Source organism: Ischnura elegans, chromosome 3 (genome assembly GCF_921293095.1).
Source record: "Ischnura elegans chromosome 3, ioIscEleg1.1, whole genome shotgun sequence".
Taxonomy (NCBI): domain Eukaryota; kingdom Metazoa; phylum Arthropoda; class Insecta; order Odonata; family Coenagrionidae; genus Ischnura; species Ischnura elegans.
The window spans coordinates 49782321-49854409 of record NC_060248.1 but is presented as its reverse complement, the minus strand read 5'-3'; the positions used below and the strand labels follow the sequence as shown (position 1 = coordinate 49854409).

Sequence of the window (72089 nt, the reverse complement as noted above, 5' to 3'; positions counted from 1 at the left end):
TACACCTAAGCATCAAATTCTAATTAATAGCCCAAGTACAAGGTATTCTTTCGATTTCAGTTTTAGATAAATAAAAAAAGTGAATTTGCGCTGGTTTCTTCCACCGGAAAAGTACCGGAGGTCGAATCGTAAAAATCTCAGAATATTTCACTCTTGAGGTGAGAATTCACGATCGTTAAACCAAGGCTCAAACTTTTGTCCGGAGCTTGCATTAAAAAATTCACAAATGTCTGTAAGTTCTCACCATATAGCTTTTCATTGAGGGGCAAACATGTAGAATAATACTACCATTTAAATGTTGCCATAAGAAGGAAAAGGCAATTCACCGCAGGACAAACCGTCACAGTTATTTTTCATGCTGAAATAAATGACAAATAACTCGGTTAAGTCCGTATTAACAAATAATTAACTCACAGATTCTTCCTGATAACCGATAAGGAAAGACATCTATAGCGGCCACCCTGCAAGCATAATGTTGTTTCGCATTAATTTAATTAAAATTCGAGCCTGGGTAAGCGGCATTATAGCGGCGGATGTTGACGACATAAGCCGGATAATACACTATGTCATAATAAGAGGCATTTATGAACTGGCATTTGTTTGAAAATAATCCAAAATTTGGATTTAAAAAAATTCAGCATAGATATAGGATGCCAAACGCCAATTTTCAGCAATAAACTGAGCAACTCATTAGGACAAAGATCAGAAAAGTAAAAGATGAAAATTTTTTCTATGGATCCCTGTTCAAGGAAACATTGCAGAAAATAACACGAAAGCAATAAATAGGAGCCCCGAAAATTAGTTTAATTTTTTAAGGGTCATCATTCGATTTTCACAGACGTCAAAATATGATGGACTAGCCTTTTGTTAGTGATATGCTTGATGGGATCAGACGACTACGAAATGAATAAAAGTAGAGTGTCTGGCTTACGACGGGAAAATTGCCAAAAAAAATTGGTGAACAGCGTTGGGGTTTTCCAAGTTTACGCAATTTCTCAGACCAGGAAGTTGGTTCCAAAAGAAAGCACCCTTGAATTACGTACATTTGAAATAATAAAGCGGAATGTGTCGGAGTAGGACGCTGAGTCGGAGCACCATGAATTCCACCTTTCACCAGTTCACCGCCTCCGACCCGGCCGGAAAACGCAGCCAACCACACGTGGAAAAGAAGAAATTGCACGACCAGTCTCGCGGAAAGTTACCAATAGCTGAAGTATGTAGTACACTTATCTACCAGCATAAAAAGGGAAGCATTTAAAATATAGCCGTCAAAAATGATCTAACAGTTCGATGCCATGAATTTATTGACTGAAAATTTGCCACATTGACTTGGTTCGAGGCAATTAATCACTAAGATAAAATTTTATTATATCCAATTAAATTTCAGCAGATCTGATTACGCACAATCACAAGAGTTTTCGTCTATTTTTTCGTCATTTTATGTCTAAAGGTAGAAAGTGAAACTAAGTTTTATTTAGATCTAGCTATTTAGATGAAGCTATTTTACCGAGTCATAACTCATACCATTAATTTAAAAATTATTTATCTGCAGCCATAAAAATGAACGGAGAAAAACGAATATATGGATGTAGACAAAAACAACTACAATGCTCTTAACTGCGGTTATTATTGTTCGGATATGCAAAGAAGCCAGCAATATATAATGATATTCTCTTTTCACACTCAACTGCATGCAATGAACGACGAAACTCTCCCATAGACGGTAGGATGTCTAATGATTCCCTATACCGCCTTCAAAATCTTAAGGGATTAAATATGATTCTAAAGCGATAGGCCATTAGTTTAACATATAAAAACATAATCTCATCCTAGACAGACCTCGCCACGCCATGATGCATACTATGAACTGACAACTGAATCAATGCATCATTTTTTTTTAAATAGTGAGAGAATATAAGAGAATACCATGTAGTTTGATACACCACAGAAAATTAACGATACAAAATTAGTTGTTGGATCATAAATCCAGAAATTATAATTCATGAATGCGTTAATGTAGAGTTCAGTCACTCGTAGCACATAGTCATTTAATTTTTTAATAATTTCGGATATAAACTTTCACGTAAATTCTAATGTATTCTCCAACTACTGCACGGCTGAATTGAAACTAATGGTTAATGCATGAATTGAATCAATTAACATTCTTCTAATGCTTCTGTTTCTATACTGACAATATTCGTGTCATACGTGTACATTTGAAATATAATCCATAAAAATAATTTCTTACAAACGTGAATTTAATGAGAAACAATTGATTTTGAAGTGCATCAGGAAAATTAATTGGAAAGAATTTATACTGACAATTTGGTAAAACTCAAATAGGATAAGCCCCTTTCTAAAACGCGGAGCTGGAACCGCCTTCCCTCTAAAAGTATTTCATGTGCATAAATCGTAAATACTAATGGTTTCAACTAATAAATGACTTCATGTCATAATATAAACTAAATAATAGTTTTAAAAAACAAGAATACTACGCCATTTTCGCTTAAATAATTTTTATATTTCTCTATAAAGAAACACGAAAAAGCCGAATTTCAGAATAATAAGAATATACATAATAAGAATAATTATTCGCATATCTTATATAAATGCTCAAACTGTAAGAATGTAGAGTTTTCTCATCAGCTGTCAAATTTTTAACTCTCGTAACGTGAAATTTAAGTAATAATAGCATAATCGAATACCTTCACTGAAACGAACGTTGGAAAATGAACACTTTTTTTGCCGAATTTTCTGAATACTTTCCCCAATTAAAGAAGTTTATACTTGAATGCCAAAGTATGACATGGGCTCGAAGGAATGATCAAACACATGAGCCTCACCTGTTAGACTCCACGAGGTTGTCGCAACAGCTAGCAGACGAGTAGTTGGCGACAGGACAGAAGGTGGAGATCCTCGTCTTTTCTTATGGAAACAAAACCAGATGACAGCTTATAAACAATTCTTCAAATGGATTGAACATGTTCCAAGAAAATGAAAACCTTACTCGCGACGCGAGGCGGCGCAATAATAAATGGCACACATAGAAGGATCGAATGGAACAATCCAAAACTTCATCAACGTTACTCCAAACAATTTCCACTCCCTCAAATTTCACTATTGTTAACAGTCCTAAAAACTAAACTTCACGCACAAAAACACGACCTTCCACTTGTTAATCAAACACAGGGAAAATGTAAAAAAATGGAGTCCGATGGCAAGAAAGAAACCGTATCTTAACTTAATGTTAATGGTGTTCAAAATTAATCAAACAATCGTTTTTCAAGTATCGTTTTTCCATTAACCACCCAGTCAGAACATAGGCATGTATGAAGGATGTCAAACTTCATTCACACTATCTTCTCTATAAGATGGACATCGGTGAGAAAATCGTAAGGTTGCGCGTAAAAGGTGCCGGCGCTACCTTTCGCCCAACGGCGGTATCTATCGCATACGCCTGGACACCACCGTCACCGGATCACTCCCGTTTGGGAACTGCGCGAGACGCCTTGCATCGGCGAGTCGGGTTAGCAATAGCGTCTGGAGGGGAAGAGATGGGAAAAGGGGGGGGGTAGGGTGGAAGTTTATAAGCGGGGAGTTAGAAGAAGGTGTTAGGGAAGGGTAGGCGGAAAGGACGTGGCTCGCGACAGTGGTGGAAGGGGGCGGGTCAGGCGAGAAAGGGAACGTGGATCTAAGGGTGATAAGGATTGATGGTGGGAAGTAGGGTGCGCTTGCGCGGCAACCTAGAGCGCTTTGGAGGAAATAGTTTTCGCAGTCATTGGCAGAATAAGGGTAGACGTAGATTACAACGATTTCCATCAAATTTAATCCACAACAAAGTGCCCTATTTGAGAATTTTTAAGAATTTTTCTACTGCTAAAATATCTCAAATCAGGTGTCAAATCAAAATTGAGTGTGTTCGAAGTTTTTTATACTTCAAATATTTTACTCAATAACGTAACTATTAAGAAGAGCAAAAGAGAAAAACAGTGTAACTCAACTCTAAATTGATTTTTTGACAAATTTAAAAATAAATAGCTGTAATTCTATGCGTAGCGAAGATCGCATGCAAACTTGGGAAAGGTGCGTCCTTGTTAGCTTTCTCTGTGTGATCTGAACAAGTTAGTATTGTTCGTAAATGCATCTTTTGGATTCCGGTGAAACCACTAAATATGGAACACGATGCAGGAGAGAGAAAGTAATGCCATCAGATAAGGAGTGTATAAAAATGTTAGATCTTATCACGAGCCAGAACTCACTAAGCTACACAATTCTGCGAAAATTTTATTCTTAATGTTAGCGCAGATTTCATATCTTTACTAAGTAATCTGTCAAGATAACAAGTTAATGCTTTCAAAAAAAACTTCAAATGCTTACAAAATCGGTTTTCCAACGAAACGCAAAAATAGATCATGGAGATATTCAACTCATTATGGAAAAAATGATGAATTTAGTATTGTTATTTGTCAGATTTACTTGTAATTACTTTTTAAATTAAGTAAGCTCGGTTAAAACTCCGTTTTCTACCAGAATTTAACTATTCAAACTAAACACACTACATTTAAACGTATTCATTGAGAGATTCGTCAATTATACAGACTTGATGTCGTCCCATTTTTACTTTCATTGTTTTTGTCACCTCACATCACGTCAGGGTGTAGTCAAGTTAAATTTTTTGTCCCCAAGCTTTTAATTTTAAACACCGCAAAACAGCAGGCCAATTATTTCGATTTTTATCTCAAAAGAAAATATTTGAAAAAGTTGTTCGCAGAGGACATCCACTTCCATGTGGTTTTGATAGTGTTTCTTGCGTAGGTACCCTATTCAAATGCGAAATAAATTAGTCTCGTCAGGTTCATAAAGGTTATAACGAACTCTGCACTTTATAACATATGAGATTTCGATGGTCTCAGAACATAAATATACATATTGAGCATTGGGCCACAAGTATATTCCTTCAATATAATCCAAGGCTTTCCATCGCAGATACTTAATTTTGCAAACACTTAAAACTCCATTCAAAAGGTTAGACAGAAAATAAATAAAATGAAGTAAAATGAAAACTGGACATACTGCATAAAAATTGGTCTTATTCAATAATTTCGTTTAGATTCAGTAAAACTAGTACGTAGAGTAACTTTCCTGCATATTTAAAAAAGCATTTACGATAAATTAGGACGAAAATCAATTTTCTGCCCGAGACAAAGCGGCTCCACTGAAAATTATACAAGCAATTCATTTCTCTAAGACAGAGTAGAATGCACGGTAGTAAATTTGAATCTGCATTGGAAGTTCCCAGCGGATTCTCCATCCACGGAAACTTGGTTCAAAGCCAAGAATTGGTGGAAACATTAGCTATCCTTAAGAACAGGCAACGTGACTTGTGTTTTATCGTCCAACTCACGATAAATGGCGCCTATTTAAAACGCCCGAGTGTAGACAAAGAAGTTCTATATTTGATTCGGATTCATTAACCTACGTAAACCCTCTTTATGCCAATTTACATCACTCGGGTATTTAATCGAGAATGTTCTAGGATCGAATTGCAATTTCGTCAGAAAATTAATTGCCAGTCAATTTTTATTTCCTGCATATGAAATCTTAACTTAGTCATTATTGAATACCAAAATTAACGGTCTTGATTATTGGCCATGATCGAAGTCCCCCAACAGATCACATATTTTCTGTATAAATTTCACATAGTGGTAAGGATTTGATAATAAATATAAAATCTTCTAAACTTCAGTGCAATATGTTTTACCATTTAAAAGGTTCGATGTTCGTCCAACTACCATCAGGTAAAGAAAAAAATCTGGCTCCAAAAATTAACCAAAGAACTTGCTTTTGTTTTTCGTTTCCCGTCCCACCAGACAATTTTCTTTATAATTCGTTGGAGGATGGATTCCATGTTCTACTGCATGCTTCATTCACCACCCCAAAAATATTTTTGACAGTTAAATAAGCAGTTTACATCAAGTCCGAGTCATACATATTGAAATGAGTTAGCTTTTAGTCAGAATTTATCCTCAAGTACAAATTTAGAACCATTTCTGTACTGCTAACACTACAGGAAAAATAGACAATACGACGTAGGGAAACTCACAACTTATCAATAAAAACATATCTCTATAGTTTCATAAACATAGGTATATACGTCTGAAGCACCTGCTGGGTTGTATGAGAACCCTCAACCTCTGCCCATCAGTAGACATTGGAATCCTATGCATGAAGGGAAAACGCTATAATGAAACGAACACAAAGCTACCATAATTCCTTAAACGTCACATCCAGTCTCTCACCCATGGAAATGAGCTCCAACACTAGGAAGTACGATGACAAAGAACTTTATGGCGCACTGTTGAAAGAGGAATCAGTCTCCACACGGAATTCTTTTTCACGGGACTAAAGGCAGTGACGAGGGTGCTAATAGACGTCAGAGAAAGAATAAATTGGATTTGTCTAAACTGAGGACTACTGCACTAAACTTCGGAATTAGACCCGAGTGTTTAAAACCCACGGTATTGGATCAAGTATGCCTAAAACTTTCCTGGAGAACAATAATAATGAATGTCTCCCGGGTTTCACACTGGGATACCTTAGGCAGATGTGATAACATTGAATTATCACCTGCAGTCGCTTAAGTGCTTCCTTGCCCCGATCAGCCTATTTCCATAGGAAGATGCGACCAGCCACGCATGAATGCTGAAAGTTTATGAAGTTGCATACGCCACAGGATGATCCAGAAAGATAATCTGAACAATTGGGAGTCAGTTATTCTAATCCATGAACCCATAGACTTCTAACCAGGCAACAATTCCAGAATTTTGAATTCGGCCGAATCGGAGTTGCTATCAGCTTCAAATAAATAAAATGAATTTTAAACCCACGTTAGCATGAAGTGGATCAGGTGACATTAATAACGTTTCGGGGATAATTTGGTTACATCTGCACTATTTAATACGGGAAATACTTCAAAAGGACATATCTAATTCACAAAAGAACAACTTTTCATAGTTATTTTTGATGTAAATACCATCAGTTTTTCATCTCTAATAGCATAGTCAACCTAAAGATTTTGTCGAGGCTAATATATAGGTAGTGTAAAAACAACAACCCAATGGAAATCAACCCTTTTTCGATATATAGAGATTTTTGGTAGCAATTTGACATTGCCTTCATCTTCAGTATTACTAAAAACATAAAACTTACAAACTGTACAGAGACATCTGTACAAAATATATGAAAACGCCTAATGAAACCTCTGATGCCTGGCGGAATACCTTACATTTTTATAAGCGTGCCTGAGATACCACTAACCTTCCAAAAGCAATGAAAAACTAAAAACGCAACGATAAAAAAGGTGATCAAAACCTTTTACGCATGAAACATATAAGAATATTCGTAAATACAATCGTTATTTCTGCCTAAGTTAGTTTTTAAGGAATTTGCTGTAAAGTCTATTTTATTTAATAAAAATTAGCCCTAATATTATTTTTCGAAACTATTTGAAAAAATCTAAAATATTATTTGGTGAGTTTAGATAAGTTAATAGTGAAAAATATATTAGGGCAATGTATTATAAGCATTTTCAAGGAGCCAAAAAGAAAATGGGACAGTATATTTTTATAACGTTTGTCCATTTCTCGTCAGACGACGGAGACATTAGTAAAAATGTATTTGCCGACAGTAACTAAATTCATGGCAAATTTAATTTTTCAACACGATATAAATAATAAAACATATCAAGAGATAAAATGATTAAAATGTATCACATAATAAGAAAATATAATAACTTTTTACTGACATTTTCGTGCAAAGGAAAAATATATATTTGCAAGTAACGCGTAATTATTTTGACAGTACGAAGATCCCATTTTTAAAAGAAGGCAATTTTTTACATCTCAATTTTTCCGATTCACCGTAATAATGAGGCCAGAAATTTTTAATCTCTGCTCCGCGACTGTAAAGAATTCCATCATTAACCTTCAGAAACCTTTCCTCATCATTGACAAATTTTCACCAGCCATTAAAAATGCTTCAATGGAAACTCTCGGAAAATTTCCCAACCTTATGAACTCCAACAAACTTTTAGTTGGAAACATCAAGTAACCCATAGTGGCGAAACTCAAACCCGTAGTAGCAAAAAAGGTTGAACCAGACATTGAAAAGAAAACTCCTTAGGTATAAAGAGATACCAAGCTAGCATGAAACTTGAAAGGAAGTTCATGCGGGCTCCCATTAATAATGAAAGCTTACATATTCTCGTTGAAAGGTGAAAAGAAAAACATACCATGATCTCTTTGTGAAGTGTAAAACCAACATCTTTCCCAGACGTCTTTATCCGCTCCTGATTCGCCATTCTTTCACACGTTTTTTCAGTAAAACAATGGATATAGAGCTCTTCTATATTATTTTCATGCAGACTATTTTAATTTATATAGCAAATGAAAAACTTCATGTGTTTATCTCAAGGGTAGAATATGTAAAGAATGACTCACGTCATGCAAGAACAGAACACCCCAACAATGACACAGGTTGGCCTTTGGGAACGTCTAGTCTGTAACTACAAGGATGGGGTAAAACAATGCATGCAAAAAAACGTATTACTTCTTTGAGCACGAACTTTGTGACGACGCAACGAAGGCATAATCAGTATGATGTACATTATTTCAACCGAACAAGTGGAACTATTTAGCCCAAGAAGAGGGCATAGTAACTTATAATTTCAAGCCCTGTGAACTGCGAACACTAGTAAGACACGAATGACTATGCCTATCAGCAAAAAGTATAACAACTATCTTAATATAGAATATCCAGGTAATAAGAGAATATTTTGAGAATATGCCAAAAAAACGCTTGAACCCATCTATTCCAACAATAAACCAATGCTTTTAACTTCCCCAAGGAGATTAACGAATACATTGCGGTCATAGAAAGTTCAGATTTTCATCTAATTCGACACTCTTTCATTGCTGCACTTTTAATAAATCATTTCTTATGCTTCCATTGGGACATAAAAATCTGCAATCTGCAAAACTTCACTGCTCACTTTTGTGTCGGTGCGTTACTTGTTGTTCATTTTTCCGTATACCTCTTACTACATATCTGATGTATTAGTTAGGAACCTTAGGGACTAAGCAAAGAAAAATACCGCAACGTAATAATAATTCTGTGGAATGAAACACCAGAAATATTTTGGCTCACGTTTTAAAAAATAGTTTCGAGAACTTCTTAACTGAAACATCACTGCCGGAATTGGGAGTCGTTATTGTTACATTTAAAGAAATTAACAGTATCCATAACCGTTGATTAGTGGAAAATATTAATTTCCAGAAATGTGTCTTAGAGAATAGGAATATTCAGGTTTTTATAAGTTTATTTTTTTAAAGCTAAATGCATGACTCATTTTTCCTCCTTAATAACTCAAAAGTCCTCTGCAAACCAAAATAGAAGTGCCGTCCAAGATTTCACTATCCCCGCAGTCACAGAATCTCAATTCTTTAGAGACAGTCTTCTCTTTTCCTCAATTTCTCACGGCGCATATTGTATGACTTTGAACGTTCTTCCACTCTCAAGGAAAAAACAATAAGCCTTTCCCTCTTTTTCACTCCATCCCATGATCAACCATTCTTTCTAAGCACACAGGAAAACTTCCTTCCGTTCCGTTGTTCTCAACCATGTAGTCTCCTCCCCTTCCTTTTCATTCGATTCCGCTTTATCGAATCTCTCGCCTCATTCTCCAGTCCCTCCCGTTTCATTTCCACTCTATAACGTCCTCTAGGGATGCGCATTCTTGAAACTATCGGAAACAATCTCTCAATCAACGAGACAGTCCGTTCCCCCATTTCTTCTGACTCGAAGAGACAAAAAAAAATAAACACCTCCATTCTCATTGGTAGGTACCAAACTGAAAAGAGGACATCTCGCCGAGAAATTCAATCTGAATAAGTTTGCCACCCCAGGGATTAAGCTTTAGAAAGTAAGATTCCCATGGAAATTCAATCAGAGTAGGAAATTCTCTCCTCAAGTCAATCTCCGTCGGAGTACTATCTGAATCTCCTCTTGAAAAGAAAAACTACCATTAAATTTGTGTGAATCAGAAATTTTCGATACACGTGATACGAATTCGCACGTTTTCATAGAATTCTGAAAAAAAAGGTTAGATGTTGCACTCTACAAAACTCATCACTATGCATCGCGTTGATAACCTGACGAATATTTTAACAACGGTTTACGCTAGTAGGTGATTTGCTCGCACCAAAACTCGACCATATCGTGTTACTTCCGCCCAAATATACAGAGATTCCAGAATTCCATCATTTAGTGTCAATCAACGCACAGAGAATACTTTTAAAATACATTTTAAAATATTTGCTCTTATCATATATGTCATTATAGGAACATTGTGCAATCATCAAAGAGCCCACCGGTATAATTATAGATTTTGAGAAAAAGGTTGCTGGCGAAGTATTGCCCGGGTTAATAGAGGCAGGTAAATAATTTTGTAGACTCCTTTTACCCCCTTCAATCGACTGAACAAAGGATAAACCTAACAAAGGAAGAAAAATTAGATAAGCCTACATAATTTCTTATAGTTAAAAGTATTCTTTTCGTCACATTACTTGTTTTACTTAAAATGTGCACTGTGAGAGATAATCCGTATTGATCTTACATTTTTGAGCCTAGGTTTCTTAGGAACATGTACTATTAGAACTATTACCTTTATATTTCGTAAATCTAGAAGTAACATACGAAAATCAATGATAGAAACGGAATATATGAATATGAATACCCGGGGAAAATTAGAAGATGAATTCCGTAATGAGAAAATATGTAGCATACTTATACAGAATAAACATAATTTCTCTATCATATAATTTTTTTTCTTCAGCCATCAATTAAACCAATTCAGCCCTGACGAAAGTGGAATAATTTGAACATGAAAAACCACTCATGTTTCTACCATTGACTTCCTCGAAACGGTTTCTAAAGGCATTGTAAGCTGAGAAAGGCAGTAGGGGGAGAAACATGAATCGCATGGCTTGTTTCCGCTGTGGGAAATGATAAATTCTTACTTGTTTTCCTTCCATTAAGTGAATATTTTCCTCCATCACTCCATGACTAAAGTCTCAGTAAAAATTTTCGGTGACGATGAAGACATTTATTCACGAAAACTGACGAGAAATTTTCTCCGTGCTCTCATTAATTTTATAGCATTACTTCTGTCCTTTGGATCGTATTTATATATTTGGTTTATATTTTTCTGTTCCTTATGTGATCACAAAAGATAACTTCACCAACACGCTCTCTCTTACCCGCTGTTAGTGATCTATTACGTCCACCTTACAGCATTGAGGAGCACATAGTTTGCAAGGTAGCTCGATTCAAATAGGCGTAGTCGGCTTAATTCAGCAGAAAGCGGTCATACGAAGCTCACCATTAAAAAGCAACTGTAAATTTTCATTCGGAATTTAATACTTCGCCAAAGAATTCATCAACGTCTACTGCCACTATCAAGGCAACCATTTTCCAAAGTAGTCGGAATATCAGAGGAAGACTTTTCATTATGACTAAAAATCGGAATTGAATCTTACCATCTACTGTTGTGTACACTGTACAGCTAAGGATTCTACAACCCATCACAGTCGATTTTAAAGAGGACATGAAACAGACCACCTGTGATCATGGATAAAAAGAAGTGTTTGAGCATAAAATATATACCATTATTGTATTAAGGAGCATGTGACAAATAGCAAAGAAAAAATAGATGTAATTGCTCTAGAAAACGGAATAAATACTAACCAGAGAAGAATGGAATTAAAATAGGATGCATAATTAGAGTGGTGGAGTATTACAAAAAAGATTGAAGTAAGGTGAAAGTTGAAACCAGAAAAAAACCGTTCGTGTCGACAGTCAGGCAGCATAGCCTAGGGATTAACCCTTTATAACCCAGAGTTGACTATGAGAGAAATCAAATTTGAAGATTTTTCATTTTGAAAACTTGAAAATTTAACACTCAATTATAATTATCGTGGCAGCTAAATGTTTTGCCATTAAAATTTACTCTACAAAATAATGGGTAGTTTAGATACTTCCTAATTAGAGCTGAATGTTTCAACATTTTTGATGTACTTACAAGCAACATTGGTTTATAAAGAGTTAACAGAAAGGAGGGGTTTTAGACTTTCTCGGCGAACAGAATATTTAAACTTCTCTCGGGATTCCGCGCGAGAAAGATTTTCTAAGAGCGCCGACGTTTCGGTATCCGACTCGTTACCCATTCTCACGGCTACTCAACCTTACCCGCGCAGAATCCCGAGAAAATTTTAAATGGAAAGGAGGGAGTTTAGTCGTTATGTGTATTGATCCGTCATTATAAACAACGTAATAAAGTAACTTGGCCGGGTAAATAAACACTGAAATTCCTTAAAGAAATCAAATCTAGCCCATTGATCCAAGTGGTGGTCAACAGCAACATTAAATTAATAGTTTTAATCACATAAATACTTCACAAAACAAAATTCATCGGAATAGTTTTTAAAACTTAGCTTTTCCCTTTAATTCTATCCAAAAGCTATTTATTTTGAATAACTTGGTCGTCTAGACGGATCAAAAAACGGAAAAATACAAGCAATCCTTTTTCAACCCCTGCCATAATCTACAATTTTTCCAAACTGTGGAGAGAGCACATTACTGTTTTGATATGATTTTACAATAAGATATTGATAACTTTAATCACCCCATGGTTGCCATAAAAGTTTAAAATCACGCCATCTCGTAGAATAGAGAATTCCGCAGACGGCCAACCAGGTTGACTCGCCAATTCTGGGGCAGGAAGGAGGTGGGTGAGACACGACCACCGCGGGGAAGTGGATTGGGTCGGATCCGAATTGGGTGCGATGTGGAGCAAAGGTCACCTGGATGTAGGTGGTGGATGGGTGGAGACTTACATTCAAGTTCAGCTGGTCGGGAGAAATGAAAACCTCCTTGGGGTGGAGGTCGAACGGCGAATGGAGGGAAGAAGTCGGGTAGGTACGGCCTTCGAAATGGGAATTATGGTGGAACGGAAGGGTTTCGCTGTGTTTTGTGGGATAAAGGCGCACCACACACACGTGGGAAGAACGCAGAGTCGGCCCTTGCCCCCCCCCCCCCCTGGAGGGAGTAAAGATTTTTTCCTCCCGCTAAAACCGTCGCTCCATGGACCTTCGGTTTCTTTCCATTCCGAGCACACAGAAAAAAAAGTTGGGAACGAGGAATAAAAAAATATCGGGACAGGATTGTTTTCCGAGGAGATATTTTTCCCCGCTTTTAAAGATTCAGATGGAAATTTTCCTGTCAGTCTCTTTTTTATTCCTCGTTTGATATCCGTCGAACGATGATTGCATTCCTGATGAAGCTGTTCTCAATGCCCTTTGATATTATTCCATTTCTACCTCAGCCTCGAGGTTTTCCATTATTTTTGTTAATATTTTTACCTTGTGCTCTTTTTAAAACATTCCTTTCTTTTCGTCACTTCATCTTGTTTTTGGGTCACCATATTTACAATAATTGAATCTTTCCAGTGAGCAACACGATCTCTACATCTGGATAATTAATAGTTTTCCAGAAATTATAGGGGAAATCCTACCTCCTAAATTATAGGGGAATATAATAATTTAAATCAGGTTTTTTCTGTTGCGAGAGAAGATATATACTCATTGACTGTAATTTTTTATTTATTAAAAAAAGACACTTTAGGTCAGGGCCAATATAATGATTTAGCGCATTTTATTATGCTATAGAGACAGCATGGTAAGTAGCTAAGTCAAAAACAGGTACTCATGCACGTCCTATAGTTTTTCTTTGGCCTATTTATACTATCACAAAGTTGAAGGGTCTTGGTACAATTAAAACAGATGGATCATCACATGGAACAAATGGAGCAGCTATGTACATGATCCCTTATACCTAATATGATAACCGTTCTTTGTGATGCCATTGGGATTTTGAAGACGGCCCTGATTGACTTCGTTTGTAATGCATTCTTTAATTGCGATAATTCATATTAGAATAAGTAATTTTAGTTTGGTGAGATCTAATCTTAACAAAATATGTTTTCCAATTCAGGTGCATATGTATCTAATCTTCATGGCGTGCAGCTAACAATGTATGGTAAGAGATCTCATCCTCAGTCAGCCACCATTGGCGACATGGAGGGTAACCGGAAAACTGGAGGGTAACCGGAACAGAAAAGCCGAGTACGATAGCACCTGAAGCGCAGAAATGTTATAGGGTTTTCCCACCTGATAAGGGCTATCTTCCCGCAGGGACTTGCCCGTTCGACTTTCTTACGAATGCCGTCCCGTCTAGTGAAAAATAAAGAGAAATACATCTATCAATGGAGGATTTACCGTGTTCCTCATCCTTAACGCTCTACATTCTCCGTCGAAATCCAACTCACTCTCACCGGCGCGCCAGGTCATATTCCATAACATGCCAAACCGCTTTTACCCCAATAGTTCACAGTTGACGACACCAACGGCGGGGGGCGAAGAAGTCGATAGAAATTTCTAGTCGATGCCGTCACCAGTGAAGGACTCCCCACATCCAAAACTCCATTTTTTTACCCTTTCAATTTAGAAAAGTTTCTCCTGGTTGCACGCCAAAGAGCCGGCAGAATCATTACAAATTTTTCAATGAAAAAATTAATACGTGAAAAATAATTTAATAACCATTATAAGATACTCATCTACATTGATTCCCTTTACAATATCCCCGTTGGAAAAAAAATATCGGCCAAAATTACAAATTTTCCGTCCTAAAAAGGTTTTGAGTATTGGCGAACATAATTTTAACCAAACTGATCAATTAAAGCCATTATTTTCAAAGCGACACAAGCCCGATTGGCATAAACTTGGGATATTTCAAAATAATATTTTAAGCGCTCCTTTATCTGTTATTCTATTTTTTCATGAACGGATATTACATAGCGTAATATATCTATTGACGTGAAAAAAATTACTCGGCTTTACACAAAGAACATGGCTTTGCTAATTCTGTCGACGAAAAGGTGAGAAATGGTAAAAACTATAAAATTTATGCATGAGTACTGAATTAATCTGGGAACACACCTAAAATTAAACAGCACTCTAGCAAATGGATTCCACACAGGAAATTTCATTATGATCCCTTATAACTTTGTATATACAATTGAGGAATTTCAGCTGAAACTCAAAGGGTTAATTAATTCACAGCTTAACGCAGGTTTACATGAAAGCCGGCCCACCAATATTCATCTTTACTCGAGCCCGCCTCGAATCTGAAATTGTATTTCACCCTCCAGCTAGCTCTATTAAATTAACAAACCTTGTCCTCTCCTCCAATATCCTCGTTTACCTAACACCCTTGCCTACATCACAATATACATCATCCACTCTCTCATCAATACAAAACCTGTCCACATCCTTTGCTTCCACATTACCTATTCTAGCAAATTCCTTCCATCAACTCTGTCATACACTAGCTCATTTCTAACCGTTTTCCCTTTTCATATTACTTAACGGGCTCAGATGCATCATATAATTTAATTTTTCTATTTCATAAATATTTAATCCTCAGTTGAAAATGTAAAATGATGTAAATCTTGATATTACTTGGTTTATATATTTGAATTTTAGAGACAACCCAATTAATGTTTCCGCTAGATTACCAAGATATTCAGCGATATCATGTAAATTAATAGTGATATATATTTATGATACCATTAACTTCACTTTAAAACGGGACTTTGAAACAGGATCCAACGAGTCTTCTAGATGCTAAACAAACGGCCAACGGATATTCAATTCTTACAAACGCCAAATGTTCCCAAAAAAAACTAGATTCATAAATAATTTCACGCAACAAAAACGCTTTCGAATCGAGGAAAATATAATCTTTTGAATGATCTTATGCATACACATTCCCCATTTAAGCTAATTTTGCTAAAAAAATGATTCTTCGTGATGCATTATTGATTCGTGCTAAACAGTAATGGAAGACGTAGGTGAAGTCAGGAGTCAAGTGGGTAACTTAGTGATCATTATTGTTTATAAGATTATTGGATTACCAGGATACGAATCATTATATGACATTAGATAGATCTTTGACTTCGTAACTCATCACTGTTTCACCCTAAACTAAAAGCGTATTGCGTTGCAAATGGAAACACAAAATGGGTATAAAATATTCCAAGATTAGAGCTGTACGGTTCTTTAATGGTGTGGAAGGAAACGCTGTGTGTCTGATAGAGAGGGAATAAAATTAGAAAAGGCAAGGAAATTTCCTAGTGGTCATGCGAATTCGACATTGGAATTCATCCAATTTCGCCCATTTGAAGAAAATTGCCGTCGCAAAGAGAGCCTATAGCTTTTTAGCCTATTTCAACGAGCAGATGCAATAAAAATGCGAAAACAAGATGGTAGGTAGTAGAGACAAATGAAAAGTTTCCGGTTCATATTAAAATTTTCTCGCGGTAATTGGCATGAGAAGCGGCAAAATCGGTATAAAATTGCTTAATATTACAATTCCTTTGCTTCCACCTACACGTTCGCAACTTTCCTTCCGTGGCCGTTCATCATCGATACCCCATGCGGCATTCCCAAGACATTGGAGAGAAAAAGATTTATTTTTCGTGAGGAGAGTTTTCCGACGGAGGCTGAGGAAGTTGGCGAACGAGCAAGGTGCTCGAAAAAGAGTGGATTTTTGGGGATCTTCGGCGAGGTAGAGGCGGAATTCTGAGGGGCCCTCTTTAAGACGTGGGATGATAAAGGAGCTGGGCGAGGTCCGGGTTCACAATTCTGGTATTTAGACCCATCCCCTATGAAAAAATTGTATAAACCTGTTTCAATATTTTATACAATCATATTCTTTGCCATGGCAATTTATATGATTGTATAAAACTTTGAAGCAGGTTTATACAATTTTTTCATTTATTTCTAGTTATACAATCATATACATTGCCATGGCAATGTATATGAGTGTATAAAATTTGAAACAGGTTTATACAATTTTTTCATAGGGGATAGAGGAAAATAATATAGGTTCATTCCCAGTTCGCTCAATGCATTACACAGTATGTGACCCGCTATTAATATCATATTTTTATAGATTGCGAAACGTATGATGAATCGTTCCACCTATGTTTAGAAGTTGTACCAAATTTACGGTATGCAATGCCTTAATAATTAGAATATTCCAGAACTCCTATAGCTACTCCATTGCGTAATATCGTAAAATATAATGTTAATGCACATTTAAATAGTATATTTTACAGGAAATACATTTTTGACATCTTTACGAAATTTAAAATGTTTAAAATGCCTGAATTTGGCTTCTTACCAGTTTTAAAATTACTGTAATAAGGAGAATCAACAAAGAAACTGTTTGTGGAAACTGCTTCCTATCCAATGATGCCAACATTATAGAAAGGACCGATCATATTGGACTAAATATCGTGCGCTCGAGAAAAACCCTTACCTTCCTTCCTCGAAACAAATGCAATTATGATGTCTGTGGTCGTAATAATGGAAGTCCTCATTTGAAATAACCTTAGTTCAGTATAACCCACGGCTCAATCAACAGTATTGTGCATACATTTGAACGTATTATCAGGTCAAATACTGTCAACATGTTTAAATTATTTGATACCTATTTTAGTGAAAAAATGAATAAAATTTGTTTGAAGACTGTAATTAAGCATTGAAAAATTACACGGCCACGTGATTTTGCACTGATAAAATTATAAATCTATGTGTATTTAAGAAAAAAATCATGAGAATTATCCAACCGTTCCCGTTTTTCATACAAGAATGACCAATGGCGTAGGTTATGATGTAGTCGCGTTTAGTTATATCCGCGAGTGTTATCTTAAAAGCTGACAACAATAGTACTCGTACCGCAAGTACCCAAAATTGAACTTTACGGCTGTGTTGAGGTCAGAATTAATTATTTTCTTATTAGATGTTTTTCCAAAACCTAATATACTTACATAAAAAATGTACTCTTAAAACACTGTACCGTGATATAAACTGCGTATTTTTATGCATATTAACCCTAAAATCAGAGCATTCTATAGCACTTAGCCGTTAACTGATACAGCCAGTGTGGTGGGGAAGATTATAAAACGGTTCCAGCGGGAGCGGTTTCCGATTTTCCATTCACATTTCCATTCTCAATTAAAAGGTGTTTTCATATGTTTTATTTACGTAATATTTACTTTATAATTTTTATAATCAAATTATATTTTTGGCGGTATATTTTTCATACCACAATAAAATTCTTGAGAATTACTCGAAATAGTTGATTCGCACGAATGGAGGGGTAGTGTTCACTATGTCTCCAATAGGGTACTAGAATTCTGTGTGGACACGCTAGGCCTATAGTGGAACATATCCGGCTTAACGAGATTGAAGGAAACAATTTGAAGATGGGAAAACCTCAAGTATCGACAAATATTTGAATTGTTGACACCTAAAAGAGAATTAAAATGATGGAGAAAAGGCAAAATGAGAATCTAAATTTTATTGCCCATGTTTCCCAAGCAATTTTGGGGGCAGCCTTAAGTAAGTAAGCTTACCGAAAACCCGAAACTGAAAAAATGGATGTCAAAAGAAAGAGGGTGAAAGGAATTGAAATCTTTTTAATCCATTCTAACAGCTTCCCCTTGGAAAACAACAGACAAAAGAGGAACGGAAAGCACTAATCCGGCCAGAAATGTCGACTGAGGATTCGGACCAGTGGGAGATGACATGCAGATAGGTGTCGGTCGGATTCGGAAGACAGGCCAGGCGAATTAATGCTGCTCAATAAAGCAAAGAGGAAAGACACAAGAGGAAAAAATGCAGAGCAGAGTCACACTGGATGGGAAATAGAGTTGAAATTATATTTAAAGATGAGAAGTGTAGCGAGGGATATACACCAATGAATAGATGCTATCAAGAGTATAATAACAGCAGTGACGAATTGAAGGGAAGAAACGATTATACCGGTTCCATACGCGAATATTATTTTAGCTGTCATTTACTGGACCTTGACACTAGAATCGCCGCAATTACCTCCACCCTTCTAAGCGCCATTAGGTCTAGCAAGATGCATCTTCAATTATTTTGTATTGCAGAGGTGACACCCGGGCTCAATTTTAAAACGCTTCTAAACAATGATTACAGGTTGTTTCAAAAAGCTACAACTGTCTAGTGATTTTTTTTTCAAAGCCAAATCTTTATTGGCGGTCTCAACATTATGATTAATCAGCGGTAATGACATTCATTTCACGCAAATATCCGCTCAATTTTATCATGAATGACTATTTCAGTATTTTCATAATTTACTTTTGAATGACATAATTTCCTCAAATGAAACACATTCCCTTTTTCTCTGTATTTTTTTCATTTTACAACATACTTTACTTCCAGTATTTTGGCAGAGTAGTGGTAAAATTTTAAATACGCAATTAATGTGTATTTAGTGACCTCAAATACGAGATAGTTTGAGCATAACTATTTCTTTTAAATGCTACCTTACTTTCACACGTTCACCTGAAAATTGAAGCAAACAGTGCCCATAATAAAATGAAAATTAGAAATCCACTATGTCCAAATACATTTTCATTCAATGCCAATCATTTTCTTAGACAATATGTTGTTTTCATGAGGCTCATGAAAAATATATTCCCAAAAGTATGAAGTATCAAAATTTGACTCTTCCTGGCTTTATTTGTGTCACTGCTTTCAGTTGGTGATGGCTCAAAGAGAATAACAGGCTTTTCAAATTTAAATTATCATCATCACAAACCCACCAATCTGAAGATCACGTCTGGTATTTAAAAATTTGAAGTTCGTGATAAATGAGATGGATTTGTAATAGCATTTGCAGTGACACATTAATTCTAAAAATTATTTTTTCCCGTTAAACGACCCTATTGCTTAATCTAATTTAAAATAGCTTTATTATTTTTCAATAACGCAGAGCAACTCTATTTCGCAATCTTGATATTTAATGATATATTACATTAATTTTCAAAATCCCTCATCATGACGAGGAAAGGCCTCAGCATGCTTCTTATTAGTCGTCGTGTGTGTCATAAAGTCAATTTGCCAGTAAATATTCCTATTTCCATGTACTTAATTTCAGTCTATCGCCACATACACTATCAAATATAGATAATTGAACAAACGAAATACCAAAGAGATATATATTTAACTTTTTCAAATCCAGTTTAGGAGTGTCTTACCGTGACTAGGATAGCAGTAAATGCTCTCTCTGCTCCCGCATTAGCAGTAAAATACGTTTATTTGCTGACGACGCTGTCATCTATCGAAAAATTAGTGATCACTCTGACTGTGAAATTCTATCATCGGACTTAAACAACGTTCACTTGTAAAGCCAAGAATGGGGACTCGAAGTTGATCTGAGCAAATGCATGTCGGTACATTTCTTGATGAATTCGTCCAACTATAACCATGTTTACGCTGTGGATGGCATTAACATAAAGGCTACAGACGAAGTAAAGTACCTGGGAGTTACGATAACCTTGAAATTCTCGTAAGGAACACATATAAGAAATATTTGCGGCATAGCCCTGAAGAAATTAGGATTCGTCAAGCGTATTGTGGGAAGATTTTCGGATGAGAAAGTAAAAGGTGCTACTTCGCACTCCTCCGTCCGAACCTTGAATATGCAGCGAGCGTATGGGATCCGGTCCAGAAAGGCTTAATCCGCGAACTGAATAAAATACAAAGGAAGGCTGCGCGTTTCGTCAAAAACTGCTACGGGCGTCCAGACAGCGTTACCTAGAGGTTAAGCGATTAGGCTGGGAGCCGCTGGAGACTCGGAGGATGCGCGCTAGGCTTAGATGGCTTGAAAAATTGAGAATGGATGTCTTTAAGAGCGACACAGAGAATATAATATTAGAGCGACACTATATTTCCAGGTCCGACAGAAGCGATAAATTAAGAGAGATGTTTTGCCGAACGGATAGATGTGGGAATTCGTTTTTCCCCCGAACCATAAAGAACGTTAATAAATGCTAGTTCAAACTTCGTTAAAGCACTTCATTTTTATGTGTAAACGACTGGTGTCCTAACGCCCCCTGCCACACGCCTTTTAGGTGGCTTGCGGGGTATTATATACATGTAGATGAAATGATTTCGAAAAAAGCTTCATAGGGTGAGTGAGGGGGAAATAAATTGAATAAGTGGATGAGGCGTAGAAAAAGGATTGGTATGCTCATAAGCGGCAAATATAAGATTTAAGGTCAAGATTGCCTGCCCCTCTAAATTTCTTAAGAGTCTTGAGGGTCGCGATGTTGTAATCAGTCTGAGAAAGGAAACGAAATCAGTACAACAATCAAACAAAGTGTCAAGTGAATGAATTGAAGTATAGAGCAAGTAGTATAATGAAGAACATGTCGACGTGAAGTGCTGAATTGAGATTGAACAAAACTGTGAATCGCGTAATGGCAAATATAACTGAAGAGAGATCAAGAGCATTCATTTACTTGGACCGTGTAATGACAGAAAAAGGGCAATGGAAGAGAGAGCAATCAAAAAAAAGTTCCTCCGAAACATGGATGCATATCTCCAGAATTTTGTTTGGTCAGGTTTGATATTTCGGAGACCATTGATGATGGTAGAAATAATGAACCATTAATTCGAAGCTACTCAAAGGGAAAGTGACTGTTGGGTGAATGATTTTATCGGTCGAACGAAAGAATGGGAAAATACCCTTCTTTATCGTTTAAAAGCATGTTTCTCTTCTATTGCTTACTAAACCTAACTAAATGCACCTTCGCTTCCATTCTCATCTATCTAAACGAACGTATTATAGTGCCGATTTATGACAGCTTGCTACACAGATAAATACATTAGCCTAGCAGCTCCCCAATAAAGCCATTATACTAGTATACGGAATAGTTCTGAGAGGTAACAGGGAAGAAATCCATTGAGGAAGTAATGGAGCCTGCATGGAACTGCGATTAATGGAGAGATCCAGTGAACCAATCATGGATTGAAAAGCAACGCATAGACCTACTTCACTAGGATAAATTTTCTGACAGATATAAAAAGGAGACGTTTGAACAGTTTGAATTGAGCATTGAAAAAGAATTACCTCGATATTTTAAGTCAACACATTTCCTTCGGCGAAAAAAAAGTAGAGGGTGAACAACGTCCCCACAACGGAAGCGTCAAATCCAGGTCCTCACATGAACTCATTATTTCCCCGGGAGGACTGAGGTAATCTTGGGGGAACAATATAATGAAAAGAAATTAATTACAGTTTCATAAAACGTTGACCTAAATGCATTGTGCCTCGCCGCAATTAAGAGAAGAAAGAGCTTAACTTCTTCTCCACCAACACCTTCAGGCGCTTTAAACATTTTTCTTAGAAAAGCAATTCTTAATCACGCTGCACCACTCAGAAACCGCTTCCCCGTCCTCGAGTAATCTCTTTCTTTCACGGGGTGAATTTTTATTTACTAAACCCTCACATGAATTCCTTTTCTGGCCACCCAAGTTGAGTACAAACTATATGTTGTCAAAATTTAATCGAAACTTGAAGCTTTTACATGGTAGAAGGGTTCCATATTAACAATAAAAGACGCTTCGTTACTTCCACAGTTTATTTAAAAAGTACAGCTGTTTCCGGCTTTTTCGCCATTTACAGTTACAGTAGCAGTGTATATTTGTGCTAGATAATGTAACACAAATACCCTGAATTTGTGTACTTGATAATGTAACAAATTGATAATGGCGCAACAGCCGAGGACTGTTGTACTTTTTAAATAAACTATGGAAGTAACGAAGTGTCTTTCATTGCTAATACATGCTGCCATTTCAATTGCATACAAAAAATCTCGAGATAATCTACCTCCACCTCCCGAATCCTTTCCAATATTCATAGTCCAAGAACCATGATTAGTATACTAAGAAACACTTCCTCAAATAGGATAAAGCTACCGAAAATAGAATGTGTTCATTTTATCTGCATGTGCTGATCCACCAGCTCCAGTAATTTAAAAGTATTTCTTCCGTTCGCTCAGGAAATATGAATCCAACTTGAGTTTTCATGAAGCCCGTTAATAATCGTAAGTACCAGTGGTATGGTACGTATATACCAGCGCTCTAACAAATGAAGAAATACCCACCATGAACGCTTCATAGGGATCGTAACAGGTAGATAAAGAGAGGAAACTCGAAATTTGATCGCAGCTTCTCATTTTGCTAGACTTCTGCTCATTACCGTCCCATGAAACCAAACCAAGCCAATTTAAGTGGACTCGTTAGCCACTTGGTTTCTAGCGACTCAAGCGACACCATGCGACTGATGTAGGAATTAACGTGGCTAGACAGTAGTGAAAGGGGACTACTTCATTCAAGCATTCTCGAAATACTAATTTGCAGCCTCTTCTGGTGTCTGAAATAATGATTATGGCAGGGGCACCCAATGTAACGCACTCCTTTCCTTCATTAAAAAAAATAAAAGGTTAACGTGTAAGGCATTTACTTCTATAGAAGGATTTTTTTAGTCGTTACTGTGAAAGGAAGAACGCAAAACTACGTAGCAATGTAAGCATATCTAGATCTAAACAGAAAATTTGGAACACAGTTACTGATTTCTATCGCCTAAAATATATTGTGCCTACATTGCCTTAATTTAATTTTAATGCTAGAAATACCTCCAAGAGGCGCAAAAAGTAGTATTTTTTTAAGATACAACAAATTTATTACACAATGAGAAAAAACAGCTAGGTACTTACGACAGCTTAAATAATATTTGATCCTGCTTTTTATTTTTATTTGGCAAGCTCTTGCTTTCTTACATAGAAAATTGTCTTTTAAATTGAATTTTTATGCTTTTTATCAACTAATCCGTGATTATGTTAGAATTAATATAAAGCCATTTTTTCATACATTGCAGCACAGTAAAATACTTTGTTAAATACTAGCGAGTCGTTAACACGAAAGCCAAGCTCATCAGAAGAGGTAAATATATTCATTGTGCAAAGAAATTACTAAATATTAGTTCTATTAATGATGATTATCAGAGGCTGTTATTGATATTACCTCATCATCGAAAACTCCTTTTACTTTCCTAATACTAACTTATCTTATTGGTGCGTCCATTCTCCCTATTCATTCCTATACATCATATTTCCTTCCGCGACCCGTTCCATCTTTTTTCCTCTCTTTCTATCCTCCCTCAACTCCGCTGTATCTCTCCGTCGTCGCTGAGGAGTTTTTAATTCCGCCGCTCTTGTTTCTTCAACTAATGAGCTCTCAGCTGACATGCTTTCAACCGAACTCGCAACTTCGCATCCCCTCCTCCTTCCGATCGTAAAAAGCCTCTCCAGACGGCGAAGAGAGAAAATATTCGCCATCCACAACAAATTACCACAAAAATATGTAAAAGTAACTATGAGATGCAAAAGTATTGTCAAAGTAGACAAAAAAATTATTTTTAAACTATGCGATATTTATTACGTTTTCCATTCAACTTAAAACTGTACTCATTTTACCAAGATATCTCAGCTCAGTACAAAATATCGTTCTTTCATAATTTTTTCATTTTTGTCAAAACTATGGACAGTAAAAAATGGAACGCCAAAACAACATTATCAGTTTATTTTTTCCATTCGCCGAACTTCATGACGTGTGCACTTCAAAGGAGGCAAATTTTTAACACGCTGTTCTAATTTTGCAGCATTAACTGCATTAATAAATTCAAATCGAAGAGGCCTCAATGTTTACGAATAGAGACGACATTATGATGTGATACTTGCATTAAAATCGCACAACAATTCATTTTCTCAATACTCAACATTTCCAAATGATTATTGACCTATTAACTTATGTAAGTTAGTCGCGGGTCGTGTCATTGCGTTAATTATAACATCCGTCACTTCATTATATATTTTTCTTTACAGTTCGAGATGATGACAGAAATGGAGCGTGAGAGATCGACCTACATAATCCGAAGAACTAACCTACTATAAGGGCAATTTTGACTCACAACCTATTCCTACTTGCTCACTGTACGCAGTAATTGGCAAAAGTTCTAGTTCAATCACGCCAACCTCATATGAATGTATATAAAAAAACATCCATTTGCCACGTATAGTTCACAGAGTGAGTTCGAGAGGATAAAAAAAATTATAACCCGAATTTATCTTCTGAGCCTTTGATTCGAACGTGAAATGCGAGTCAATTAATGAGAATTTCCCGGAGAAGCAATATCTTGATGACACTACGTCGCGACCCTTGCCATTCTGAGCATGAAAAAAAAACACGGGAGAAGAGCGTTTGAGTCATAATTATCGGAGAAACACTTGTACTACCACAGGGAGACGAAGAGACATTTTTGTGGTGGCAATTAATGAATGCGTCATCGTTGTAATTTGCGGCGGAGACAAACAATTCAAATTTCACACATTCCGATACTCAGTACCTCTCATATAACTAAAAATCATTGCGACCTAAGCAAGTGCTAGTGTGATTTCATCATTAAGGCATACGCATATTTATGTGCAGAAACACGTCTTGGGGCATGCGATATTTTATATTCCATTCTTGAAGTCCCTAAGTCCTTGAGCAGTCATTAATTTCTATATAAAGTCATAATTATAGCCAAGGTATGGTGCCACACTTTTGCGGGCCCATTTACAAGGGAAAAAGAGATAAAAAATTCATCCACGTCGAACGTGAGCTTGAAGGGATATGTTCATTACCTACTATTTATCAGAGGAAGTGACCCCAAATTGATCTGGGTTGTGAATTCATATACAGTGCTCATAAAAAACTGAATGAAATGCTATCATAGAACTTTTCATAAAATTAAACTGCATGAGAAGAATGCATTTCCATGGTCATGATTTTTTCCGATTCCTCGTGAAACAAAATAGAAAAGATTTCTCGCCATCACATAAATGTAGCCAACTTTAGACTACAAAATACTATGCATTTACTCAGAAAAAAATTACATAATTTTGTTCAATCGATTGTTTAACATAAACATAAATATCTAGTAACAATAATATCCCAAGAAAAATATATACAAATATAGATAGGTGTTACTTAAATTATAGATTGATATGATTAATTTCACAGATTTTATATCTAAAAAAATTATTCGCATTTAACCACTTTATTGACATAGAACTCTTCAACAACATGTGGCATCAAAACCAAAATTTCTTTCCATGTTTCTGATAGCAGCATATTACCGTTATTATCCAGTTATATTACGTCCATCTTCATAATGATTCTTTTACCATCCGAGGTTTTCCACGAAAGGGACTATTTCATTATTTTACATTCGTTAAAAAAGTTAAGTTTACCAAATTTAATAAAACAAATCCCATTCCTCGTTACATTTCGCCCTGAAATACCGTTTTTTATTGACACAAATCACATATTACCCCAGAAATGCACCAGAGAGGATGCGTTCAAAACGAGGAAAGTAAGCGTAAATCTACGATTAGAGTTTTAACGTTCTTTTTCTAGGGCGACTAGGACAGTCCCACTTGGGTTCAAAACAGAACGAAAGGGCGATAAGGACGCTAATTGTAGGACGAAAGTGCGTTTTCATCGGCCAATTACGATTTCTGCATATCAAAATTTCTTTATTCCGGCACTAATAGCCCCGGGATTCCACGACTATTATCAATAACACTGCAATATACACCATAAGTCTTTCAACAACAACAACAGCAGGCATGCAATATTTGGTGAACAAAAATGGAAAGGGGTCATTAAAACCCGTTTATTTTGAATCGCAAAAAAATCGCTCGACGAATGGCATTTTTACAATTTTACTTCCCTAAAACGTTTTGTGAGGTAAGTAAATATTACCATTTACTTACCTTTGAAATTTTAACGTTAAAATAATGTATGAAAAATGGAGCTATGTTTTCTATTAGAAATGAAAGGAAACGTAAAGCCGTATCTCTAAATATATGCAAGAGCCTAAAGAGCTTCAGATTACCAAAAGGTAGAAGTACCAATAAGTGCAAGATAAGACGCAGATTCACTTCGAATAAATTTAAAAGCAATGAAAAAAATGATGCTTCGAAAAATAAGAATCTAATAAATTCTAATAAAGAGCACAACTGAACTAAAAGTATCAAAATTTCTTTGTCATCGGGGAAAAATTTTTAAGGAAAATAGTTTCTCAAAGAGATAAACCAAAAACGTCAAATATATTACTTCGCAGTAGCAAGGACATCAGGAAGGGTAGAATGTTGCAAAACGAGGGAGGGGAAGGAAAAGAATAGGATTTTTAGATAGATTGAAAGGGATTAGGCCTCCCAGTGAATTGAAGAAGGCAGTGGTGGAAGGAAAGGGAGGCTCCCAGATCTCTTCTTTATTACTCCATGGAAACCTACCTTTATTGGTAGAGTACTAAAATAATAATAATACTTCGCTGCATTAATTTTAATAAATCTTAAACGAGTAGATCTTAGAACTTAAGAAAATAAAACGCTTTAATCCGAACCCCATCCGCCTTTCGGGGTTTTCAAGAAGCTCCGTGCTTCTGGTATCCAAATTTTTCTTCCTTTTATTATCGCTTCAGTTTCTTCGCCTACGCTCCAGCTACCTCTCCCCAGTGTCTTCCGCTTTGACAAAAGAATAGGATTTTTTGAGCGGTGGTATTTCTCCCCTATCCTCCGGACTCCTTAGGGCCCCTATCCCAGGGGAGTGGGGTTGAGGCTTGGATGGCATCGAGAAATGTCGAGCGCGCACATGATTGCCTGCGCCTTGGCCTTTCGGTTTCCTCCACGCCCACACTTCATTCGCTTCCTTCGCCTCGCCTTCAACTCGACTAATCCACTCCCTCGTCTTCCATGGTTGTAGGAACTCTCATGTAGGCCTAGTATATGCTCAGCAGTAAAAAGAGATCGATACATACGCAGTATTTCTTGTAAAGTTCCCACGTGGCCACAATAGGTTTTGAAGGTCCGGAAAATGCCTACCACGTGGGCAGGAAATAATAACAAACTCTTGAGAAACTTCAGGAGACGGGAACGCATGGTGAGGCCAATTTGGTATTAAGGAGTTGCTAGGGGGAAAGAGCCGATACTGTGAAAAGTTCTAGCACAATAACAATAGCATCTATTCACAATAATAAAACTGTGCTTACAGTTTAGTTAGTAAAACAAAAAAAATTTACAAATTTTAAAATTGAAAAAGAAAAAAAGAAAGATTTATCTTTGTAATCTATGGATGCGTATGTCATTATCGATTTGTAATTCAATTTGTTTTTAAACTCCATTTTCACGTAAAACAACACTACATACGTCAAAAGTACATATGCGCCGAGTCAATTTCTTTTAAATTGTAATCTGACTGGTACGGTGAGAAAGGACTCACCGGAACAGCTAAAATGTTCGCGCCTTCGGCGCTGTGGTGTATCGTGATTATTTTATTGCCCGAGTCTTTTTCCAATAATTTATAAAATAAACCAGCGCTTTCATGATACACGTTCGATAACTCTTCTGTAAGCGATAATTCTAAAATATAGTATTGGATCCATTCCAGAGTTAATGATTCAGTGGAGAGTAGAACGGAATGAAAATATCACTTACGACTATAGCGGAGAAGATAACTTCAAACTTTTCCTTGACCATTTCAGACCCAGTGAATTACCTGGAAAAAGGGAAAAGCTATTAGTTACATGGAAGTACAGAAAACTATTGAGTGTAAAAATTATTTGGTAATTTGAATAAATTGTGGAGCCAATCATTAACGTTACAGCGCATCGAAAAAACAGCTAAGTAAATGAATTTTTGAAAAGTGAATTGAGCTATAACAACAATATCATTCATATAGAATGAATGTTTCATATTTTGATCGCTCGGGTCCACATACAGACAGAAAGAATTGAAACAGCAACGGGGTAAGAAGAAAAATTACATTTGAACTGCTGACGTAATTATTGAAACTACCTACACGCAGAGCTACTTGGCGAGCAAATTAAGTAAGGAAAGCAGAAGATATAACACATCTTTAATGGAGCTCAGATTTTTATATGAGAGGTTTTTGAATTAAATTCCATTCTCAGGACACCAAGAATAAGACCACGACACATGGACGTTACAAAATCATAATGTAAAGCACCATGAATCTAAAATCATTTAACATTTTTTCATATAATAGTAACAAATTTTACATGATGCACAAAAGCACACTAATCCGAAGGAAGGCATACCATTTACGTCACTTACCTCATCACTTCGGTGGATGGCTGGAGATGGATATAAAAGCACAACCAACAAGTACAAACATAAGACGTGTTGAAAACAAACGGATCAGTAAAGTATGATAAGAAAAATAGGCAATTCAGTGTTCAAGACAACTCGACCTAACCGTGGATGAGTTGCAGAAATCATCTTAAGACATTAGATTAAATACTTAGAGCGAATATAGCAACTTTTTGGCGAAAAAAAAAAGAAATAGATTTATCCAAGGGTCGATGTAAAAAGCCACCATGACTGAAAGTGATACCAACTCCGATGCATTATAACATAGCCAGCAATGAGTGTCCGCAGGAAAAGCGTTTTGTGGATGATGTGTAGCAAGTACAAAAATGGAACGGATGGGGGGAACGTATACAGGAGAAGATCTAAATCACCAATACTTTGGGGAAAAACACACGCCTTGCAGGCACTATATATGAGGTCGGAAGTTGTATTAAAGCTAATTTTTTGGCAGCGGAGAACATTCTTGGCGGAGAGGAAACCGTTGAGTACAACATCTCGAAGAGCGGAAGGACGAAAAAAAAACTAACGGACAATGACGAAACACAAATATCTAGACAAAACGAAGATACGGAAGCGCATCGCCTACAGTCCACTTGTGATGGTATCGCCGACGAATACTCCAGCGCCAACGAACATATTCTCATAGATAAAACGTTTGAAAGCTGGAGTTTGGAGGGCATACTTTTTCCTCTCCCAAAGGATCCCGGTTCGCATTCAAACGCTATTCAGAAGATAAAAAAAGCCGTATGTAGAGCAGTCAAGTTAGTTGGCAAGAGAGAAATGAATTCGGCAGTGCACTTTCTACAAAGAAAGCTCTTTTGGCACCAGGATTAACTGTTTCTTTTTTCGCCCAGGCAAAGGCGTTGGATAAAAAAGCAGTTTGTATCAAAGAATTAGCGAGGCGGAACAAAAGAAGGAATTTTCGTGCGGACCGGAAAAAAATATTTGGCATGAATTAGGTTCTAAGAAATATAAATTGTGATGCGGAGTAAAAACGTAGAGGAAAAAATGAAACCATAGTAAGACTCTGCTCCACGCATTATCACCTACTTCAAATTCATTTCTGTAACATTAAAATCATCTCCCGAAAAGTAGAGTTCACCGAAGAGCAAATGTTTAAATCCGATACGGACAACTCTTTCATTGGGTTTGTGTAAAAGTGGGTCACCACGGAGGTATAAGTCATGTGTGAGGATATTTTAATTTAAATTTTGACCCGAATCCTATACTCTTCTCTGACGAACTTTTAGTAATTGGAATTCACAAGTCAAACCGAAGGATTTAGTTGCGGTCAAAGATAATGATTAAACTTTTCCGATGTGAAATGAATTTCGGTTGCCTCATGGTATGACATTTCGGAAGTTAATATTACCTAATCCATAATTACTAGCAAACTAGGCGACATTTCGCGACGGTGATGAAAGAAAAAAATAGGCTAATGTGTGCTTGTACATGCAAGCGGACCCTCAAGTTAAAAACGTTCGATTGGACCTTATCCCAGCTGAGAATTATTGCTATTTTTGTGAATATCACACCACATACCCTTATCTCAATGCTTTAAAGCCTGAAGGTGATAGAAAACTTGTTTTTTAATGATTTATTACTTTGGAAATTGTTTTAAATTGCAATATTTAACTCCTACATTAAACGAGTTCTTATGGAAGAAAAAAGTGCACTTTGAAATAAAATGTTAATAATTGTCACAAAAATAATCAGATACGAAAGATTACGAGAGTGATACAAGCCAGCAGCATCACTTTAGCAGCTATATATCAGTCAACAAACTAATTTTGATATCGATGATGGGCTAATTAAGTGGAAGCAGCACCATGGCCGAATGAGAAAGTTTTGGAAACGTCTTTTTTGCGAAGGCATCCTAACTTTACACTACTTTAACGTCGAATGATGTCCCCAGTGAACTTTGTATATGATGCACTGAATAGTAGAGGCCTTCACGTTGTAGAAATCCATCTTACTGATTTGTGAATGAAAAACTTTGCTGTTTCTACAATTTTGAAACATTTTTGAAAATTGTAGAAACAGCAAAGTTTTTCATTCACAAATCAACTTTGTATATATTTGTAAAGACGTAGTCAAAAATTATTTAAAGTGTAAGTATTTGTTTTGCATCGATCGCGCAATCACGACAGGCCCTCCATAAGGAGCATACTTTCTTTTAACAAGACTCGTCCCCAGCGAATGAAGCCAAGCGTGAGGGGAATTGTGCGGTCTGGAGGGAAATAGGAGGAACTACAGAGGTCTTCAGGAAAATGAGCGACGAGAAACTTCGCAAGAGTTAAACGGAGGAAAAATAGTCAAATATGTTCCATCCTCCCTTCACTTTGTTTTCTCTCCCCGTTCCCTTTGTCTGCGGCCAGTGGCACGGAAATCTCTTACGAGCAAAGCTTTTTCCTCCGACTCCTCTTCTTACTTCGGGCCTTAATTAGAGCAACCGCGGCGCCGAATTTTCCTCTTTCGCCCTGTGTTTTATTTTTTTCTCCTAATTTCTTTTTCCCTCCCCGCCGAAAAAGGGGTTCCAGTTCGTTCTTCCGCACGCTGCATTCAAATGGATTCCGTCCACGTAGACGAGAAAACGTTTAGGAGTGTCTCGTCGGGAAATATGCCCTGCGGTTAGATTAAAAGCATCTCGCGTAGTGACGACACGCGCGCTTCGGTAAATCCTCGACGCCTCCCACACAAGCACGCGTGACGCATAAAATTTTGAATTCACGGAGTTGCTACGATTCCACAGAAATATCTTACTTATGAATGCGTAATTATAAACCGTTTATAAAAGTTAATTAGTCACTGCTAAGGGTTGCGCAACACATCAAGATGTTTTTCACGTCTGAAAGACTTCAGGTTTCTGAAATAATCTCATACAAAAATAGCGACATTGAGAAATGATTATTACAAGGAAACGGTATACACAAAATTGAGGAATATTGAGCAGAGCCATTGATTTTAAATATAAACCTACTAACAGTCCTTAAGAGGGAAGAAAATAAAAACAATTGTTTCATAAAACACCACAGAGATGAAGACATTCGATTATAAACATAACGACCCATTTAACTGACATCTTTCAGAGATGATGAATAAACCGTCAATTAAATGAAACGCGAAAGGTAAACGAAAAGGCATTAATTAACTATCAATTATAACCGAAACACCATTATCTAGCTATGGAGCCGCGTGTGCAATAGTTTTCAAATCAGTAACAAGCTCCAAGGAAAATTACTATACGCATATGGCTTGTTCAGCTAAATATTTCATTTAACTAAGAGAGGCATTTTTAAAAATAAAATTGATGTTTTTGTTTTTTTTTATCGACTTCTTCGAATTGATTGACAAATATTTCACAATGAATGCTATCTCTTCTATTTGTGTAAGTGCAAGTGCATACAGATAATAACGGTTTAAAGGCGAGATAATGATGTCAATTCAATCATCATAGCCACCGAAAGCTTTTTATATCAGATTGCGCAGATTGCGAGTATATTATTTGTTTCATTCTGAAGATACAACCAAGAAAATGCAACGGCATGAATCCTTATTGCGTGAAGATTCAAATTATAGAGTCATGATAAGGAAATGAGGATTGAAGCAACGGCACCTGAAACACTGGATTATCGATTGGTCGATCATGATCGATATCTCGAAGAAATACTCCTTCCGGGGCGAGTACGGTGAGCACAGGTTCTTGGGCATTATTCTTTTCGCTCCGCCTTAAAAGAGCTATTCCGGCAAGATAAGTCGAGGAAAACATGGAGGTGTGTCTCTCTCAAAACGATGGGAAATCAGTCCATTGGCTAAAATTAGGATTCATACTGGAGAATTTAAAAGGAAATCTTAGTATAATGCAACAATAATAAGGTGCTACATCTCAGTAACTATTTTTTTACTCCACAACATCGAATATAAGTATTTAGCCGTTCGATTAACGAACAAATTTACTTTTTTATACTTAATTAATTAGCCCAAATCGTCCCAATTTATAAGACGCTCATGAAAATAGCAAAAAGTATTCATTTTCCATTCTACTCCCTTGAATTATCTGCTAAATAATTCTCTCCGCCCGATGCATTTTCGTTACAAAACATATACATTCATGTGATATTCTTTCCCATCAGATAGTTAAGAATTTCAATTTTTTAGTCCAACAGCGCCATTATTATATTTGCAAGGCTTCATGAAGCTATTTCTATCCATGAGTTAAGGATTATTGGTGAGATAATTATCGCAGAGAGTTTGAAATTAGTAGAGCCTTTAACATATCTATTAAGAAAAAAATAAGGAATTACTATTATCAAAAAGTTACGTCCCATTTTGGAGCACTGGCCACTTACATTTCCGTTTTTCTCGCAGCCAATCAATCCAGCTTACGGGATTTATATAATCATTAGGGTTTTCATACTAAAACTTCAAGTAAAAGCAATTTTTAAGGGCACTAAGGCAAATATTTGTATGGTTATGATTATTTTATACCCGACAACTCAAAATCTTATTAGTTGTGAGCCAGTTTATAGGATTTTCAAACGAAAATATGACGTATGGGTATTCTAAGCCGACCCAGCATATCTGTCCCTACATAACAAAAGGCCCCTACATGCGTTTCTCAGTCGATCCTGCATAAGTGGTGGGGGTGATTCCGTCGTCAAATTCTCTGAGATGACGTAGATGATGGCGCAGCGCCAATTTTCCACTCTGGTGGCGTAATGGGAACTAACTATGAAACAAAGAAAAGACGTCCGATAATTTTCGGGCGTACTGTTAGGGCCACGAATATTACAATAGAGGATTCTCAAGTACGCCGCTGGAATTGTTGTCGCTCCGCGCTCATTATATTCAGTTTTCAAATATCGCCACTGGCGGCGCCACCAGGTAAAAGTGTCTATCTTTCACGACGAAATACACGGCAGCAATACGGAACCGAGCCAGTAAATCACATTAACCACACAAGTAAAGCATGTGAGGCAATTGCCAACTGAAATGAAACAATCTGATCACTCCTACCATCGACCAAAACGAAAAATCAGAGCTGACAATCAAGGGGGAATCTGTTATTAGCAATTTTTTGACGCATTCACATACACGGCAGCAATACGTAACTGAGCCAGTAAATCACATTAACCACACAAGTAAAGCATGTGAGGCGATTGCCAACTGAAATGAAACAATCCGACCACTTCTACCATCGACCAAAATGAAAAATCAGAGCTGACAAGCAAGGGGGAATCTGTTATTAGCAATTTTTTGACGCATCCACATTTAACGCACTGGCTATCTCCCTACCGTCTGACGTCTTGATCACGCCCAGAACTTTCACGTCGTACCATGGGCATTTCACCATCCTAAGGAGAAGCCACGGTGTCACGTCCTCCCCCAAACATTATTTTTTGAAGGAAAACATACTGACGTAAAAAAATTATTTTACTTAACCATTGTTCACAAAACAGCTTCATGACAACCCACGAATTTCATAATTTAAAGGCCCAAAATAGCATAAAATATTATCATTTCCCCCAGAGGAGGGTTTCCTTCTCTCCCCCCCCCCTGCCCCTCCAGGTAGTCCTGGCTATGCCCATGTAAGCATCAATAATATTCCTAAGCTGGAAACATATATATTATATAACATATTTTGATATCCTTTACTGTGATCAATGGATCCATGGCCGTAGATGAACAACTCTCCTCAACAAAGAGGTGATGCCTCCCAATCATTCCAATACTAGCACCTCAAGACTGCACAACAACCAAGACGGTATGTAATAAAGGCAGCTATCACATTACTTGATGTAATTCACTTATTAGGAAAGATATGTATTATGACTTCACAGAAAATTGATACCCATTTAATATAAAAACAGTACCCTTAGAACTTGATTCATAAAAGGATGAATTAAGTATAAGTGAGCAGCAGGAAGTTGATGGCAATACGAAATAATTACTGAAGATTAGTGCAACCTATCAGAACAATTTTTAAATTAATGAATCATAGTTCTTTCACTTCAAGTGAAATGCTTCTACAACACTAAGTTGCTGAAAAAAGTTAACTCATACAGAAGAGCAGAAAAAGATAAAGTCAAATTGAAAATCATGCTCAGTATTTATTTGACATAATAAAAGGTGGTTCAAAAGACAGTTCACAAAAATGTAGCACAAAAACTTTGACTCCACGGACACAATCAAGGTTATTCTCACCACAGCATTTTCTCATGCAATAGCCCTTCCATTTCCATATTTTTGAAGTCAGCCGTAATTAACGTACACTTTCACGGTAGAACTACAATGATATATATTCCAGAAGGGAGCCAAAATACTATTCCACAATGGGCATAAGTTGTAAGAAAAGTAGTCAATGTTCTTTCTTATAGATGATGTTTGGCCAATCAAAGCATATCTTTGAGCAGCTGCTGCTTGTGTAGCCTCTGGCAAAACCAGAAATGGGTGGGATGTGATTCAGTTCACCACAGCCATATGTTCAAAAAAGGTGCAGGAGTCTCACAATGCCAACGGGTGCTAGTAACATTGATCTGTAATATTGAAAATGCAAATAAGAAATGTGTACACCATGGGCATGCATATAATGAACAGCAATTTGAGGCAATGCAAAGCAGGAGTTAGTTCACTCAAGGTAATACGAGGTAGGTTGCAAAGTTGAATAGCAATGATTAAAACCACCAAGGAGTTAAAGCACGGAAAACATAACTACCAAAGGTGCATACTTCACATAATTATCACAGGTATCTATCAAGTAACAATCTGATATCATAGGCAGATCCAGGGGGGGGAGGGGGCACGTGCCCCCCAGACCCTTAAATAATATGCAAGATTTTTAATTGCGTTAATATTGTTGCCCATTATCATTGCATTCGTTTTGTATTACGAGGTATCCTTGTGCCCCCCAAAACAAAATCCTGGATCTGCCCCTGTCTGATATGCTACCACTTCACAAAAGGGTATATGAGAGTTAATCACCACTTGAATGCTCAGGAAAAGTTTTATTTTCACATATGACTGAAGGGACAGCGGCACCAATAACCACCGCCACCAACAGACAATTCAAGACTCAAAAATTTGAAAAACTCTACTTACTAACGAAAACTTATGAATAAAGTCAAAACCAATACTTTCTCAACACGTCAATGGTGAGAAATTTCCCCTCTATTGTCCATTTTACATAACCATGGCCCAAGCCTGTAAGAACCATAACAATGGCCTCCAAAGAAAAACTAGTACCACTGACTCACATTTTGATGAAAGTTGGCAATTTTCATTCTTCCACGTAAGAATGAAACAGTGTAAAATATTTCTTGCCTATGTCTACTAGTTTTTTTTCAAAACATTTGAAGTTTGGGTGAAACTACAGTTTTTCAATGAATGCGGTCACCAGAGGTACTTGTACTTCCAGAGGGAAATAATTTGTCTCAGCCATACTTTTCATCAAATTCTTATGAAAATTTGCACATTTACTATAGAAGTCATGAGGATTTCAAATACTAATTAAAAGTAATGCTAAGTGATATTGAAAAACTCTCTAAACTGTTATTTTTCACAAGAATTTAGAAAATTTATCGTCAAAAACATGTTCCTATAAAACATCAAGTTTTGACCTGAGGCAATATGTGAATCAAGCCAAATTATTTTTTCTAGTATTCCTTATGGTATGGCCCACCACCTTAAAAATAAAATACATATTAGAGATTCTTTTCTCTTTGTTGCTAAAAAATTCCTTTTCACGACTGTGGAGGTCAGGGTTGGGTCTTCCTTCAAGTGTGATGAAATGTTTGTGTTCTATGTCCAAGTAAATATTCATGACATGACTCTAGTACATAGCAAGTGTAAAAATTAAAACATTTTTCATGTGCAGGTTGTTTTTCTCCTGATATGAAAAATACATATAATTTTTAAAATAGAACAAAGAACAAACTACAGTGGACATAGTTCAGTCATTTTACCATGAAAAAAAAATAATTTGGCTTGATTCACATATTGCCTCAGGTCAAAATTTGATGTTTTATGGGACCGTGTTCCAAATTCATTTAAAATTTTTGGTCCAAAAATTTTGATGCAAATTTGACTGCGGGACACCGGATTGAGATTTGGATGAAAAGTATGACTGAGACTGCATTCATTGAAAAACTGCAGTTACACCCAAAATTCAAATGCTCAAATAATTGGATAGTTAATATAGAATAATAGAAAACTAGACCATTATGACTATTAGTTTTCCTGACACATTAAAACCTCTTTACATCATAGTGGAGGGGGCTAAAATTTATGCAATTTGATACAAAAATGGGAGATTCACTAAAGAGAGGTTTTGGTGATATGCACCATTTTTTCATATCCTTTGGAAATGAAAGGCACTACTGTCTTTTAAACCATTAAATTTATGCATTTAATTAAACATGCATGCATTAGTAAACATATATTTATTGGTTTAATGATAACACAAAGTGAGCGCCATCACGTTATTTTTACCATGATTAGAAAGAAAACGATGTGATCTCTCTCAATTCAACAGTCACTTAAAATGATTAGGATAGTTGGATATCTTTTTTCTTATATTTACTGTTAGGCATGCTCTCATATGGAACAAAATGGCTATAACTAATGGTTAACGTGAAAACTATGACATAATAAAGGTTTACAAGAAAAAAAAGGGTGAAAAATGTATCCCTGAAAATGTCAATCCATATACATAATTGTAGCTGCATTAATGGTCTGTAGTTGTCTCCGTACAATTTGCGGAGATAGTTAGGCCGTATCGGGGGTGTATCCTTGGTATGAAGTATGGAGGTTTATGATGTAAAGAGGTTCACTACGTAGAGGTTTTACTGTAGTGCTATAGACTTGGTTTGATCATAATCAATTTTAAAAATCAAAAGTAGAAGTCTCAACAAAATTTCAACTTACAATCAAAGTGCAACTGATGAGGCAGCTTTAGCAGAGAAATATTTGCCTGAAGAGTGGTTTTATTAAAAATTTCACTGCTCATTTTTTCATTGAACATATTTCTTAGTTGCTACCATAACCTGCCTTGACCTCACATCTCCATGTACCTGAACAACACCAGCATAGATGGTGAATCTTTGTCCTTTGAAATGTTTCAGAGTAGTGTTTCATGAATATGCTTCATACCAAATGAAAGAAATACACCTGAAATAAAGAGAAATAGATATAAGATGGAATGACAAGATATTTAGAGCACCAAAACAAAGAATGCACACATACCATCAACCCTGACATCCAATAGCTTAAATGCCAAATAGAAGGAACAGCAGACTATTATAATCCATTATCAATTGAAACAACTATGAGGGGCAATAGCTGATGCGTTCAAATAAATAGTAGATGTACCGCATGACTCCCCTTCGTGCCAAATGAAAGAGATAAACCTGAAATAAAAAGAAATAGATACTAGACAGAACTGAATGAATGACGAGATATTAGGAACACCAAAACAAAGAATCCTCACATATCATCAACCCTAACATGTCATAGCTTAAATGTAGTATCATATATTATATGATGACATAAAAATTCGAATTTCTACACACATTACTATGGCCTTCACAGACAACACTTGCATTCACTGTGAATGAGCTGGTTCAGTGAGACATTTAAGTCAAAGGACATAAGCCATAAGGAGCCAAAATAGAATTCCACGATGGACTTCAGCCATAAAAAAGATGGACAATGTTCATCTTTATGGCATACAGTTAGCCAATAAGAGCACATGCTGGAAAACAATGTGATCAGCGCAGTACCACACCTAACTGAACGCAGGTGGTAAGAATTTCAGTTGACTGTAGCCTTATGTCTACATAATAAACACTGAGAAAATGGTGAAGGCATAGAGTATATGAAATGCATAAAAAAAACAAGTGTCCATGGGAATATATGTTCAGCCTTAACGGAGGGCAATATTTCATAACTTAATGAATTTAAATGAAATTAACACATAAGAAGGAAAAAATATCATCATCCTGAGCAGATAACACTGAAAATACTTGTATCATGCCACTTAAAGTGAAAAGCATTGAAACTAATAGTTGGTATGTAGTTATGAAGAGAATATAATAAGAGCATTAATAGAGTGGAATATTTAATTCACAAAAAGTAACTCTGCAAACTTCTGTATCATGAAAAAAAGGCACTATGAAAGCACAAGCATTCAGTGTCAGACATAATACAGGCACTCAAATTTTAACTGTTTCCCTCTTATGGTTAAGTCTATGCCCACACAGCACACGGACACCTTTCGGACATCCGGTGATTGTCCGCCAAGTGGCCTATGGACATCCTACGGACAGCCGAATTCATACAAAATGATGTCCGCTGCAAGTCCGCATGTCAGTAAAAAAGGTGGCCTATGGACGACCTGAAATTGTCCGCTCTGGACACCTTCAGGACACGTTTAGGTTAGGATTGCATTTTGTTCGATACTAATAAATAATAGGTCCAGACAAGAATTTAAATAAATAAGGCATCAATTTCATGCACAATATTTATTTGGCTTCTTAAAACAGTACAATGCCAGAAACTACATACGATTTATTTAACTTTCTTCTTCCCCTGTAACCTCTCCTTGGCGTGCCTTAGCCAGCTTTGCATGGCAACCTCCACATCCTTTTCAGGGGCTGTCTTGCTCTCCTGCACTGCTCCTGTAATAATGAAGTATATAAACATTTCATTGTAGCAAGAAATTGTATCTTGTACGTAACAAGCAGATTACATAAGACAGGACGCTACAGTCTTATTAGTCACATGTTTAACATTCTTAAGGTTTCAAAATTAGGAAACCTGTCCATTACAGGCTGAATACATTTTACAAACTTTTCTTCGACTTTTTCTTGTTCTTAAATAAGAAAAGATTTTGAGTAAAATTATTAATGTGTTAGTAATGTATATATTATGATTAAGAACATTTTTCATAGAACAATTGTTGAACTAGATTTTAATCCCAAATATGAGAAGACTGTTGCCTGTTAGACCCTGGTGCACCATCTAGAAAAAAATTCTTTGATCCATCCTTGCCAGACAGCTTAGTAGAGGTCTCGAAAAAGATATTGGAAAAAGCATTCAAATGGAGGATAATATTTCTGAACAATTGGTCTCCCCTTGAAGATTATGACTACACTAGAGTGAATTGTGGAGGTGAAGAAAAGTGTTACATAAGCTGGAGCTAAGGAAGACTAATGCAGAAGAGCTGAATATGATATAGGAGTAAAGGAAACTAGAAAATTTAAAGGAGGAAGTTTAAGTGAACGAGATCTCTTGGGATTAGTGTGAAAACAGCCACACTGATTTGGCACACAAACCACTTAGCTGCATTGGCCGAGATGCAACTTAAAAAAATAGAAAACTAGCAAAAACTTGCTGTAGTGAAGGCCATTCCATGATTTAGATCTCCAAATTCTTCCAATCTTAATAATTAAAATAGATCTTCTAATGTAGTCTGGTATCAAGGCAAAAGTGACAACCTAGCTCACTGGCAATATTCACATTTCGACAGAGACATAACAGGGGAATAGCAGCTAAGGCCTGCTGTGAGCTACTGAAATTTCTATAGCTCCTACAAAAACACCTACTTCAAAACATCTTAGTTAGCTAGAGCTACTAGAAAATAGTAGCTTCTGTAGTACTGTGCAACTACCATCCCTGTTGAATAAGTTATCCCATTCTTAAGTTCTACAGGTGCTATACATCGAACTTTTATAGAGCATGAGATCCTTTTCAACCACGTTTTTGGTAATTATACCTCCCATATGCAGAACAAAAATTGTTTTCAAATGTTTGAATTACTTGGTAGTGGAATCTGCATCTGAAAATAATACATAACAATACTATTTTCTCTACCTTTAGCATGGAAGGGTGAACCTTGTATTACAAGATGTTTAATAATTATTTAAATTTACTTTATATGAGCTCCCTTTACAGGAGCAACTTGCCAAAAAAGTATCCAGACCAAAATTATTCCTCCTTGCTCAAACCTATATAATAATCAAACGAATACTTACACCTCTCTCACATGCCTCGCTTTAGCATGTTCCAGCCAACTCTTCACTGTAACTTCCACACTAGAATTGGTGGCTGTATCGTCCTGGTTAAATGCAACATCTGTAAAGAATGAAGACAAATAAGTATACAGACAATTATAAGAAGAGAGACATACAAACTTATAAATAGAGATAGGAAATAAATAAAAATACAGATGAACTATTTTTATTCAACTCCACTACATGAAAGCTATAGTCAGTAAATGCCTCCAGGTAAATATATCAGGTTCACGATACTCTACACCAAAATGTGTACCGATGGCTGTACGAAAAGATGCACAAGTTCTATTTTCTGGGTATAAGATTTCATGCAGCAGTTTGAGCAAATAAATGAACCATGAAACATAGCCTTAAGGTTTGTTTACACAATATATCACTTACAATTAGACCTTGTTTAGATTCATCCCGAGTTTCTTACAGTCGTCCTATAGTTTCCACTAAATTAAATGCATGGATGACTAATAGCACAGTTACTTAGTTTGTAGTTAAATTAGTTTATATTTTATTAGGTTAGCAAAGTGTAAAAAGGCTAAACATTGGTGGTTATCCTATCATAACATTATTGTTCTTTTTCGATGCGTGCGTAACTATACATATCGAAAGAAATCACACGGTGTAGTCCGATTTCAAAGAATTAATAATTTACGTGAAACCTATTAATCATACATGCGTGTTGCAAAATCCCCCGGTTACACGTAAGTACAATTCCTAGTTATATTTATTGCCAAGAACCCTACTTGATTTGATTTAGGAACGGAACCAAACGGACCGTCGGGACTTCCAACAAATTCAGCCGTAGCCTACGCTATCAAAACAACAGGTTCTATTTTATGCGCTAGCACTTACATTATTTCCTATAAGTTCTCGCGTACAGAGACTATAGTACAAGAACTTCCACTTTAAATTATATCATGTAAACAAGGAACAAAAGCGAAAATTTCACCATGAACAACGGAAAAAGACGCTACCTTTAGTTGCCAAGTAACGGTTTTACCAAGACGGTAATGTTGTTCCAAGCAGAGCCATATTTTTCCTCGAGATGTTACAGGCTGAGTTATAAGAAATATAAGGAGCATGCGGAAACACTATACTGCCGCCAGTGAACGCCAAGAAAAAATTATTTAGAAGTCACATCAAACTTACTTGCAGCAGCATCTTTGTAACCGCCAAACCACCATGCTGTCTCCGGTGTTCCGTTCCGGTTCCTCTGTTGGAAAGGAGGAACGGAGGAATGTGGAGAACCATGGTAGAACACCTGGGGTGCGTTCCGAATCACGCATCATGTGCATCGATGCGCATCAGGCCGTTCCGAATCAAGCATTGATGCGCATTGATGCGGCCCTGCATCGAGCATATTTCGAGGTTTCGGAAGCATCAACTCGCATCGGCTCGCATCAGAAATTCTTGATGCAGTTGATGCGAAGGCGAAAATGGGCGCAACCTTTAAAAATGTGACTGGTGTTTTGTGTTTGCATAGGGTGTTTACACGACTGTATTTTGCTTCTACTATCGTAGGAAAGAGTTTAAGGAGTTATAGATATTAGTTTTTGAAATAATTAGTCCATATAAAATTGAAAATGGGAAAATGTATATTCGTTGCGTTGAAGTGTGCGTGTATGTAACTTGTTTACAACCGTTATTAATTTCATTGGTGGTAAAAATGCAAAATACGATCTATAATTTCACACATTGATATGCTGGTGTGGTAGTTTTAACCGTAATGTTGCTTCTGTACACTAACTTGTGGAAATGTTCGACACTTTAACGTTATATTGTGAAAAGATAAGTTGAAAAGCTACATCAGGGAGTGTTCATAACACAGAGACTGTGGTTTATAGTATAATAGATTCTTCAAAATAACAATATAAGACTTTGTTCGTCGGAATATTACAATTGCTTACGCTTTGCATAATCTCATGGTCTATCATTTTAAGGCATATATGTTGCAAATTATTGCCATTTTGCCAAACGTTTATTAGCTATTTAATGTGCGAAATTATACATTCATTGCGAGTGAATTTCTTCGGTAGGTACTAAAATTATTTTCCCCTGCCACAGAGATTAGTTCACGTTATGGTACCACAAGTAAAGGGACATTCAGGGTAGTGATGCCGTGATAAATAACATCATCAATTAATTTATTTATACAAGGATCATGGATATGTGCTTGATTTACATGTACACTGCAGTGATGTGTGCTTGAAGAACCCCATCGAGTTGATTGAGTATTCAGTGTGTTTATATATTCAGTGCTATTATTTTATTCATAGCGTGTGATTTGGTAAGCCCGGATAAATACGTATTGCAGTACTGCAGTTAGTTTATAAATTGGCTCCAAATACTCTTTAATCGACGCATTGATGACGCGGCCAACTTACTTTCAGTGTCCTCCTAAATGCTATCCAAGTAAAGGCACACTTCTATCAATGTTATCAAAAGTAATGGGTTTCCAAAATGGTTCTCAGTTGAACTTGGGTATTCGTCTTAAGAAGCTGCATTACGTATATGATATCAAACATTGAAAAGTAAACAAAAACATTGAAAATCGGAAATCGCCATAACTATAGTGATTACCGGTTTTCAATGTTTACGTTCAACTTTAAGTCATAATTACACCATATAAAATTTTGTAAGATCAGAAGGAAATGCTAAATTCTATTTGATGAATGCCACTCTAAGTAATAATGGACAATTTCCAACTATCCAATCCACAAAATGTACCTAATTTTATTGTGATTAAGGCTTTTTTATGGACTCGGAACAGTAAAATATGTACCTATGTTGAAAAATGAGACATTGACCTACACTCCAAGAACTATTTTAACATGTTGTAGCTATTTATTTCTTAACTTTGCAACTAGGTTACAAGCACAACAACCTCCCTTCAACTAGTTGCTTCCATCAGCTACAAAATTCTATTCATTAATGCAGTTCAAATGCTTGCCATTGTTAAGCCCATTTGGAAGCACATTTGCTACCATATTTTGTTGACATGTAATCAGCAATTATTTTTTCCTTTGGCAACAGAGTTTTTAACAAAATGATGTCCAACCTCTGTTCTTTGACCTTCCATGCACCACACCAGTACCAAGTTTTTAATGCAGTTCTTTCCAATGATTTCTTTTACAATTCTGGAGAGTAAAATACCATTTTTTGCTCCAGTTGCCTAACTTACATACTCGCATTCTATTGTATACATAGCCACTGCACAGCACTGCTTTTTGTTTTCCCAAGCCACTGCTCCATTAACTAACTTGTCATGTATCCAGTACAGGACACTCAATCTATTTTGTCAATGGCAAAGTCAGCATTTTTGTATCCCTCCAGAAATGTTCCTGACTAAGAATAAGACATAAGATGATTTATAGTTCCCATCAAATATCTTAATATACTCTTTGCATATGCCCAGTATTGCATTGTAAAATCATCAATAAACCTTCTTAACTTTGACACTGCAAAGACACGATCTGGCCTTGTAAAAATCATTGCATACATAAGACAACCAATCAAAACTAGAAATGGAACATCAGGAAAAGTTTTTGGGTCACTGCAGGAGCTACATTCAAACCTGCGTCTATGAGACAAAGGTTGATTGCAGGTCAAGTTAGTAGATGACAAGGAGATTATGTGATCTGGTAGTTTTCGAGCCACTTAATTTTTTAAAGAAAACGTCTCTTCTGCTTCTCCTCCCTCGCTTCCAAACACTGACTCATTTTCTTGATTACTCTCAAAACTACTGTCTACATTAGTTGGAACTTTGTCATTACCCTCACAACTTGATTCAGGGATGGAGTCTTCATTACTTGATATTCTGATATTCCCCTCACTACCTTTGCCCTCACTGCCATTCTCTCTACTGTCAGGTTGAGGCTAGTAACTAATTATCCCTTATCCCCCTAAGAGCCTAGGTAGAACTAAAGAGTTACCAAGAGATATTTGGACTGGTTTGAGCTCCCCAAACATATTTACAAAGGATACTACATCACTTGCTTCGATGAATCTTCCCGCAATATCAGGGTCAGTCAAAAAATACCATTTTTGACTCCTCACCTTTGCCAATACTTTTTGCATTTGGCATCCAGCATCTTTCATTGCTCTTTAGCCACATAAGCATAGAAAATACATCCAAATACTTTTAGATGTCTTCGATTAAATTTTCGTTCAAACCATCTCTCCTCAGGTAATGCATTCCCTCCTGCTTTGGATGGTACTGTTTCGAGATATACAGCTTCTCAACAAGCTTCAACCCAATAATATTTTAGTGAATTGATGCCAGAGAGTTTGTACCTAGCTTTCTATTGGCTCAGCTAATCATTTCTGCTTGAAGATTATAAGATTTTGTAGTTAAATATTTTAGCACACATGCCCTTAACCTCCCCTGTTATGCCTGACCCATATATTCACCCCCATAATTTGTGTGCAGGCATTTCATATTGTTCCCTGTCTCATTCTCCATGCTTGCCTTAAAAATTGTATAGCATTGTAGGACTAAATGAGACTTCTTAATTTTAATAAAGAAAACAAAAACCTTTCTTGTGCAGACATCAGTGAAGGTGAGCATACATTGTCCTCGTCCTTTTTCTATTCCATGTTCCTATCCCTTTCTTTCCTTACCCCTGAATTTATATGCATATTTTACATAAATAACATAAATATATTTTCACCTATAATACCATCAGACCACACAATTCTGAGGGGATCAGACTTAATTTATTACATACAGCTTCCATTCTAGCGCTTATCTCGAATCATTTCTTTGCTAACTTGCCATCAACATATGCTATACAAGGCTGAAATTTATTATTAGGGGGACAATCCACACCACTGTCAACCACATTATAACCTGCATGTTACTCTGTCACAAGTCTGCTACTCTTGTGCCACAGACTTAGTAAACAGTCCTCTACTGCTTTGACAGTCAATCCTACATAACAAGTTGCATTACTTTTACTTTCTGAATAATATTTTTTCAAATCTTGACAACATATGCCATTTTCTTCAAAACTAGTGGCTAAATCACTCCTATTACTTCCAAAGATCTGGCATCAAGTAAGCTGTACCTAAATTCATTACACAAGACAGCTGTGTCTTTTTAACTAGCTTGCTTACAGACAGTACATTGGTTGATAAATTTGTAACATTTTGATCAGGAATATAGCACTTCACAGTGTGGGAACATGGGCACTTAGGGAGGAGAATGGGAGAGGCTGGAGGTGTTCGAGATGTGGGTAAGGAGAAAGTGAAGTGGACTGAGAGAAGAAAGAAGGTCAAGTGCGAGACATGTTGAGTGAGGAGAGACAGCTTCTGGATAGCATTCAAAGGAGACAGGAGATATGGATTAGGCAAGTACTGAGCTGGGAGTGGATGTTGAATTCACTATTAGGGCATAGAATGTTGGGTAAACAAAGGAGAGAATAGGATTTTTAGATAGCATGAAAAGGGTGAAGTTGTGAATTCAGGAGGGAAGTCCATGGGGGCAAGAGGGACTTTTGGAATGCTCCATGCAAACCTACCTTAATACCAAGCGGTAGAATACTTAAATAAAAATGTCTTGGAGTTTATTTTTAAGCATTATATATGCAGTATGAAAAAGTAATTGTGAAAATTTTATCGAGTATTCATTCCCGATTTTTATGAAAAAAAAATGTTTTCAAGTCGTATATCTTATCGGAAAGCCATAAATTGATGTCTAGCAGCTAAATCTACGTACTATTGATCGTAAAAATCTTATCTTCAAAACAATTTGACCCGTAAAACTCAATGATGGCTGAGATATACTATACACTACGCTTCCTTATTGACCGTTTTTCGAGTTAGCTGCACAAATTCCCGTCAATTCGCTCAGTCTATCACTATATTTTACGTAAATATGAGTTGCAAGTTACGGCTTGGAACTTTCGAACGACCGTAATGAATATAATTCAGTTTTAATATACGCATCAATAAACGTTGTTCGTCATCATGAGTACTATGCATATTAAATTTCGGCATATCAATCATTGTGTTATCGCTTAACCCGAACTATCTTCCAGCACTGCTGCCTGCGGGTATTTTGAACGGGGGAATACCTCCCGCTCATATCGCATCAAGCCGTTCCGAATCACGCATCAGCATAAGCGCATCAATGCCTTGATGCAATTTCGGAACGGCTGCATCAAGGTCATGCGTTGATGCGCATGATGCGTGATTCGGAACGCACCCCTGAATCGCGGAGTAGCGGTAGATTCAAAATTCGTTCGCCACCAAAAAAACTAGAATTTCGATATAAAGTAAAGGTACGGCAGTACTTACCTTCTATCTTCTACTACTTCTTCTACTTGCCTATCCTTAAATTGGACAATTACAATTTCTAATCTGGGAATGAGGCCATCGATGCCGTGATAATTTTAGGAGAATTCTTACCATTAAAAATTAAAATGAATTTAAAGCGTTATGTTTCATTAAAATACTTTCCAATCAATCGCCTCTGAGATTTTTTAATCCCTAGAGAGTAAATATTAATTAATCAATAAGTTGAAAGAGTTCATTTAACCTGTAGGAATGGAATGTCCCCGAGACGGCTACGCGACGTCCGCAGGACATTGGTACATAATATAAAATTTCAGTAAAAATCGATAAATTCCATTATTCCTGTTGTTAATTTTTGTAAAAGTTGCTAAATTTGTTTAAATTTAAGTAATTTTTATAATCATGAAAAGTACGGGTTTATTGTTCATCCAACGCTTCTCAACCGTACAACATGCGGAAATTTTTAATTTTTTGAAAGTTTCTAAAATTGTTGCTAAATTTATTTAAACTTTAAAAATTGTTATAACTAATGTAGAGAGTCATAAGTTCGTTCAATTGTTGTTGTTTAACCCGTGAGGCATGTAGAAATTTTTAACGCTCGTAAATGTTACTTAAATTGTTGCTAACTTTGTTTAAACTTAATTAATTGTTATAAACAATATAAAACTTAAAAATAGCGTACATTTGTTGTTCTTAAACTATAGAAGCGGTAAAAATGTCAATTTTTTTTTGTTAAATAGTTTATAATTTCCTCCGAGTCCACACTCCAACAAGAGGATTACATTTGGTTACCTAAAATAATCCTCAAAATATCTCTTCCTCCACGAAAAATTTCCTCTTCCTCGATCGGGAGGAAGTATTCTGGCTTCAGAAACGAGAGAGAGTTTTTTTTCTTTCTCCCTTCTCCTATACTCCCTACTCGGAGGAGGATCACGAGACTTTCTCTCGGAGTTCCTCCTTGAGGAGGTGAGTGTTTTAAGAGGAAACCAAAACTCCCAAACCCTGCGTAATGGGACACTAGCTGGACGTCCGCTGGACATCCGAGATAGGACAGTGTGCGGACGAATGGCCAGGACAGCCGGCGGATGTCCTCTGGCTGTCCTGAAAATCCGCGGACACTGAGAGGACGCGACGGACGCGCAGCGGACGTCCTCTGGCAACGATGTGCTGTGTGGGTGAATGGAGACAAGAAATGACTAACAGCTTATATCCCATTGTAGACCAGGCCTGAGTCATGATATTGATTGCTGAAATTTGTTGGAAATGTTGGAAAAAATTCGTGAAATATGATAAGGCCAATTACCATATCATGTGCATCGCATTTCACACACCTAAGGCAAACAAAATCAAGTAATTTCGCCCCACCCATCAACAGGCTACTGAGTATTGCCTTCATCCTCCCACATAAAAATAAATTTGACATTAGAAGGGAAGAAACATAATCTACAATAGATTATATTTCTTCTATTACAATACGAAATTTATTTCTTCACCAGCTCCATTACTTCATGAACATTTACTAAGATGATTTAAAAGGATGTAAGAGGCAAGAAAGGAATAGGACAAATGACGCCACATTAGTAAATCCAACGTCGACTGCATGGTACACCAGAAGAATCAGTGAGTGTAGCCTAACAAATGTAGACCAGAATTAGGACACTCCAACAGTATTAAATTCATCAAAAGTGAAAGAGTATTTTTGAAACTGCCCACTTAATTACTACACTATAGTAAACAAATACAGTAATATGATTACCTTTCACCATTGACGGCTTGAACAGACAGACCAGCACATATCTGTTACTCATTCACATCATCAATGAGACGAGAAACATCAGCGAGGTTAAGAATTTTGAGTCCAGGATTAGACATCTCTCTTCCATAGAATAACACCTGAAAAAATCCCATAAAAATATATTGACTCAAAGCACATCTTGCGATTGCACAGACACTACATATATATATATTGCATTAAGCACACTTCATAGGCGGAAAACCACAAATCAGCGACAAACGAGGACTTCACCTTCACTTTTAGGAGAGCGCTGCTCTCATTTATTACCACTGTTTTTTCGCACTGGATCCCGGCCACTTGACGATGGAACCGTCTTAAAGTTTAATGTCGGTACACCGCTTAATTGATCCCTCTGGAAAGCGGTCCTAAAAGCCAACATCTCGTTCCGATAACTCCCTGTTCACGAGGTATCACCCGCCACCATTTCTGCATTTGGGCAACATTCTGAAAAAAATTCATCCAATAGCAGCTCCGATTAAATAATACAAGTACATAACTCCAAAGCTCACGCGCAAATTAATAGTAATCCTGCCACAACGCAAGACGACCAACGACGCCATTAGCATAATACGAATGGCAGAATTCTGAGATTAATCTAGACCCCGTGAGTTTCAACATGATAATTCCTAATAATGAGCAGTATTACACTATAATCACAGCTTTTTAACAGATAAAACCAATTTCTTTCCATTCTCCTGGTCTTTGAATGCATATTCTTAAAGGAACGTTGCAATCATGCCGGCATCCACACACAGCGACCAAGACACGCCGCTACATTGCATTTCTACCCAAAGCTTCACGGTACAATCACTTGTTGCACTCATGGAATTAACCTTGAGTCCGGTAATAAATAAAAGTTTCAAATTTTAAATAATTTCATCAAAATCTACCAAAATAGGTGATTTACTTACCCTTGCTTGGAAGAGGCTTTCGTTGCGTATATCCAGCTCCTTACTACGTCTCTTTTGGCAATAGTAGCCTCCTTTCCACCCAGGGACACAGCAACGCCGGTCAGGCCCCATTGCTAAAGCCGAATAAAACTGAATCTACGACTCTCACTACAAAAATTACTGCAAAAATCCGATTAAAGACGGAGCGCGTCGCCCCACTTCCATTAAGTTTAATGGCGAAAATTACACTGACACAGATCCTATTGCCTAGTGGCGCCGCTATGCGGCCAATGTTGGCGATCGAATAAAATGCGCGCCAAACGGCAACAGATGAAAGGCTTCCCATTGGCCCATCTGGAGACTCCTGTAATGGAGTCCCCTTGGTTAGGGCAACGGCTTAAGATAAATAAACAATCGGTGTCGTCCGCCAGGTCGTGTCGGTACATTAATTTAAAATACACCGTTTTTTTACCTTAAATTCTTCATCACCTCTTCCATACGCGATATACGAAACTATTTTTTTAAACCATGCTTCTACCATTTAAAAATTTAACTAAAGTAAAAAAATCCTTCGTTACACAGGCAACTTTAAATTAAATAATATGAATCAGAGCAGTCTCTTGCTAGTCTCCAGCTTTCACTATCACTGAGCGGCAGATGAACTTGTTCATGGGCACTTATAATCTCTACATTTTAGAGGCCTCTGAAGCTTCTAATGGTCAAGTTCATTTCGCTATGGAATGAAATCACTTCTTAGTCATGAACGTATCATTAAATTTGCTCATCACTCACTTATAAATTAGGATAGGCGTGCAGAGAAAGCGATGACGGCATTCTCACGTCATCGAGTCATGCGCGGCGAACGTACGGACGACGGAGAAAATTGAAGAGGATCTGTTAAGGGGATGGTGAGTGTGGGGGTTTGATAGGACCGGGGACTCATACCCTCCTTGGCAAACTGCCCCGCGCCTCGCCAATCAGCGAAATGACGAGAAAGCGGGCCAGAGACCTTCCATCGTAACCCGACCCCCCTACCCACTTGGCGTGTGCGGAGAGCGATGCAATGGTTGAGGATATAGCGAGAGCATACGCTGGAGGAGACGTACCACGTGACCTCAATACGACAACATTAGGGAAAAAATTGATAAGGCGGTGGTCACGTTTCTTCCTGCTTGTGAACTCATCATGAAAGGAAGAGTGATGACGGTATACTTTCACTAGTCCTTCACGTGTTGAAGGCGAGATGAATAGGCCCCATCGCAAAGTAGGTGGTTTTTAATCACCGGCAAATACAGAGCAAAAAAATAACTCAGGAAATGAAGGAACGAGACTCATTTGACGATAAAAGTCCAAGCTTAGAAACTCAGGTCCGACAAACGATGATTACTTCCCTTGCTTGATGGATCATAGAGGAGAGAAAAATATCCAAGGGTTAGACGACCCCAAACTTCAAGACTAACGTGGAAATTGAAGATGTTCGTCGCCGACAACGAAAACCGGTCACCGTCGTCGCACCGACGCGACGTAAAGAAAACTGGATCGTTTATCTACCAGAATATACTCAGTACTTGTATGTGCCTACGATTAAGAATTGAGTATGCATTAAACAGGTACCTACTCAATTCGTTATCATAAGCACCAATCTACGGTATAGTGGTCATTGGTGTAAACAATGACTCGTGCTGCACGCCTTATTGTGACCCCCTGGCTCAGCGGCCATTGAAATTATGATAGCGGCTTGTGAAAGCGAAAGCTGTGGTGAAAATTAAACCTTGCAGTATTCAAGGACGAATTAAGAAAAAATCGGTGAATTGCTCCGACAGAAGTCGAGAGTCCGAAAATTTAAGATTTAGGAGTCGAAGGGGAAAGTAAAATACTGAGCCGCTTTAATAGCACCCCTTCTAATCTTAAAAATGTTGAGGAACATAAATGAAATGTTAATACCAGGTGATTGAATAACATATTCAGCGGTTGGCGTCTTCAATAGGCTTTTTTGAATGCACATCATTCCAGGGGTAGACAAAAAGCTACTGTCCATCAAGCACTAAAATTCATAAATAGGTGATGCAATCGGTATTTCTCCCAATAAACTTCTATCATCCACAATGTTTGATTTAATTACGGCTGCTACAAGTATTAAATGAAGTCCAATGGAAAATAAACAAGTAGTTCCAATTTTTTTGAAAGTACTGTTGAATTAATTGCTTTCGCAGTGGCATCATTCCATTTCCAAAGGCTAAGTCAAGCTCAAGAATTAGTAAGAGTAAAAGATATCGTTTTTCAAGCACGTTTTCAATCAGTGTGAGTCAACTATTATGTCAATGTCATTCAGCCAGCGTAATCCTATTTCAATAAGGCATTGCGTGAAATTGCTAAATATGCAATTCGCAGGCTGCAGAAAGAAGTGTGATGTGGAGCATATATTTGTTTTGTACCATTTCACTATATATTGACAGCAATATAATTTTCAATGTTTCAGCTTATTGCCAATAAGTCATTAAATTCTTCGTGATACCTTCCTTTTAAAAAAAGAATACCGGCATGAGAGCCTATAGCTTGAGAAGACATGAACTTTAGAAAAGCCATTGGTAACACATAACAAGTATTACTAAATGTTGACTAAAAAGGTAGGCACGTAGTTTTTCAGAAGGGGATCCATCTCCCATTGGGAAACATCCCCAAATCCGCACGAACGATGAAAACCTCACACAGAAGTCTCTATATAGAGTGAGAGATGGAAAGAGAAAAGACGAAGTCTGTATCACGGGAAGGAAAAGGCAATGTGCCACAGACGGTGCGAGAGAAAGTGAGTGTAGAGTCAGGCAGGCTGAGGAAAAGGGAGGGACCTGCGGTAGCTTTGAATGGAGGAAAACACCAAAAGGCTGGATGCGGTCGGGAATATTAACTGTTGTGCGGCGAGATGGAGGGCTCGTTAGAGGGAAACGCGAAATGGAGATGATTCCCTCTTCTCCCCATCAAGGGCCCTCGCTCCGACAAGAGACATGTAGCCCTCTCTCTTGGCTGCTCAGTTCAGGCACTCGTAATGCTGACGAGCAATACTACGGTGCATTGGAGGAGGAGCAAAGGTGGAAGAGGGGGGTTTTCGGTACAACTCTTTATGTTCATCAGCTGAAAACATGACCGATGCAGCACGTAAAATGAATAATTACTTTTTTATTTTCACAGCAAATTTCACAGAGATTTCATGAAGTTTTGTTTAATTGATCCTTTACCGCATTTTGTATCATATATGACGTATCTACACACAGTGCCAATTATTTCTGAAGGGCACAATTCTTCCTCTCTTGGTATATCAGGCATGATACACCCCGTCGTTATAGTATATGGTTCTCGAAGCAGTCAGTAGTTGCTTACGGTAATCAGATTCTAATTATGTTAAAGGAAGTAAGCTCCCCGAATGAGAGACGAGTAAGAGATTACCCGAGTGATATCTATCCATGTAATAAGTAAAGTTACGGGCGCCAATGAGAAGTTTTCAATAAGTATTTGAAATGAAAACCCTTTGTGAAAAATTGCCAAATCTGTGACAGGTACTGTCGCCGTGATATTAAGGGAGAAGGAAAGACAAATTATAGCTTCATTCATGGCGTATTCTATAACTTACAATGGGGAGACTTACGGGCGGTGCCGAAGGGAGAGTCCGGGGAAGCCAAGTCTTGCTAGGGCGCAGACTCAACGCGGTAAGGATAGCTAAGGTTTTGCTAAGCATATAGCAAATGGAAATCAAGTAAGCATCTGCTGAGATAGGAAATAAAAAGGTGAGATACAAATGCGGTAGTTTGAGCCACCATAACCATCTTACTGGAAGAAACTGGACACCTGCGTAGCGGAGTCATGCTGCATGAGTTCTTCGCACTATTTTTAAATTTTTTTGTTACCGTGATGCAGTCTACCTGATGTCTCTTCGTATCCACTTGATTCATCCATGTGCACCTCTGCCCTTCATGATGATTGAACCATGTGTTTTGTATGAATAACTTGTTTCTCCCGCAAAATTCTGCTACTTTCTCTCCCCTGTCGTTCCTCATTCCTAATCCAAAACATGTTTTATTTTCATCCCTCCCTTCATCGACTGCGGCGTGTCAGTCCCGCATCCACCCTAGTTGTTTTTCTCACTCGGGATTTAAAAACATAGAGACCTAAAATAATTTTGACAATTGCTTTAAATTCCCCAGAACATAAGGCACGTTTCAAGAATAACACACCATGCCTCTTCACGATGATATTGGATGAATTAAAACTTGCATTCAAAATACTAAAATGCACATAACTGAGTACTTTCGGTAACAGTTTCATATTTTGAATTCAATAATACGCTTCTAACTCCGTGAAAGCAAATTTCAACGCTGCATTTTTAGTAATAACATTACGCCGAACAGAATATAGTACGAAGAAATGTTTTTACTATGAGTCAATCAAGAAAAAAATATGACGGCTTTACATCCTAGAGTTAATTTATGACTGGCTACTCAACTCGGAATAATAACATAGAAGTAAAAAATGGAAGGTATAGAGCTGTGGAAGATAATAAAAGCAAATATTTTACACACAGCAACTAGCATTTCTAAAAAGCATAGAAATTAGGTTACAGTAGATAAATCTTAATCCCTTTCTGTGCATGAAAAAACACAGTAAATTAATTGAATGCATTCAAAAGAGAGCAACAAGAAAAGTTGACTAGATGAGCTGGATTTCCATAAAATACGGCACACTTTTATAGAAAACAAAGGTATGAATACATAGAGTTAGATGATGGAACGCATAAAGAGAAGTTAAGGAAATCTATTGCTCAGCGCACTGTGCAACCGGAAAAAGCCGATAATCGAATTTTTCACCATTTATATCCTAACAAAAATAGTGCCGTATGAAGTAAGACATCTAGAGATGAAGAGATCGTAATTCTATTTTTTGCACAAACATCAATCTCCGTTGCAAATAGAAACAATAACTTCGAATACGCATTTTCCGTAAAAGTCCACTTTTTATTTTTTTCTTTGTGAGTTCAACAGTTTTTCTGCACCACTTCAATCAAATTATCTGAAAGACATGTTCTTTTCAAAGAGGCTAATGAAAATGTTTCCCAGCAATATCTGCACATTTTATATGCACTTTTTTGACATTACTGAGGATTACCGGTTTCTTCATTGCAGCAAACATTGCATTTTTATTTTATCATGGTGTTATTATTTTCCTTTAATTTAGAGTAAAGGCATGCTCAATAGTCCAAATGTTATTAAATACTATTAAGGACTTAGAGATAGTTATCCTAATCAAACTGTAACCAAGAGAACATTAGATGCACTGAAATAGATAACAGAAATATAAGTTCGAAAGTAAGGAAACATTATTCCAGGTAAAGCACTTCAGTGATGAATGTTTATAATGAAAACGACCTCCACTATATTCCAACACCCACAAAGAGTTGTCATGATAATTCACAGGAGCAGTAGGACGAGGAACCAATGGACGCAGATACGTCAACCTTAACAAGAACACTGACCGATGTTAACTGGGTTCTGGGATGTTAAAGGCCACCGAGCCATCGCAAATCTAAATATGAAGATACAAAAAAACTGGATTTTATTTTAAATGACATCGGACATAATGCGGCCCAAAACCTAAGTCTTAAAAAAAAAGTCGGCTGTACCAACACAAGCTTACCGGCCACGAGAGAACAGGAGCGAATTTATGACCTTTTAAGGGAGTACTACAGTCGAATTTATTATTCACGCCCCGTTTGTGATATCGCCAATTTAAAGATGACCTAGTAGCACTGTAGTAGCACGCGTGCCACTACAGTGCTACCATACGGCAAGTATGCTTAACGTAAGCTTCTGCCATTTAAGTTTGGCTACAAACTGGATTGAAGCATTAAACATTCGACATGCATTGCAAACACCACTTAGCGTGGGAACATCTATTGCCCATATCGCACCGAAAAATGGGTCGCAAGAGCTGGACCAGCCCAATAGTAGAAGCCGTTAAATCTCAACGAGATTAAAAATCAGGTTGTATGTCAAGTTTATTTAGGATAAGTCTTTCATCCAAAGTTAAAGATAACAAAACATGCCTATATTTTACGCATATAATATAGAAGGAAAGTTTGTGCGCCGTATGTAAGTATATTCACATAGTTACGTCGAGTACCCTTGGTGGTTTAATAAATCTTTATGGTGCACCAAATAGTGAATTATTCCTTTGCGACAAGCCACGGCGCTGGTAATTAGATACAATTAATTTCATGCAGACGATGAGGAAGATGTGCTGAAGCATATCTGTTTTTAACTTTTATAAATTTTCGTATGGGTTAATGTTCATAAGTACTGAGTAAATTCTCAAATCATTTAATTCTAAGAATCCCAAAAACAGATGAAATTGCATTGAAGCGATGACAGAAGATTTCCTTCATTTGAGCTTGAAAAATTCAAGCTTGCATGTCTGTTGTTTCTCTCCCGATGTATATCTTAAATAAACAGTTAAACCGACTTATATAAGTTGAAAGTTGATGATTTCCCCAAATTTGGCTCTCGTCCGAATACTTCGTATTATATAACTTAGTTCCAGAGTTACGGAGCCCATGGAAATGTAAAAATCACGCGCATAAGCAAATCTATGAAACCGTAAAATATAATTTAAAAAATCAGTCAATTCTAGGCATGGATATAGGTTGAAAGAAAAACCCGTCACCATTTCACTGCCGAATATTTATAATTTATGTTCCCGCGACATTCAGATTAATAAAAAAATTACAGGAAATAATAAAGAACATTCAAAGGACCGGGCTCCGGTCACAATGCCTCACTAAATTGTGACCCAATATTTCGTTCCTAATAGTTCCCGTGTTTCCCGCATTCATGCGTGAATGAGGTTTGCGATAATTTATAACTCCACCGTACGCCCGAAGCCTCATTCTAATAGCCAACGCAATAACTACGACAGTAAATATCCCACTAAACATGACCAGCCCACCAAAATCGGTGTCATGTGATGTCAAGTCACTGTCAAACTTTCAAGTGATGGCAGCTAATAACTAGGGATTAAATTATACTGAACTCAAATCATTTCATCAGATCATCAGGCCGTATGAAATTTAACCAATCATAGAAGCCTAAGATGCAAGCTGCGTGAAGTGAGTTGTGGTATTGAAGAGTTACTTACCAAGAAAAATATGTTGAGTTTTTTTTGGATGACTGCCATCAATGTTCAGTTTTCGCTGTCTTACTGGACAATATTTTGTTGTTGAATTATTTAAACTGTCGAGAAAAGCAATTTCCCATACTCCTATCATCTATACGTGGGTTCTTCTTCCACTCAATAAATATTCACTGTAGACAAGGACCACAGAAAGAAAAAGATATTTCTACGAATATGAAATGAATCCAAATACGCTAAAACATTGTGGAATTTGTTTCACTTGGGCATCGAGTTTCATTAAAAATATGAAATTCAATAGATTATCTTAGAAGTGAAAATCAATTTGGTGCTAACCATGTCCCTTTGGAGTAAAGATTGCATTCTACCAAAGATGAGTATGAGTCAACGCATCCCGTTGGACGTAAAATTAAATGCTTACTGCTCTATTAACCCCATCAAATCCTATGTTTCTGCCTATAAATTAAATTTGAAACGTATTTTCCTTTCTAAATTTATTTTCAATTCAATCATCACGGTAGATGTATATGCTCCTGACAACTAGTATACAAATAGCTTTAGTAATTTTCCACACTTTTTCACAAAAGGTTAGTTTGAGAAATTACTAGAGTTCTTTTAATCTTATTTCAATGAATTTCCACATCGCGAATTCGTCAACAATCGATCTGACTACTAAGTTTTACGACACCAAATAACTCTTTCTTCAGATCTGTGTTTTTGATAGAGCTGAAAAAGGATGATTTTTTAAATAATAAACCTTAAATTTGATGTTGATTCGGCGCAACACCGGATTAGAAAGGGTCATCTTGGTATCAGTATAGAACATAATGGTCTTGCGGGTAAAAGGCATTATTTTAAAGAAAGAAATGAACCCATGTGAAGGTTTCTCTGGAGAGAGCGCGCAACACAGAGGAGGAGGATTGCACGGTTTGGAGTGGTCATCGGCTGGAAGTGCACAACGGGGGGTCGTTACGGGAGTATAAGTCCTCGAACTACTACGCTCACTCACTCCCCACTGCTTCAGCGACACGAGTATTGACGCCGCCAACGCGAATACAATCGCTTTCCCGCACGACCTGCTCGCCGCCAGCCTGCGGTGGTGTTTGCCTACCACTCCCCTTTCTCCGCCAGCTTGTCAATAGTATTATGACGAAGACAGTCGCTCTCAGTCAACGTGGGGGTCTTGCAGACGGATGACTCCGTCACACGGCATCCGAGCGGTTGAATTATTAACGGATCAGACGCTTCTTGAGGATGGATACGGGCAAATGGATGGCGCGGATAAGACAGATGGGGGAGCTGTCGGGAGGATGGAGAGAGTAGTAGCGGCACTAAGCAAGGGATAGGAATGAGTACCAAATTTTTACAATGCCAAATGGACTGGCTACCAACTCCTCGATTAAGATAACACCGGCATATTAATTACTTTATCTACTTTTGGACAGGAAATTTGCCAATTTGAATCTTCATGGAAGGTTTTGAAGTATTTTCTTTCAAAGGCAAGAAGAAAAACTTGTTTCCAGTTGATCGCAGGCTTTTCCGGCCTATCGAATCGTGGAAGGTTATTTGGGAATTCCACCGGGTCAGGTTCTCCAACTCCATCTCGGCCGACGTTTCGATGAACGAGTTGTCCATCGTCATCAGGGCATTATGCGTCGGCCGAGATGGAGTCGGAGAACCTGACCCGGTGGAAATCCCGAGTAACCTTCCACAATTGTTTCCAGTTTTTGAGGGAGTAGTCATATTTAATTCATGATTGTACTTTAGTTGATGAAATGGAACAAGGCATTTTGCATGAATAAAATCTCTTTCGTGAATGATACTATTCCGAACACCTTAGGGGCTAAGAATTTATAAGTAACTATAACTGAATGCTTAAGGTTTCAAAACTAATACTTCATTAACAAATAAATAAACTAATATAAATTAATAATGTAAACTAATAATATTATTATTAATTCTTTATCAGCTGAACTGTAAATAGTAATTCAATCCATTTCATGAATAAATAATCTAACAAATACAAATATATGAAATAAGAAGATCACACAAGTTGAGGAACACTAAAAAAAACACACGAACGCCATGGGAAAGTTTACCCTGATTAAGAACCCGAAAACATCTGTAACGAGATTATAACAGTTTTTTTTACATATTTTTACAAAAAGGAAACATCCAATAGATTCGCTCAATATTTCTAAATCACAAAGTTATTTTTGTTATTTCACAAAGGTAGTTAAATTCCTATTCTTTTTTACTTTACCCACGACATTCGGCACGCAATTGGAAGATCTCACGACCCATCGCTCCCATTAATCGATTCTCTATTTCTGTTTATGTCAACACATCGCCAGACCATAATTATGATCTCGTTTGCTGACCATAGGACAATACCGTAAGAAATGAATAGTAAATTTCCTTCCAACTCTTTCTGCATTTGCCGTTTCTTATGTCATGGATCCCCTTCCCGAAGGTGCATTGCTTATCAACACTTTTGTCTATAAATTATTTCATCCATCTGCTTCCTCCTCTTCCCTATTATGTGCCTCCCATTGCTCCCTGATTCAGCCTTCTTAACGTCTAACTCACAAGAAATGATTTGCCACCCTTAAAAGGACGCATACCTCCTCAGAGACCGGTTGGTTTTGGTGATAGATAGCCAGCTAAAATATATCACTTTGAAATTTTCAGGGTACATGAAGTAGACCTTTTTTAACATTCGCCTGTACCTAAGTTTGATGACTTTACTCTTCAATTATTTTCTCAGGAGGATTTATTTCATACTTGAGAGATAGGAAAATTTTTAGTGGGGTTAACTCTACGTGCATTGATAATTTTAAGTTGATAGTATGAATTTTATGCGAGTAATCAGCCACCAAAAAAGACCGGTTGCACGGATAATATGGGTACTCTGTGCCGCGAATGTGCAGTTTTATGCTTCAATACACGGTACATGACATTGTATTACAAATGATCCATTGTTAATATTTTAAGACATAGCCAGTACCCGTAAGTTAGCATGCTGGAAAACCACAGTCATCCCAAGTCTCCAAATAAATTAATAGCAGAGTATAAGTCTCCAGTATAGTATAAAAATAAATGCTCATATTAGACAAGACTTAATCGATCCGAGGGACTTTTTCTTAACCATACGCATCCCGGGCGTTGCTTGAAAATTTGCGTATCGAAAACTATATATGCACTGGCCACTGGTCAAATTTGAGGTAGTACTTTAATGCAACCACCCTAAAAACATGTTTACCAAATATTTTGGCGTCTTGTGACAAATTTTCGATAATTATCTTAATGACATATTGAAAAAATCTGCGTCACAAATAAAGTCTGAGGTCCTAATCAAATTCAACGTGTGTCTAAACCCCCGAGGACGGAATTTTATTTCAAAAACTAAAAATAAACGACCTTGAGAAGTTTTTCTTTCCGACTTCACTCCGTTTTCGACCACTGTGCTTCATCAAACCTCACAAAAAGAGAAGTGGAAAACAAACTTCTATTGAAGTCTCAGCAGATGCCAGACGTTGGCTTTAGCAGCTAATACCATGCTCTAATCAGACGTGAATAGAGTCTGGAAAGAAGGGCAGGAAAGATGGATCGGACGAGAAAATGATTTATAGGTGATCCGCTGACCCTGGAACATGAAGAGTGGAGTTTCGCTAGCACATTTAGCACCCGCCACACGATACATTCACCTCGAGATAGATTAATACTACGTTAGGCACGGAATAACGATTAAATGGCTCTCTTCTTTTAGAGAAAATGTTTTTAAAAAAAAACTAAAATTCGTATATAAAATTTTTATCAAGATATTTAGCTTAATTATTCGTTCGCAAAAAAGTAAGTGCAGTGAAATTGATGAAATAAATCCGATTAAACTTCCATTGTTGCGTAATCGTAGTACTTAACATCGGAACTGCTATACTTGGCACCTCTACATCGGATTCGCATCGTAAAGCGACTCTGCAGTACTTAAATTCCAAAAAGTGAAAAAAATTCAAGCATAAATACAGGGAACGGATGAAACTTCTTTTCTGTCCCCAACGTTTCACGTAGGATATAGCATTTGACGGTCTTTTCGCGATTATTTATTATCGAAATAGGGGGAGGTGGGAGGAGTTTACTTCTCAAATTTCCGCGGGAGGGAGTGCGAATCGTGGGGGGGGACTGATTCAAAATATCAGCATACGGTAGCTGTACGAGAGGAGAGAAAAAGTTCAACCCGCTTCATAAAGTTTGCGCAACTCTCATAATCAGAGTGCAGTCGTAGGGAATAAAAGTACAAATGATTTTGCAAATTGAGAATTGTCTATAGAAAATACTAGCCACAATCTCTGATTCATGATGGGATCACTCACTCATGCAGTAATCAAACATGGAGGTTGGTTTGAATGAGTAAGGGTATCGTTCGACCCGAGCTACACCACAGCGTCAGTTCGTAGCGGGGCCAATCCATTCCCCAATGACTCATCACACTATGAGGATTTTATATGGGGGTGTCAGAAGACTTCCCACTCACTACGACCATTTGATCAGTAGACAATAGCTCTACTACCTAGATTACCACGCTCCATTATTAATACAACTCCGTTCGATGAGAATGATCGTTATGCGAATTCCATGTTGAATCGGCATTATTCGAGCCAAGGGAGAAGTCAGTTTAAAGAAGTTCAGCGCACAAAAAAGCTACCATATTTAAATTGTATTAAGTAAATAAATAATTAATAGAATCAAATAATTGATAACATATTCACACAACAATCCGCAAAATTGGATATACCCAAAAGCGCGCGCAAAATCACCTCCGATCATTGGTCGAATCCAATGTAAATGGAACACATCGTTAAGTGAGCGTTTGCTCTATAACTTGGGGTGCACGATATTCCACTCCACTCCAATGGCCACCTCAGTAACGTTGCATCCCTTCTTTCAAGACGGTGAATGATTCCCATCACAGTTTACATCTAATAGTTCTGCCAATCTTGAACAACCCCTCTCCCCATCACCCCCCCTATTATTTCCCTAACTTACGCTCACGATAACGATTCTCTCGTCGGCCTGCGGAAATGTTGCTACCCACCCCGTTAGTTTAAGTTAAATAGGTTTAAAAATAAGTTTAATAGGTTTGAAGAAGTATCCATTCGCGTCGATGACAAGCAGAATGATCCGATTTGCACGGAGAAATGAGTCTTGATTATGGCTGTTTATCGAATTTTATATTCATGATGATGCTCTTGTCAAATTCATAACTTTTCAATGCTATTCATCTCGATTATGAATACTATAGAATACCTATACTGGGAACAAACGGATCGTTTTCACCTCACCGCCGCGCTTTGGAAATCTTTGAAAACTGATTAAAATGCAATGAAGTGGCAACATAAACCTCAACGAGACGGATTGTCGCCTCCTCTATCCATCCTCGCAGTCATTCTGAGGAGGAGATAGAGGAATACCCTCTTGCCTTCCTTCCGAGCCTGCCTTGGTCACCTTATATCGTTCTTCTCGGGTCTCCGGACGCAACTAAGACCACAGTGGAAACGATTTTAACCTCAAAATAAATTACAGGAAGTAAAAATCATAAGAGGAAAATGCTCAACCCGTAAATATGAGAACTACTTTAAGAGTTCACGAGGGTGGTATAGGTGACATGATTCATCACAAGCGAAATATGTATGAGCTGATTACTTGCAATTCCAGCATTGAGATGATAGGTCACTTGAGCCCCCGGACAGGGATGAGTCGGGAAGCGGAGAGACAACGATTAAGAAGTGAATAAATCGAATAATTATGTCCATTCATACCTTGGGGAGCATTTTTTATGAATAGAGGATTTATAAAGCAAAGCATATTTTTTTAAATTTAGATGAGTTGCTTCGAGTTTTAAATGTAAAAGTTACAGGGAGTGATGGTAAAGCTTAATTCACACGATAGAAATTAAGATAGACTTTATTTCGATATATTCATCCATAAGCTTCGCAACTGTGTTTAATTATTTACTTTATCTTCATTATAACAGTACTTAGTTAGTTTGTATTAGAGCTAGTCATTTTTTATGAAAAAAAATAAATTTTTTATGCGATTATCTCGGTTAATTATCATTACTGACATCTGAAAATTTATATAAATGCTTAAACGGAATATGTTCCTAATTCCGAATTCCCTCACCTCATCAATCCCCATTAGTAATATTCCATGCCACCAAAACTTCCATTTTCCTCTTTAAACCCAGAGCGTCGAAAAACCCCGGTTCAAAGCTATCTCTTGATTTCGAAACCAACTTTTCCTGTGTGTAAGCCCCTACGAGATATTCACATTCTATGCGTTATCCTGTCAGTATTTCACTTTTAATGCCCAGCAATAACGGACTTTATCTTTCACCCCATGCCCATCCTAGACAATCTTTCTCGAACCTCGTCCACTCGTGATCACGTGCCTTGTCCACTCTTATCTTCCCCTCGCACTCATTTGACGACCTCGCCACCGTTTCTGGATATCAGGGAGTGGATACCATTGGGAAGGGGACTCCGAAGAAGGATGACGTTGTGGCGGCTCCTATGACGGTAAAAAGGCATTAAGTAACCATGTTTCGTTGACTCACTCATGATGGGACTTTTATTACACACACGCGTATTCTATTAGTGCGCACACACTCATCTGGACGCAAACGATTGACAGAGGGAATCTTTAATCCCAAAGCAAATAAAAACAACGATAATTTTCCTCACCATGTCCATCAAAATAAAAAAAAACCAACACCGAAGTTTGCTGAATTTAAATTTTGACATAGATGCGAAGAACATCCAGTGCAAACTGATGCGTTTTCATGCGAAAGCCATTAAAATAGCCATACGTAGCTGTTTTCCACGCCAGAAAAATGATATTGCAAAGCTATATGCATTGAGATAATAAGTCAGCATTAACTGGAGTGTATCTATAAACTTATACAGAGATTTTTACCGGGAGATGACGTTGATGATGATTAGGATATGTCAGATACGGCAAAAAGGAGGAGAGTTGCCGCCATTTCTTGGGCAGGTATAAAAATACATTGAAAAATATTGGCCTAAGAGGTTATTTTTCTTACGCATGGTTGAAGTTTCATAGGACACGCTATAAAGGATGTAAAAGAGAAGAAATACGTTGCTATGAAAAGGCTAGCAGATAGGAGACAGGAATGGAGAGCTGCTTCAAACCAATCATAGGATTGTTGACTAATGATGATGACGGTTGAAGACAGCAGTTCCCATTACCATGATCTGAAACCTGTTCCACCTTAAGCTATTTGGTCGATCCTGTAGACTTCTCCTCAGTATCAATCGATAAAACTGATAATCACTAATACGTTAATGATCTTAACCGTTTTACTGCATGCCCACAGTTTTTACGTGCATACCTCTATCTCCCTAAATTCGACAATTTATAAATCAGGTTGATTAGTGCATGCTTCGTAAATCCCAATCACCTCCAGAGGGAAGAGCAACACACATATTAAACAGAAAATTTTTAAATGTATTATAAACAAAATTCTTAAAGGTGACTATGAGGTTACAATATATATCTCTATTTATTGATTCATGAGTTATGAACACGTTAAAGGACTCGATAGAAATAAGCGCATGAATGAAGGGTTCGTTTAACAGAGTAGCTGGTAAAAATAAAATTTAAAAATTGCCTATGACTAAGAACTAGCTCTATATGAATCAGAGTCTACATCTCCATCTTGCCTTACAAACCACCTCTAGAGTGTTTGTCAAAGGGTAAATATTCACTAGCATGCACTACCTCATATGCGGACCCCGTGGTTTTAAAAAAATAGCAATATGCGCAACACGCACACATCTGAGCTGTGGCTTGCAGCAAATGAATGAAATTATCCGTTCACACACGAGTCTAACTAGCTATGTATTGCTCCAAAATATTCTAAATAAAGCTCATATAAATGAATGAGTAATGAGGCATGATGGTATGATGAAGAAAATCGTCGAGGGACAAATGGATGGCAAAAATGGAACAGGAAGTACTTGAATAATGAAGGTATAGAAGCACGTAAAAAAGAAGAAAATCGTGGGCGTGAAAGGATTTGCTGAGAGGATAATTGAGTGGAGAACTAGATCAAACCTTCTTGGGATTACTGACGATAGGATGGCGAAGATAAAAGACAAAGGGAATAAAAAAAACGAAAAACTGTGTACACGAAAAAATCGCTCGAAGGACCGCAATCACCCGCCCTCCTCAAGAAACCTTTCCCCTTTTCATTCTCGGATTCATGTCACCACGCGCGCGTGCAATTCAGATGCTTTTGTCCCGTGAAAGAGGAAATGAAAGTTGGTGAAGCCAGGCACGTGTGTTCGCCGCTGCATCTGCTGCCCTCAGCTTTCGTTTACCACCGAATCGAGGCCCTTCCTCCCAGGAGGTTCAGCTGAAAGGAGAGTTGAAAGAGAGGAGAACGCCCGTGGATTGGAGCGAAGGGAATTCACCGGTCGTCGTCCACTCACGGCGACGTCCGCAAGTGCCCAAGCACGTGAGAGAGAGAGACGCTGCGCTGCAACTGCGACGTCGCTATAACTCCTTAGGGAACGCACCCTCATGGACGCGCACATCTCCCCAGCTATTCCCTCGCTGGTTTGGAATCGGTGCTGCTTACAAACCACCCTAAACCTTCTCCTCACCAGCATTTGTGCACACACTATTGTACACCCCCTCAGAAATCAGCTTTTGCAGGCTATACTGACGAGGCCAATTGTGAATTTACTATCGACTTTTAAGTGCTCATTTTTCATATATCGTTAAAGAAAAGTTCATCGACATCAGAATTGGCATGCTAACCATTTTTTTTTCAAATTGTAGGTTATGACGAATTTTGGAAATTAAGGAGACCAGTTTTTTTTATTTTTCCAATCCATTTATTTTATCTGTTTTTAGATATTTGCGCCGAAAGATCGACGGCGTCAACCCTTCCGCACATGAGTTGATGACATCACGAGCTCCTTCCGAGTGGGTAACCGCTTCCCCTAATTAGCATTGCAGGGTTCAATGCTCTTTACACTCAGTAGAGATATTCTTCGCGGAGTGAGCGTTTCGGGGTTCGGGTTGGTGTGGTGGCTAGAGTGTTGGCTTCCCACCCGGCGGGCTCGGGTTCAAAGACTGCCCGAACCCTGCTTGAGTGTTGTGTGGAGGACATTACAAGCGCAACACTCCGTCCGTCGGATGGGACGTTAAGCCGTGGTCCCCTTGGCGCCTTTCGTCAAGAGCAGGCTAATGCCGACGCCGGGTTTCTCTCCACCCTTCCCTCTTTACCCATCCTTCATGGCGCAAATGACCTAAGCTGTCAGTCGCCTCCTCCAAATACCGTGAGCGCTTCTCTGGGAACGATCTCTCGAGCCGAAACTCTAATGACCATCCTCGTCGGTCTCACCATGACTATTTACAACTCACAAAAAGTGGACAACATTGTTATTTTTAGTTACATTGATGACAAAACCTTCAAACGATGACTTTGGCAGACTTAAAAACTTGATTAAAACTGTTATAATTCTGTTAAATTTCAGTTATTTATACCAAAACTTAGAAAATTAATACCCGGTAAGTGCCCAAAATTATAAAGATTAATTTTTAAGTAAATGAAGAACACTATAATAAATTAACTGCCTAACTTTAGAAAAAAGTTATATTACCACATTTCATCTCAAGTTTGTCAACTTCGAAGTTTTAATCATGCGTTCCTAAAAGCCTCACCCACGCGGAATTAGTCTGAAAGAGGTCACTCTTTCGCTGGAAGAAAACAAACTCAAAACAAAGAGGAAAGAAGACAGGATCATGCTTTCGATCAAAGACTGATATCTTATTTCTAACAAGAAGTAAGTAAAATTCGTATGCAATTTCCCATCATCATCATAAGTCAGCAATCCTAGTATTGGTTTGACGCATCTCTCTATTCCGCTCTCCTATCCGCTAGCCTTTTCATAGCGATTTTGCCTCTTTTACATCCTTTACAACCAGTCCAACGAACCTCATTCAGGTCTCTCCCTTACCCTTTTCCCCTTACACTTGTCCTACAACCTTTTTTTTCATAGCTACGTTCGTTTTCACCGATGAAAACACGTAATTTTTTAGTAGTATTTATTGAGACATTTTTAAACAGAAAATATAAAACACAAGCATTGATTTGACTTCTTAACTCAAGAAAACCAAACAGGAAAGTAGATGTAATGCAAGTCTCTATTGATTCCAATTTCTGAACATTTCAAGGTTAAGATTACTTCCATGTCCGCCCGCATGCCCTAAAATCGAATGAGTCTCAAAAGCGGAACTCGGAGGGGAGAAGATTCCAGCATAAGAGAGAGATGGGGTGGGGGACAACGGAAGGTATGGAACGACCTCGGTTGCCAAGAGGGCCACGAAGGGTAGCATGCGAAGGGGGGACAGCGAATAGGGGGGGAAGAGAGATGCAATCATGTCGTAACTCGAAATCAATGAGATGCTACTGCCCTGGGGACGTTTAGACGCAGTTCCAGTAAGAGTCCCTTTTCTGGCCGAAACGACTACGAATGTGGGGAGAGGGGGACAATCAATTATTGTTGCTAGGGGCAACTCAACTCTTCATCGTAGCAAGGATTTTTAGGGCAAGGAAGAAGGGACGAGGGAAGGAAAAGTAGGAAGGAGTCGCGTTCCACATAAACCTTTGAAAGGATTAGGGAAAAAGAGGGAGAGAAGTTCAACATTTCCATTACCATTTTATGAGACGCAATCATTGCTCACGACTCATTCCTGTTCACGATTTTGGGGTTATGATTCATAACGCTCCGAAGTCACCAATCAAGACTTATCCGGGACACAAGGGAAAAATTTATGAGCCCATTTCCTGACACAGGATGCGGAGATAGGAAATGCGAAAGACACGATGGGCGATGAAGAATTGAGCACGTTCATTGGATTTGTTATGAATTAGTTTCGCTTCCAAACTCCCAGAGGTATCACAATGTGGACAGATATGACTGTGGTTTAAAACAAACTAGGTGAATTCACAAAACTTTATGGGTCGATTTTTAATAATATCTGGTTAAAAATCACGTTGAAACTAAAGGTCGGTGAAGTCCTAAAATTCAGTTTTATGGTTGGTCAAATATTTTCGTTAGATTGTAAGTTTAAAACAAATCTGTCCAGTTGAAAAACAACAAAGAACATTACATTTGGCGGGCATGGATGCATCTAGACCTCGGAAGGGATTGCGACGCCAGAGCTATGAGGCCAGCCTTCCGCGGGTAAAAACGAGGCGAGATATATAGAAACGTTGAGCTGAAAATCAAACGAGTGCCGAAACGAAAATGATATAAATTCTTCCTATAGAAAATATGTGCAAAACCCGAGGAAAAAGGTGACTTTTACTCAGGTTAGCTAACATACACCCTTCCTCATCGATGCTCCTACGCCTACACGATAAAAATTAAAACTGGAAATCCAACGGATGCCCAACCGAAAAGGAAAAATTAATTTTGCGATAGGACATATGCGCGGAATCCCGAGAAGAAAAAGTGACTTTCACTCAGGCTAACTCGCACGTGAACCCTCCCCAAATACCAATTCAAAGATAAGAAAGGTAGCAAAAAATACACGATCAATCATCCAAAACATGGATACAAAAAAAGTTAGATATGCACCTTCAATTTTTTTCTGTCAACCAGCATCCTTTCCTATTTCTGCCTTATCGAAGTGGTCATAAAAATATCCATCCCCCAACTGAAATTGCCGCAGCAGTCAGTTTCGATTACAGCCTCCCCCAATTAAAGGCCGTCGATACTAAGTCATCCCACAGGTTTAAGCGAGGGGGAGAAATTAATTCGGCACTACGGTCGGAGGGTATGAGATAAGTCGTTCAGCCTTTCCCCGGGTAACGAGAATGGAGATCCGAGCACGAATGTTTAGATGTCTGAACACGATCGAATGCACGTTCATTTGTTCGTCACTATAGCCTCCGCTGGGAGAATAAAAGGGGAGACTTACGAGAAGTGCGTAAGATGAGTCATACCCGGCAAGGGGACACGATCAATTTCATGCTGGTTAATGGCTTATTTTCAAGGGGGAGTTTAACCCTTTATTGCCATAGTTTTGCGCGTCACCATGCACTGTATGGATATACAGTAGTTCGACTACGTTAGTAATGTTAAACACAAGACCAGAAAGGTTATCCCTCTTTCCATAACTGAACACGTTTATCTTGCCACAACCGTTCAAGCTATTTTGCATTTCCCTAAAAGTATTTACCACAATAGAAGCGCTAAAATATCTCAAGCATGCCTTTTCAGTTTAATTAGTTTAAAACTAGTTTACTTGCAACTCATTATCACCAGAGATTTTAATGTGACATCATGCAATTTAATACGTACTTAAGTAAAAAATTAAAATGCTTTATTGCTAAAAATAATTCGAACATGTTAAGTATTTTCTTTAACGATTGTGACAATTGGTCTCAAATCTAAATAAAAATTTATATATAAGTAAATTTGTTACCATCTGTGTTCTTGTACTTCTAAATGATAACCCGATTCGATTACAAACCGAAAATTTTCCATAAAAATGGATACTAGTTGCAAAATAACGATCATTTATTTCCTACGGACTACTAAAGATGTCTTTAAAAGTTACACGAGTCATAGGGTTTGGGATATAATGACGCTTTGAGCTATCTGCGAATTTGTGTTTCTAAGTAGGTTTAGCGTTTGACCTGTAAACAAAAGATTTTTATTTACTAGCATGAATGCCATTATATACCCGTTACACAGTCTTACGAGGTTTTTGTGATTGTGGGAATGTTTTCTACACTCATTGCAACAAGAATAAAAGCAAATAGTAATTATACATTAAGCAAATTCTCCACATGGTTCCCTTTGTTTTGTTCCGTTAAAATTTAACAAGACTTACGATTCATTATCAATAACATCCCTACATTCATCATCAACCTTCCTACGTGAAGTGTTAGTTCCTCCTTTGTGACACTCATACCGCATACCGTAAGAGGACGATTACCGAGCGCTCGAGCGGTCTTCTTTCGAGAGTAATTACTCGCTATATACTTCAGCTATCGTCATGAAATTTTCAGGAGACGTTAGAGTTTTCTCTTATAAAGATCCTCTTTCTCTTGAAATTTTACCTCTCTGTTTACTCTTACGAAAAGTTTACATATTTCCGATGCAGGAAAGAGTAAAGAAAAAATTCGACTCTACACATCCTAAAAATATTAAGGTGATAACGTGAGTTTTATTTAATTAATTTATGGCGAAAAGAAGCAAAATAAGACGGTACAAAGTGGGAGGAAATATAAAAGGACTAATAATTGATCAAATACACTTCTGTCGATGTCAGTAGGTACAGATGATGTATTCTCGGAAAGAGGTTTGATATCGAACTAAGTGAGAAGTTTCAGAGTCCACAGGTTTAAATGAAACACCGACAGTGGTTCGATTGGCTGAACGTCACGGTCACTAACAAAAATATAGTAAAATTTTCAATACTTACCTAAAATTTTATTCAATAAATAATAATTTTATTAAATTTTTAAATGATTTTGAGAAAAATTTGTGGAACATACAAAGTTATATTCAATTCATTGAGAAATTTTTCGGCAACATTATGCATGAGGTAGTTTCTTTCTTTTATTTATTTCCAACTACCTCGTAGCAAATCCTTTACGAGGATTCTGACATTTAAAGAGCACAAAACACACATCCGAGCACAGAATAGAGATCACCTAACCCACATTCCAACCTACGGTTTAGCAGGCGAGGAAATTTACTCCACCGCAACCGAGGGGCTACCTGAGGATGATGCGTAGAGTGTTGCATACCCAGCAGTATGTGGAGGAAAGGGGTGCAAGTCAAGGGATGCAACGCTCATCGGGAGAGAGGTTGGGAAGCTGTCCGTTATAAAAGTCGGAGGGAAGGGTTGACAGCCAATGAGAAAGAGGAGGAGAGAATGGGAGAGTGACGGGACATCCGATGAAGACGAGGATATTTGGGCGGGGGAGGAGGTGTTCGTGGCCCCGAGCGGGGAAGGCAAGCGAACTGGCAGGAAGTCTGGGCCCAGGAGATGGAAGGCAGGGCAGGGTAGGAAATGAAGGAGATTGGGGAATTGCCCCTTTGACAGCGGAGCGTTGACTGGACCGTGCGGCTGCCATGGCGACGGGAGATGCGAAGGGAGAGATAGGCAGAGCGAGCGTGGGTTATCCCCAAGCAGCCAACCCCCGGATGCAAGCCAAACCGCCGACCCCTCTTCCTACGGCTTCCGTCTCATCCCATGCACCCCAGTTGCACTGGCCCAGCGGAGATGCTATTGCTCCATCATCACTACCTTGCGTCTCCTCAGCACGCGCTGCGTAGTGGGCTTGTTCAGTGGTTCGACGACGGCGCAGACGGTTTAAAAAATCGGTTGCGAGAGAGTCAAGCATATAGTTAGGGGAAGCTTTTGAGCCTTTCAGATTTTGACCCCCCCCCCCCCCGATATTTTCATCTCTATAGGTGACTACCCGCGATATATCTACTTAGTAGACCACTTGCCCAGGGTTAACTATCTTCTATACTCTATTTTTCGATAAA

General features: G+C 37.6%; 1 long non-coding RNA gene across 2 annotated transcripts; it reads right to left on the bottom strand.

Moving 5' to 3' along the window:
- Nucleotides 1-35362: 35362 nt before the first annotated feature.
- LOC124155758 lies at nucleotides 35363-50692 on the bottom strand. Of its 2 annotated transcripts, none has more exons than XR_006864228.1 (6): nucleotides 50335-50692; nucleotides 49655-49867; nucleotides 49385-49521; nucleotides 38513-38676; nucleotides 38195-38437; nucleotides 35363-35808 (listed from the first exon to the last, which is right to left on the bottom strand). It is a non-coding gene; the product is annotated as an uncharacterized LOC124155758 (long non-coding RNA). The 2 variants fall into 2 exon arrangements; XR_006864229.1 differs by having other exon boundaries at nucleotides 49691-49867.
- Between the last annotated feature and the right edge of the window lie 21397 nt (nucleotides 50693-72089).